The sequence below is a fragment of the Triturus cristatus genome, chromosome 1_1 (assembly GCF_964204655.1).
Source record: "Triturus cristatus chromosome 1_1, aTriCri1.1, whole genome shotgun sequence".
NCBI lineage: Eukaryota > Metazoa > Chordata > Amphibia > Caudata > Salamandridae > Triturus > Triturus cristatus.
The window spans coordinates 411,784,624-411,856,712 of NC_140579.1; the positions used below are offsets into that span (position 1 = coordinate 411,784,624).

The window sequence follows — 72,089 nt, forward strand, 5'->3', positions numbered from 1 at the left end:
GAACCTTGAATGGGGGCCCCCTCAACTTTTGTAACGCCACTGCCTCTGGGTGTCTAACATAGCTGAATCTAGATAATTATTTGCAAACCCTCTGAGAGAGGATCACCTCACATAACTATCCTGTTCGATATAATTTTGAAACTAGGATTTTGAGTTTTTTTTTTTAAGGAATTAAAAGATGTAATAATTCCCATAGAGGGGGGATTAAGTTTCATATTCTAGCACCACTCTCTGAGAAAGCCTGGGTAGGACTTCTGGTTTTCTTGAAGGCTAGAGTTTACAGTAAGAGGGAGTCTGCACTCTGTAGTATACTTGATAACCAGAGATTACCAAATTGTCGGCTAGATAGCTGGGGGGAGGTGTTGAGTATAGACGTATGGATAATGAGGGCTAATTTGTAAATACCATCTACCCATTGCCGGCCTCCGAGCTATATGTGGGCAGTCCCGGCAATGGGTGTATGTTATGATATGCACTTACCTATATTTTGGTATCGTTTTCCTCAAGGTGAAGATCCACCTTGAAACCTCTAAGAAAAAATAGGACAGGTGTAAGTATGCACCCCAAACCCTTCCTTTCTGCCTTCCAAACCACGATGGTGAGCTGGCAGAAGAGCAAAGTTGTAATATGGTCAGCGGTCTTGCACCACTTGACCGCCCAATGGGGGCTGCTTTTCCGTGATGCCGTGCCGGCAGTTGACCTTGTGCTGGCAGTGCTGACGGTTCAACTAAGGTTCCAGCACAGGCCACACTGTCAACTCGTAATACGGCGGATGGACCGCCTCCCTCGGACTGCCACCACCAGCCCAGCAGTCTACGGACCGCCCTACGTTTTTTGACAGGAAGTTTGCTAGTTTTATTTTCAGTGATCAGTTTTTCTTAGGGTTGGGGCACAGATTCCCAACCACTGTTGAAATGTTTTCAAAAGGATAGCATGATTCACTTTATTAAGTAACTCTGACTATGATAAACTGGGAAGAATGATTAAACATCATTAGAGTAGGATTTTGACAGCATCATCTACTATTTGTACCACAGCAGTTGTTGAGTTACAGCCAGCACGGAATGTTTATAGAGGAGCTGTTTTGTGTTTCATTGCTAAAAAGCATTGATTATCTTGATTTTCTTAATCGGATCACTGTTTTCTGAGCACAAGAATGACTTAGCTGTTTTTTAAAATGTCCTGGCCTCAGGGAGAAATTGACAAAAAGATTGTTATGTATGGAATGGATGATATGCTTTATTCGCTTCGCTGGTATGTAGTGGCAGAAGTGACAGGAGGGTCTTAGATTAGTAACAGTCTTTGTCAATACTGCCTGTTTTATCTTATAAAGCAAAGATCATATCTGTGCGGACTCACAGACTAGTAGGAATGAGAGTATCTCAGGAGTGTCAACTATGAGAGTTCTACTTCTCTTATTTTGTACTGGAAGAAGGTAGATACTTTTTTTAAACTGTCTCTTGGATTCTTTGATGGCATGTAACAACAGTTGGGGTTTTCTATCGTTTTTAACAATTTCAAAAAGCTTCTTGGGTTAATTTTTTACAATATATATCCCTTATTAATAATGAAGGTGTTGGTCTCCAATATGTTATTATACTATACCTTCCATTTTGATCTTACCTTTTCCTGTTTAAAGTGGAAGTGTATAACCTTCATATTCAGTCTGTTGTGCTAAGAATTTTCCTTTTTTCATATAATTATTTGCAAATTAGTAAAAAGAAGAGGGATTATTTTGTCTTTTTTTAAGTGAAACAATTTCATCTGCCATGTCAATCATGGATTCATTATAATGTGCTGTTAAACAAGTAATGTTGGGTTCATTTATGTTGTTGGCAAATTTTGTAATGATCTTCTATTCAAGTTAGAGCAGTTTGTGTACCGGCAGTTTTTTGTTCAGATCGTCTGTTTGTATAATTGACTCATGACATGTGTTTTGGTATATAAAAAGGTGAAAGATAGTGGGAGGTGGAGAAAGAAGTCAACCGCAATTGGGTTTTCACTCTTGATGCAGCCTTTTTTGACTATTGGGAAGTTGATTGTCAAATTTTCACATGAGTTGGTGCTGAGCAAAAAGGAATGAGTTGTGTGTTATGTTACCAAGAATTTCTAATGCGCATGTACACCAAAATAATTTCATAACGTTAGGGCAAAAGAGGCAAGGGACTCGGAGCTTATCCATAACCCTGTCTAAAGAGCCATGTCCTAAAGCTTCTATGGAAAGTTGCGACTCTAATGAGTCGGGGAAGAGAATTCCACATGTGTGGAGCAGTCACGGCAAACCTTAGGCACTCAGTCTCTTTTTGTTGTATGTGGGAACCACAAGCAGATTTTGATGAGCTGATCTAAGTTTATGTTTGGGTGTAAAGTCCTGGATTCTGGAGTTCATAAAGGTAGGATATTTGCCATTAATAGATTTAAAAATAATGCACCCAGTTTTAAATAAGGACCTTTGGGAGAATGGAAGCCAGTGTCATTTTGCCATCAGAGGTTTAGTGTGGAGCCATATGAGCCTGGTTTGGAATCAGCTGCAGCTTCTGTCTCCGTCCCTTAGGAAGTCCCAGATAGAGTGAGTTTGCATAGTTGATGGGGACATGACCAAGGCGATTATAATCTGAGTAATAGTCTCGAGTAAAATATTTCCGGATTTTTTAAATTTTCTAGAGCTGAAAAAATCAACATAAAGTTACTGCACTTATCTGAGGCTTCATAGATAGATTTTCATCTATCATGACCCCAAGACTGTTGACCGCTTTTTTGGGGTAAGGATGTTCACCCATCTTCACTGGCCAAATGGAAGGATTCCAGCTGTGCATTTTGTTTTCAGGCGTCACAATTTCATTCTTATCTGAATTCAACTTTGACTCATGACAACTCATTCAGTCACAGATGTATAACACGGTGCTTCAGAAACATTCTGCAGATTCTGTTGTGTCATCGATGTTGAAAAGCAACTGCATATCATCGGCGTACTTGTATATGTTCACCATCTGTCCCTGTAGGGTGCGGACTAGGGGACGGATACTGAGGTTGAAAAGATGGGGGCACAAAGAGGACCGCTATGATACTCCTCAGGTAAGTTCTACCTTTGATGAGGAAAAAGGAGTGAGATGTACTGATTTTGAACATCCAGAATGGAAGGACTTTATCCAGATTTATGCCGACTCCTGCACACTTGCGACCCTGACATATTCGATTAGGATGTCATGCGCTCTACTGTGTCCAAGGCCGCAGATACGTCTAACAGGACCAGTGCCTGGGTCACGCCTGTGTCTGTTTCTTCTTTTCTAGTGGTAATAACGGAGAGAATAACTGTGTCTCTGGCGTTGACAGGGCAAATCCCTGCCTGGTGGTGATTGAGAAAAGAGAAGTCCTCTAAGAATGTCCTTAAAGGTTGGGTAATGGGTGCCTTTAGTAACTTGGCTACATAAGGGAGGAGTGAAAGGGCTGTAGTTTTTCAATATGGAGGGATCGTCCTTCTTTTTTCAAGTGGGATGACTACCGCCTCCTTGAAGGCATGGGTGACAATGCCTTGACTTAGAGATACGTTGAGCAGAGAGATCACAGGATCGGGAAAATGTGAGAAGATTTCTTTTAGGATCTGTGGGGGACAGGTGTCTTTTGGAGAGCCAGATTTGACCTTAGTCATCAATTTCCACTTGTCATCTTTAGTGATGGGCGGTAAAACTGAGAGTGTTATAAAATTCACATCTTTCAAGCCAGTAGTGCTAGTTAGGAGGCATGGGAGGAATACTGTCTTTCATCAACCATATTTTGTCAATGAAAAAGAAGCCCAAGTAGTCATACTTGAGCGATCAGGGTTAGACAGTTCGCTGACAGTATCAAGTATATCTTTAGTTTTGTTGCCAGAATGTAGGATTTTCTTTGATAAATAGGCATATTTAGCCCCCCAAATTGATTTCTTGTAGGCTTTTAGTCACACCATGAAAATGTCCTTATTCTCCGGAGTAGATGTTTTCTGCCATTTTCGCTATAACTGGCATTGCTCAAGTTCAGCTTTTTTTAGTTCCTCTGTGTACAATTTTGATGGTTCATGGCAGTGAATTGGTTTTGTTTTCTGTTTCAGGGCGTATATGTCCCTGGCTTCCTTGAGCCAGGAGGATATGGGTGAATCTAGTTTAATGGTAATGTTCTCTACCGTTAAAATTGGTAGGGGAGTAAGTTTGGTAAAATAAAGTGAGTCATTTAAAATGTTTCATTTGTATCTCTCTACTTGTGACTGAAGCTACCTATGAAGATGTATTTTGTTGTTCAATGGATTCTGCCCCCTCTTTTCTGTAAACATCTTTGTCACCTCTGAGCCTTCCCTGTCTTCAAAATAATTTCTTCCTATTGGAGAAGTTAATTGGATAAAAAGAGAAGGTTTGATTTGATCTCACCTTTACTTATGTAATGTTAATAATCAGCAATCAGTGTTTCCAGTAATTCTTTATGGGCACTAAAACACATAACCATTGATTTTGGTATGGGGATAGTGGCAACAAGAGGAGATCCAACCCTTAGATATGCACCTAAATCCATTCAATTCATACTGAAGGTCATAGTGTTGTTTTTTTTGCTTTACACTAATGTATGAAATATTTATTCACCATTATAACGTTTGTCTTCTGCTTTATTTATCAGGCATATTGACAGTAATCACAAGCTGATACGGTGGAGGTTTGTCTTCCATCGCTGCATCGATTGCTTCAGTAGAGCAATTATATAGGTGAAATGTTGCACCAACAATCTTGCAGGCACTGTTCTTAACCTTTTCAGAGGTGGAATATCCAGATTTTGACTGCCATTGAGGGTTAGAGGCGACATGGGTGTTGAAAATGTTGATGTTGCACGTTACATGATATGTAGAAGAGGATTAAACAGAGGCAGTTTTATTTGTGGTCGAAGTGTTCACTATCAACGTATTGAGCGATTGTGGGCAGAGTTAAACAGAGTTGTTGTTCGTTACTTCAAGGATTTGTTCTTTTGGATGGAACAAAATGGAATATTAGATATTCAAAATGTTAGACACCTTTTGTGTAGGAGATGATAATGGTGTTGATAACTATGGGTAAATGTTTACTGCTGAAGTAAACGATTTTGTACAGGTCCCTGAAAATGTTTTAATTTTAAGTGAAGAAGACAGGGTGGCACTAGAGAATTCAATGGACCCAGACACCAATAATTCTAATCATGCAGTAGACATTTTTATAAGCACATGTAATTTTATTGCAAATCTAAATAACAATGTAGACAATGCTTAAATTCAAAGTATTTCGTTTTGCTCTCCGATATGCTCCAATGTTTTGTTTTCTTAAAAAAAATACTTTTCTTGTTTTTATGCATCATTGAGCAAGGTATATAGCGATTTCTTTACTAATGTAAAAATGACATATTTTGTACAACACTTAAAGTATTTGTGATGTCAGTGGTTGCATTCCACACTGTGGACTTACAATTACTGGAGCAAAAAATATATTGTTATTAAACATGGCCTTTGTTGGTTTCATTATTTAAAATAATAAACTGTGGGAACCCTGAGCTGGATAGCAAGTAGAAACTGTTTTAAGCTTTAAAGTGTTGGTGCTAGTTGCAATTGTGTGTTTCAATGACCATTAAACATGCAGTAATTTTAAATATGTTCTGAATGCAAAATCGGTTTCAGAATATTGTCAGCAGAGGATGTAACTTAAACATATGCCTTTTATGATAAAATGAGTGATGACACATTCTACCCTTGCAGAGGTAAAGTTAAATAGAATAATACAATTAGTGCTACATAAATCATTAAAACTACTAGGATAATGTTCAGGCACTGTAAGTTACAATAAAATACACAAATATACAAATATCATAGTGAACATTAATAGCTTAATGTATTAGCTTAAAAGGACGGGACTTGAAATAGTTATACCATGGAACATATGGAAAAAAAGCAAATTCCTATATATATATGAGCCCATAGACAGTTGGGATTATTTCTCTTTTCCTCATGGTTGATTTTAGAAACTGGTGTTTGGAGGCTCAGTTGCAGAGATTATGTTGGTTGGATACATGTTCATACTTCCAAATTGTCATCAGTGGAGCTTAGATTCAGAGCTTTACTTTCGTAAGGTTATGTTCGTATTACACTATACTTGAAATTATTTTTTGCTGATTGTTTCCTTGTTAATTGTTGTCAGAAATGCCCCTCTTAAGTGTAGGTGATACCTTGTTTTGGCCTCTCAAAAATAAGAAGACTCTTCTCGCACAATACCCATCGGCCAAGAAGACACTATTTACCATTACCTATGGAAAAACACATACCAATATTATCCCTATGCCCATTGTTACACATTTGTAATTTACATGACTGCCTATTTTCATTGGTATCATTCAGGTGATTGCTTTCATTTGCTGCCTGATACAGTGAAAGAACACATTCTACTGGGACTGAACTGGAAAAAACATTGGTCGAGTTATCAACAACTAAGGTGACACTTTCAGAAATGTCCTAATAAAGTGTTTACATGTGCATTAGTGTACCTAAAGTGTTCAAATTCTCATGTTGCTGCAAGAAAAAGTCTTCTTTAAAATGATAAGTTGGACATGAGGAATTGCTCCTCTTTACATGCTCAACTTTTTTTTGGGGCTGAATATATTGCTTTTTTAGACTCTGTCTGCACAACATGGCACTGCTATCAATGCCCAGTGTATGTGTTCTCAACCCTAAAACCTTTAGACATTGACTAGTCATTTATTGGCATGCTAAGGCCATAGTGTATGATGTAGAAACTGCACCCAAGGCATGGACTGCCGCATGTATTTTACACTCCACTCAGTAGGACAAAGGAAAAAAAACATGACGTTGAGGCTACCATTGTAGCCTGACTGCTGCAGTGTAATACTTGCAGAGTAAACTGTTATAATAACCTTTTTTAATAGGTAAAAACCTCCCTTTGAAATATTTGGAAGTCACCCCTCTGTGTGTGTTGTAGCCAACACGCTTGGTTGGATGGTAATTAAAAGTGCCACATGTTCAAAATTAACATGACAATGTCCCTAAAGCAATAAGTCCCTAAGGGCTATTATCAGTTTGCTGTTCTATGTATAAAACCAAAGTGATTTCACATTTTTAATAAATAGAAATAATAAATAGAAAGTTAGCATTAATCTGCCTGAGCTTTTGGAAAGCTAAATAGCATTAACCTTTGTCAACTCCCAGCCTCTATTCAAGCTTGGCTATATGTTTAAAAAAAATGTGAACTGCATCGCAGGAGCAAACAATAGGCTGACCTGAATGGGCAGATGACCCCTCAGAATTCCACAGAATATTTACAGAGGAGGCTGTGGGCATCCTGTTGACACCGTAATGTCAATCCTGCTTAACAGGTGTGTGAGCCACATCTAACACTTGCCAGAGAGAGAACAGGATGCCAAGGCAATTTTGTGAACATAATGCCTTTTACTGAAAGACCCTGCTTGTGACCTACCAGGCATCTGTCTCTGGGTTTGTTGTGGGACAGTGAGTGCTTCAAACTGAATTTTATTCTTAGATGTGGAACGTCACTAGGATTACCAGGGTACACTCCCCATTCACACCCCCAGCCTCAGAGCCCGAGTTTATTGTGGCCAGATACCTTTGCCGTACTGAACTTGTTTTAATACACATTGCATTTTTGGCCAGTTTACAGTAAGGTAAAAAGGAACTACTGCAAACGTAAGTTTTTTTACTGCTTGGGAAACTTTACTCCATTGGTCATAGAGGAACTGGGAGTGTCATAGGGTGCACCCATTGCCCCCCACAAGCTGGTGAACCAAAGAAGTCTGGACCCTCATCCAGCCTTTCTCTGAAAAATGGCAGACTTGCTATAAGTCTGAATATGCTGCACTTGGCTTTTGTGACCTGTTAGAAGGACCTGAAGAGTGTGGACCCCCTCTTTCTTGAAACACAAGGACTGAAAGGTCTCCAAAGATCAAGAGGCTGATCGCCTGGGCAGCACCAGGAACCAAAAAAAACCTGAAAAGAACGTTCCTGTGAAGAATGCCAGTTGACCAGTGGCAACTGGACCTGGACTGAACTTTGCTGTTTCCCTCTGACAGACACCCTGAAGGGCAGATTTATCATTATTTTATGCAGTGCGATGCAGCAAGCCACCTTGCTGCAGTATGCTGCGTGAAAGAGAAAGGTCATGATTGCACCGTATTTAACACGAAACCGGGCATTCCTGCCCTTTACTTGCACTGGCGTACTATGTGCTGCCTTGCTGACTGGAGTGTTTTTTGCAGGACACCTTCCTGCACTAAAAAAGTCCCCTGAAGCATTTTTCTCTTTCTATTTGTGCTATGCGTGCTGCAGCACACATAGAAAACGGAACAAAAGTGGAGAAATAGAGACATTTCTCCTCCTTATGCTTCTCCTGGGAGGCTTAGCATTTTTACCCATACCCAGATCTGACAGTAATGGTATATCTGGGAATGTGCCAAAATGCATGGTAGGATGCGTGGGAACACCTAGGCTACACCCATGAAATACCTCCTTTGGACAGAGTAACGCAACACAGCAATTTGCACTGTGTTTTGTTACTCTAGATTTATCAAGCCACGCTGGGCTACGCAAGGTGGCCTTGCATTGCTTCATAAATCTGACTTAGTAGTTGTGTCGCAAAGGCAATGCAACTCGTTGGTAAATCTGCCTCTTAAAGTCTAAAACGACTCCACCTTATAAGTGTCCTCCTGTGGTGTTTCAGGCGCCATAAGACTTTTGGGAACTTTGCTCCAAAGTTTAAAGGGACCAATGGCAAAAAGTATTTGATTGGCAGTTCCCAGAGTCAGATTGAAATTCCTCAGAAATTCAAAAATGTTTAAACTTGGAAATTATTTCAAACTTCCCTACTTCCCGTCCCTAGCGGGGCCAATCTACTTGGTATATCCAACTTGCTGAAGCGGCAATGATGTAAAAATTTACAACTTGGCTAAATCCCACCTCCACTCCTATCTTAGACCTCCTACTCACAACATAATTAGGCTACACAGAGCTCGGAAGCTGGGTGTTGGCCTAGCTTGTATTCATAGAAACATACTCTTGATTTCTGACATGGAGTCCTCTTCGCCTTCCTCCTGTGAATACCTCTGTCTCACCATCTCAAGTAATAACCTGCCGGTTTGCAAACTTCACACTTTTTATCACCCCCTGGGAGACAATCTCCCCTTCATCCAGCAACTAATGGAAATCATCTCTGGCAATGTCGACTCAGCCGTGTCCCAAATCTTCCTTGGTGATTTCAACCTTCACTGGTCTAACCCCAATGACCATGCGGTAACGTGCCTTAAATCATTCTTAACTGATAAAGAACTGATTCAGCACTGTGACCAACTTACTCATAACAAAGGAGAAACTCTAGACCTCATTATCTCGAAAGGACAGACCATCACTTTGGATACCATTACCCCTTGCGACTGGTCCAAAAACAACTGCATCCTCTTTTATATTAACAGAGAGGTGTCGGAGAGGAAGGGTCAACCAACGAAATCAAAGATTTGGAAAAGGGACCTCAGATCAATAGTTAGATGAACTAGCAGCACACTGTAAAGCTGCCCTCTCCTCCCAAGCTGACTTGGTTGAGGTTCAGTTACTCTCCGATTCCTACAACTCAACCATCTCCACCATCATGGATGACATTGCGCCGCCCCAACAAAAAAATGCCTCAATAAAAATATCCAAACCGTGGTAAAATGACAATCTAAACACGGAATGCCGCAACCTCAGGGCTGTTGAATGGTCCTGGAAATCCAAACCCTCCCTGGACCAACTAATACTCCTTAGAAATATTAGGAGCTTATACAACAAACAAATCAAGAGCGCTAAAGCTGACTACTTCAGACACCAACTTGATCAAGCTGCTAACCGCCCCAAGAAACTTTTAGTATTGGTCAAACAGCAATCAGTGGAATGTCCAAACCACTCTGACTCTGGAGGCAGTCCACCCTCATGCAACAAACTTGCTGCTTCCTTCACTGAGAAATCGACTCTGAACTCACCTCCAAGAAGGCTCTCCTGTCCTGTTATCCTCTGGGACCACACCACCCCTTGACCTCTTAGAAAAATGCAAACCTATCAGCCTGAACACTAAGAACAATGCGTCATGGGGCACCTTTACCCCATTCAGTGAAAAAGACATCAACAAGATTCTTCATACTATCAACCCATCTAACCACTTCAGTGACCCGTTACCCCCGGCCATCTTCAAAGAAATCAAGAATGCCCTCATCCACAGCTGGACAAGGATTGTAAACGCTTTTCTATCACAAGGCACGATCCCAGACTGCCTAAAAGCAGCTCAGGTATTACCTATACTAAAAGAAACTAACGCAGACCTCAATAACTTCCGCCCTATCTCCAACATCCCCACCCTAGCCAAACTCCTAGAAAAATCCATACGATCCCAACTTTGTGCTCACATAGAGAACATTCTACTCCTAGACCAGCATCAATCTGGCTTTCGAAAGGGGCACAGTAAGGAATGATATTTTAAAAATGCTTGACCAAAATGATTCCTGACTCCTAATCCTCCGATACCTTTCCTCCGCATTCGAAACAGTTAATCATGACAACCTCATATCCATTCTGAAGAACAGGATGGGTTTCACGGGTCGGGTGCTACAATGGTTCTCATCCTTCCTCCACCACAGATCACAAAGAGTCAAGGCAAACAACTCCCTCTCCCAGCCTTCTCCAGTACTCGTGGGTGTCCTCCAAGGGTCAGCCCTGTCACAAACATTCTATTCCATATGTATGCGGACGATACGCAACTTTATCTGAAAATCTCATCCCTGGATATCATCATCTCACTCACCACTACCCTAACGTCAACTCAAAATTGGTTAACTGAGAACCATCTCCTGCTTAACATCTCCTGCTCAACAGCTCCAAAACTGAATTCCTTCTCATCTCTCCTCCGAACCACAACTCCAAGCCAGACCCTTGGCTGATTCACCTCACTGCTTTCAACTGCACCCCTCTCATCATAGACTCAGCCAAATCTATTGGAATCACCCTGGACAAGCACCTGAATATGATAAATCACATCAGCAATGTTTGTAAGGGAGCTAATCACTTGAGGAGGACACTTAAAAATATCAAACCCTTCCTTTCACAATCTGATTTCAAGCAGGTGGTCCAAGCACTTGTCTTGCCGAGGCTAGACTACAGCAGCGCGACGCTCTGTGGCTTCCCAAGTACACCCTGGCTCCACTAAGGTCATCACTGAATGCTGCGGCTACACTGGTTACAGGTAGCAAACGAAATGAGCACATATCCCCAGTCCTAAAAGCCCTTAAGTGGTTGCCCTACGAAGCTCAAATTTAGTTAAAGATTGCCGTTCTGACGCACAACGCCCTGCATTTCAAAACTCCCAGGTACCTAGCGCAAAAGCTTTAATTATCCTGTGGTGGTAGGGCCTCAAGAAGCGCTAACACTTTCCTCTTGAAACCACTCATCCATAGCAAAAAGAGAACTTGGCACCAAGCCTTCTCCAGCGCTGCCCCAAAGATATGGAACTCTCTTTCTTTGGAAGTATGCAGAATATCCTCAACGATGGCTTTCAAACTGGAAGCTAAAAGATTCCGAATAATTAAACATTTGCCTTAATTGGGCTAGGTTCACCTGCTCTAAGTCATTGATCCTACAACCATTGTACCATCATTTGATGCTGCTCTTCTTTACCGCATAGTGTGCCCCCCTTCGTAGCCCGCTATATACCTCTTTATTGTATTACTCTCCTTAACTCATTGTCTTGTAATTATGAGAATATTCCTGTTTTTTTTATTCTTACTTGATGTCGTTATTGCATTTATGTCCTTACTTCCATCCTTTTGTAAAGCGCTTTGATATCCTTCGGGATCTTGTTCGTGCTATATAAAACTTTATAAAATAAAACTCATTAATCTGATGACATCCCACTCATTTTTGAGGCAATGCCCTCCTGTGAAGGCCTCTGGTTGTCAATAGTTGGTAAATCTCTCTTGCTCTCTGTTGGGTTAATGTTTTGTGCATCAGGTCGGATGGGGACACAAAATACTGCTTTATTATTCATAGTTCTGAATATTTTACTTTTGTATTTAGACATCAGCACAGTCTCAATCAATCATAAGTACTTCCAAACCTAACATATTTTTCACAAAGCCTATATTACATATGCAGTGAGTCTGTAGCTAGCATGGCTAGGTTCATCAGTCTTCACATGGTAGTCCCCATCACCACATAGGCTGGCTCTGACAGCGATTGCAAAACTGTTGTCCTGAATATGGGGCACTGTAATTCTTGTATAGTCACAAGAGCATGGTTTTTACTGATGCTGGCATCTTAAACACGGCCAGGCTTTTCTTCCACAGTTGATTAGGCCAAAAGAGGACAAAGGAGGATGTCTTTGTCTCCTGCTTCATTGACAATAGAAACAGAACTGAGACCAAATTCTTCCCACATTTTCACATATAGAAAAAGAAAAATGCCTCTTTGATGTGTTTTTCTGTAGGATCCTGCACATAAACAGTACTGGCTTAATCACAAGAAACTTTACCTGGACGCCGCCACTTGCCGACTGGGTGAGCTGGGAGAACGCCGACTCGTCTTGTGGCCTCCCCGTGTCCCTGGAGGGATTGACCGCCATACCGCCAGTTAACAACTTGCAGCACCCGCTTCGCGGGTGCCGCTGCGCGGCATTTGGCGTGGGGTTGAGGCTGCAGGGGTGCCGGAGAGTGCCCGGAACAAGGACGGAATAACTGCGGGAGGTATCAGAGGGCGCGTGCTGCAGGGACTCTCTAGACCAGGAGTCCCTGCGCTTCACAGGTGTGCACGGCCGCGCCCCCAGCAAGACACGCCCCCGGCCGCAACGCCACCTTTAAGAACAGCGTTCCTCCGCATAGCGGGACGCGAGCGGGACGCCGAGCAAAGCCCGGGCAAAGGGCGGGCCCTCTGTGGCCCTCAGAGGCCAGAAGAGGCTGGACTGGGCCACAAACCCTAGTCGGTTATACTTGGCTCCCCTGTGCTTTTACTGATAGGATTATAGGCCATGAACTGTCGCAAAACCAGAAGTATGGCCGCTGTAGGAGCTAAAAAACTTACCGGAACCTTGGATGATTTTATCACCCGCACTCATGCGCTAATTGACGAGGGTATAACATTAATGGATAGGAGAGTGTCCCAAGACCTGGCCATGGCCAAACGATCCTCCTTGGGCCTTATTGCACAGGCACAGACACCCAACACTGATTCTCGGACAGATATACAGGCCCTAGTACATAGTACTGGAGAGACCGGGGATCTTGATGCCTCAAACACTTTACAGGACCTGGAGGCTTCTCCTAACCTTCATTTCCTATCAGAACGTGGAGTGCAACAAAGTGAGTCAAATACCTCTAACAATATATCCGTTACAAAAGAAAGGGGTCGGACAGAAGGGGCTATCCCTAAGCAAATTCGAAAAACTAATAAACCATCCATTCATAAAGGAAAGAAGGTTCGAATTCCCCCTAACCTCCCTAACATGGATAAATTGCCAGTAGCTTTACCCAGTTCCACAGAGGGACCGCATGTTATCAAGAGTGGCTTACCCCTGAGCCTTCCAGACGATACTATTATCGACCAAAGCCTGGAGGAAATCCTGGAGTTGACTGGGGAAGTTGGTAATTCAGTAAAATCTCCATTACAGGAGGGCTATGGTTCAAGCATGAGTAACACCACTATTTTTAATATGTTAAAAGTATTGCTGGAACCCTTAGAGGCTAGACTACGCTGCCTGGAAACTGTCCTAAAAAACATACATAAGGATATAAGTGCCCCTAGTTTTACCTTGAATAACAAAATTGCCCAGGTTACTATTCCAGCTAAAAAGGCCAATAAGCCTGCGGTGGCTGTTAACAGATCGCTGGAGACTATAAAAGTGGCCCCCAAGAATTCCAGTAACACTACAAACCAGGTTGGCACCACAATAAAGGCCCCCAGAACTGACCAAACTCAGAAAACAGATCAATCTCTGACAACAACTAAAATCAATTCAACCGCTCAGGCTACATTAAGTGATCGATTATCACAGCCTTTAAACTTTGATGCACCCGACAGAGCCAAGGGCATGGCCCGTAGAAACATTCACCTTCCCCCTGATGCCTGCCCCTACGTGATTATTCTCACTGGTGTCACTGAAATCTCTCCATCAGAAGTAGAATCGTATCAGGCCCTTAAAAATAAAGTATGTTACTGGCTATCCAAAAACTATCCCCTCCCGCCAAATATACCGTGCAATATCCTAATGATTGAGAGAGCTCCGTGGGTGGGAGGCAACAGAAAAAACCTTCAAGGGGACTGTGTAGTGGTCACTTTCGAGAATACTGAGGTTGTAGAGTTCATTTGTAGTAGTGGATCCCCTAGATTCCAGACGAGTACGGTGGCTGCTAGACCTCTGTCTTATTTTTATCTCCCACAAAATCAAGCTGACAATCGATGGAGTTGGTTAAAAGGACCCCATGACAGTAAATTTAGACAGAGACTCAATCCTCCCTGGGAGATACAACCCCTTGGGTGGGAGGAGGGGTGGAATGCGGGATGGAACCAGGTAAGGAGCAGAAGAGGTAGACCGCGTCAAGGCGGCCCTCTTGTTGGTCCACATTACAGCCAACCCTATCATTACCAACAGTTTACAAATGGTCTAGATAATCCCTTGCACTTTCCAATAGCCAATCGTTTTGAATGCCTGTCAACCACAGATTGGGTTGACTGACAAACACAGAGCTCGGAATTTGGACGGAGCTTCCAGATTATCCCTACTCAACCAAGTAAGGTTGTTGCTACGGAGGACTCGACTAAATTAAACCTTTCTCATACGCCCGATAAAGACCCAGTGGAGGGTGATCGCCGGGGTGCGCTTACCCCTCTTAACGCAGATTCACCATATTGTAAATTTCTCACCTGGAACGTGGCGGGTTTAAATGTAAAGGCTCTAGACCCCATATGGCAAGGGTTTGTAAAACAATATGACGTCCTGGCAATCCAAGAAACATGGGATACCACTACAAGTTTCTCATTGGATGGTTTCTGTAGTTTTTCTACTCCAGCAGTCCCAGGAGCAAGAGGGAGAGCAAAGGGTGGCCTACTCACACTATGTTCTCTGGACTTAGTGGGGGTTTTTAAAAAATTAGATTCCGCACCCATGAACACGTTAGTTGTGGAGTGGACTTTATCTGATACTAAAATTTTCTTGCTCATTAATTTTTATAATTCCAAGGAGGTTTCTTATGCGAATGAGCATTTGACCTCTTTGTTAGACTTCCTGTCAGTCTAGAGACAAGATTGCAGTTCCGCCCCAGAGATGGTAATCCAGGGTGATTTTAACATTCATCCTTGTGAGGGAGACTGTTTTAACGATAGATATGGGGGCTTACCGACCGAGGGCATTCCCCATTTTGAACATACAAATGAGGGTGAGTGCCTCGAGACTTTCCTTGCGAACTTAAATCTATTTGAAATTGAGCAGGGCAAAAATGAACCCAGAGCCCCAACTTTTATAGGGAGAGACGCCAACACCGTCATAGACTATATTTTTGTATCATCCGGGGTCCTGTCAAAGGCACGTGAGTATAGGGTTCTTACTGCTAGTTTCAGTGATCATCACCCCGTCCTCTTAATGCTGGACCTAGACTGTTTCCGGATTAGTAGATTGACAAGTGTGGCAGCTCCAAATGTTTTGACAACTAAGGACCAGGGAAGGCGTCTTAAGTGGGGGATGATCGTCCCTGAGCAATTCTTCCAAACATTAGCCCAAGAGGCGGAGGCTAACTTGGTAGTGTGCTTAGATCCAACTGCCCTTGGCTCTGACGTTATGGCTGCGTATGAGGAAATATGTACAAGGATCTCGAAGAACTTGGAGCCAAGGCCAGGCGCACTAAGGAACAAGAAGATTTTTAAATGGTTTAACAAGGATTGTTCGCTAAAACACAGTGCCTTGTTGAAAGCATTAAAACATAAACCCAGAGACAGGCCCTTAGTGACTAACCTAAGGAAGGAATACAAAATTGCAGTCACCAATCGCAAAACCCAAATTAAGGAGGAAGCTTGGGATAGTTTACTATCCATTGATGTATTGAGAGATAGCAAAAAGTTTTGGGCCTTGGTGAACCAGCCTTTTTTCTCCGAGGATGGGAAAACTGATATGGACTGTGTGATCGAAGATGGAAGATGGCTAGGCCACTTTAAACAGATTTATGAATCCACAGCATTAACTTCACCAGTCAGTGCCCATGTTACACCTCACCTGAAGTTTAATACCACTGAGGTTGAGAGGGCGATTAAAGACACAAGTAAACACAAGGCCCCGGGTCCTGATGGGGTCCCCGCAGATCTCTACATCCAGTATCCGCAATTTTGGTCAAAAATATTAACCAATGTATTTAATGCGATACCTGCAGCTGGTTTTACTTCCTCCTGGTCTACCTCTATTATTGTGCCCATTTTTAAGAAAGGGAATAGGGGGGACCCTGCCTGCTATAGACCAATCTCCCTGTTGGACTCTGCCGTTAAGATCTTGGGCAGAGTCATCTTGCAAAGAATGGGGGATTGGCTAGTGGAGAGCGGGACCCTCTCGGATCTACAGTACGGTTTCAGAGCACATAGAGGGACCATGGACCAATGTTTAAATCTTCACCTTATCATTAGCAAATACACTGTGGCGAAGGGGGGGCATCTTTATTTGGGATTTATGGACTTATCTTCTGCTTTCGATTTGGTAAACCGTTCAAAACTTTGGATTATTTTGCGAGACTTGGGTTTGGACAGCACTTTGGTTAACTTTTTGCACGACCTTCACCAAAATGTGTCCGCCTCCGTTAGGGTAACAAGGGAAGGAAGATGCACGACAAAGTTTAGGTCAGGGAGAGGGGTCAGAAAAGGCTGCATTCTGGCCCCTCTCCTCTTCACACTGTATATTAACTCCTTGGGGAAATCCCTGAATTCAGCTACCTTGGACATACCGCGTATGGGGGGGCTACCTATTCCGGTCCTCCTATACGCGGACGACGCCGTTCTTATAGCTCGGACTGGTACGGGCCTGCAAAGATTATTAGATCATTTTGGTGGTTTCATGGAAGACTTGGACCTAAAGATCAACACTGCTAAATCCCATGTTATGGTTACAGGCTCACGGAGGAAAAATATGAAGGTTAGGTCCTTCAGCTGTAACAATTCTCCAATCTCGAGGGTACCCTTTTTTGTTACTTAGGAGTCACTTTTGATGAGAAAGGAACTTGGGGTGCCCAACTGAAGTTAAAGGAGCATGGCGTAAGCAGATCTACCACAGCTCTTATGCATTTTGCTAAAAGATTGGGTTCGAGACCGATGGAAGCCATGACTCGTATTTATAGAGCCAAATGTGTGGCAATTGCATCCTATGGGGCAGATATTTGGGGCTACGTTTCAGCCCCAGGCATCCAAATCGTAGAAAACAACTTTATACGAGCCTTGTTATCACTCCCGAAATCATCCCCCACATATTCAATTCATAACGAAATAGGCTTGGGTTATGTCACTGATCTCTTAAAAATGTCCCCACTGTTATGTTGGATTAAAACTTGGACAAACGAGGAGATTACATTGAACCACTGCATTCTCAAAGATTGTATGACTTTGGATAAAGCAGATAGCATACCGTGGCTAGCGTATGTTAGAGCGGCATGCGCTAGGCTAGGACGCCCGGATATGTACTCTTTTCCACAGAATCTTAAAAAAGAAGATGTAAGGTGGGTCAAGCAGCACTTTCGAAATATGTTGGAAGCTGAGAGGGAAACGGTTGAGCTTTGTAAACCAATGGTAAGATCATTTTACCAACTTTCGTCGTCTTTGGCCATGGAACCTTATTTAAAATATGTTACCAAACCATATCATCGTTTTCTACTCATAAGGTTCAGGTTCAACCTGATACATCTTGTGCTTGGCTCGTATACAAAGTGAGGCATCCAAGAAGATTCCCCACCCTGCACCTGCGATTTCTTCTCTACACAGGATACTCTGCACCTAGTTATGCTTTGTGAACATTATTTGGTGGCCCGTAAAAAATTTCTTTTCCCCATCCTGAAAGACTTAAACTTTGCTCAGGTACGGCCGGCTCTATTATATTTACAGATGTTGAACTCGGTACAGGTCACATATGGTGTAGCGTGTTTTTTGGTAGCAGCCGCTAGACAAAAGAAAACCAGTCTGGCCCCAAAGATCAACCACCAAACCTGACACTTGTAAATATGGTACTCCTTATATCTCTGATACGTTTCTTTTATTTAGGATTTGCAATCACTTTTTAATCTGTTTTATTGAATTTTAACCTTGTTTTATGTATTTTGTACTGCTTTTATGGTTTTTAGTAACCGAATAAAGTTCTTTGACTGACTGACTGACTGGCTTTAATGCAGGTACTCTTTTAGCATGAAGCAAGGGTGTCTGCATTGTTGCTAAGCAGCAACAAGTGTGCTAGCACCGGAAGAGAGTGCCATATATTTTAAACATGGCTCTTCTGAGCTCTATCCCATTCATGTAATACACCACAGAAACTTGCCTTGCTGCACTGCGTTCATGTATTCTTACAAAATTTCTCCCTAGACGTAAGGCTGCTGATTTTGTGGCACAGCTGTGTCTTCCCCTTGTCAACCCTGGATTTTGGGATGTGTTGCTGTCTACAAGGTGCACCCTACTTCCTAGATCCGTGTTGGGTCCCATGACATTTTTGTTTGCAATCTACTTGTAAGGGCACACGGCCTACAGCTCAGCCAATGGCAATTTATTTATTAGGTTTTGCAGACAATATTGAGGGGTGCCTATGGGAGTATCCTGTTCTTTAGATTCCAGCATTCAATTTAACATGTAGTATCTTTATGCCAGATTCACCTGGTGTTGTAGTTTGTATTCTGTATGCTTGGGCTACATCATCCATTCAGTCATTTTCCCTACAGAGCCTTGACCCCTTTTATTTGTCTATTTCCCCACCTTCTTGCACACTTCCATGTACCATTTCTCCTTAGATCCCATTCCAACCTGGATCCATTTCCTGAATTTATGTCTTTAGCTTCCAGTGTGTACTCCATCCTGGTGTTCTCACCTCATCCCACCTCAACAGGGTATGAACTATAGTAGACTTCTCTTCCTGGCCTACTCTTAATATTCTGTAACTTCTTTCTTCCACTCCCCTGTACATACTTGGAGTATCCCATGCAGTCTGTTTTTTTTCCTTTTCTTTCTTCATTCTTTGCTTGTGCCATTTTCTGCCCCATTTCCCTTCATGTTTTGTTCTTACTTTGCTGTGTTTTTGTGACTGGACTCCTAGACACATTCATGCTTCCTACCTTCCTTTTGCACAATAATGCAATTTTCATCACTTTGTCCCAATTAGATTTTACCTCCCTATCTATCTCTCCCCTGCCACACACATCTTCTTGTGCCATTGCCTACCTGGTCCCTCTAACGATTGCAGTCTGTTTCTCACAATAAGTTTCTTACATTCGGTAATGCCTTATCTGGTAGAGACTCTATCTAGCTGCAGATTCCTAACCATAGAATATTCCCCAGGATTCAGACTAGATCCAGAAGTTTTCAAGCAGTTCACTTCAGATGACCTCGTCCGGCTCTGTCTTGTGATGTCTACACCGGCAACGAGTGGTGGCTAAATAAATGCCACCCTGGAGCGCTGATGTTAGTTCCTTTTGCGACTTTCCATGCCAAGCACGCAGAGCCATGATGAAGACTGACAACTGAACTGAAATTCTAAGGCCCTTAGAATGGTGAGCCTTACAGTGTAATCAGTTCTGCGAGCATGGAGGATGGAATGACCAGTAAGCAATCTGCGTCTACATAGGTACTCAACCAGATAAGGCATTACCAAAGGTAAGTAACTTGTTCATCTGATAGAGACTTCTAGCTGCATATTCCTTATCTTAGAATACAAATCCCAAGCAATGTCTCCCAGAAGGTGGGTATGCGAAGCTGATTTAAACCAGGATGTCCTACAAGACTGAGTGGACCAAGTGCCCGTCATGACGGTCCTAACTGTTCAGGCAGTAGTGTTTGGTAGACATCTGCAGAGATGCCCATGTTGCTGCCTAACAGATAACCAGGACAGGGACTCCTTACGCTAACACAATGGTCGTAGCCTTGGCTCTGGTGGATGAGCAAGCACGCCCTCAGGAGGTTGCTTCTTGCCGAATACATATCAGTTATTTATGCTGAGCACTATCCATCTTGAGATGGTCCATTTCTGCACAGCATTCCCTTTCTTAGCCCCTTTGAACCCCACAGAGACTTGATCATACACCCGGAACTCTTTTGTGTGATCAAGTTAGAAACAACAACTCTTTTTAGGTCCAGACAATGGAGTCTCTCCTCCTCCTTTGACGTGTGAGGTGGAGAAAAAAGGTTAGGCAATGTGATGGTCTGGCCTACATGGAAAGGAGTCACAATCTTCTGCAGTAAGGAGGCATGTGTCTGGAGTACGAGATTGTCCGGATAGAAGATGGTGTAGGGAGGGTTCACATAGACTGGCTGCAATTCGCTGACCATTCTGGCCGATGTAATGGGCACTAAAAAAGCAGTCTTGATGGTTAAACAATGACCGGTGCAATTATGCAAAGGCTCAAAGTGTGCACAAAATAAGACACAATGAAGCATGCTGAATGGCCTGGGAGAAAATGTATGTTGCAAACCTTTGAGGAACCTAGCCACAAAAGATGCCTTGAACAAAGAAGATTGTCTGCCAACCACAAAATGGCTGAAATGGCCTGAAAGTAACTGTGCCGAGAGCAGGGCCCGGCGGGGACAAGAATAGACCAAACAGGAGAACCTGAGAAAGGGGAGCAGTTAGAGGGCTAATGTTCCTGTATAAACACCATGCAACAAATTTATCCCAGCGGGCTGGCGTATACCCACTTGGTGGAGGTACGCCTGACTGCCAGAATAACATCACATACTCTGTTAAAGCTCAATCTTCAAACCTAAAGGTGAAGGGTGTGTAGGTTTGAGTATAGAACCCTCCTGTTGCTGCAACAGAAGATTCTCTCGATGAGGCAGCCTGATTGGGGGACCGATCATTCAAATCCAGAGGCAGGTTCATAGAAAGTCGAAGGCCTGTGTCTTCACTGGAGTCCGTACTCCTCCAAGTACAGCGGCGGAGGCCTCGGCTGCTACCTGCTGTGTCCTCAGCCCAAATGTTGGCACCCCATGTCAGCTCTCGGAAGAGGAAGCAGCATGTCATGGGAACTGACATGTGTGGCAGGGCTTTCTTTTCTGATGACGCATGCATGTTACTCAGTAGAGTGTGTACCTGCTAGGCTTAGGGTCAAGAAAACGAATGCTTTGAATGGTGATAATACTTAACAGAGTGTGCAAGATGGTTATATTATTTTTCAAGCATTTAGACTTTACTTACACCAACAAAAATGACAGCAACGCAGCATATGAAACTTCCATTCAGCTGTTCAAAGAGCAATGTGTTAGAAGCAGCATTACAAGGTCATTCAACCCAGGAAAGAGCAACTTTAGAGGCATTTTTCGATACATTTGCTTACCGTTCATACATGCTTCTAACTGAGGCATTGTTTGTTCTGTGATACAGATACGTCAGACTTAACAACAACTTCCAAAAACATTTCCAAAGAGAATTATTGATGAGAAAGTTGTGAACAGACCTACAAATTTGGGAGGGGAAGACAAGAGGACTGATTTCTTGGGGGAAATGCTAGTGTCCAACTGCAAGCTTCAAATGTATTCAGTGGTACAATATGAGTTGGCGTAAAATAATAAGGGACAATACTACCCACACGCCAATATAATAACTATAAAGCTGCTAATATTTTCAATATAGGCTGGGTATGGTTTAAGCTAATTCATTACCAATAGTATGGAAGTGCAATAAAAATATGTTTTTGTTTTTTCTAATGTTCTTTTTATTTGATGGTATGAGTGCTGGAATTATTATTATATATTTGCCATATTCTGATACGCAAGGTTTTTATGTGCAGATTGTCCATATTGCCTATTCTATTGTTAGAAAACACCAACAGTTGTGATGTTGACTGCTTTCAGGTTCCAGGTTGAGGCTCCACACATCTACAAAGACTTCTTTCAGAGAAGAGCTTCTCTGGAAGGACTCTCTGACTCATAAAAGTCAGGATCAAGTTGAGCATAACTCATGGCAGAGAAGTGTGAGATACGCCTGTCTTTTTTCCTATTCTCTGAAGGTAGTGTAGGAACCAAGTTCCCCTTGGAGTTATGTGAATCTTTGTGGATGTGTCCTGCAATTTGGGGATTCACAACACAGTGCAGTGGGTCCCTGCTGACCACTTGCGGTGCAAAAGACACACAATTGATGGACGGAATGCAGAACAAATCAAAACATTCACCCCTAGTCAGGAGATCTGGGTTAAATCCATCATTCTTTTGCTCACCATGCCACCCCAGTTTAGACCTGGCCATATGCAAATCAGTCTTGACCCTGTGCCTCATGGGAACAGTCCAGCCCGAACTGCCAAACCAGGTCCTCCCTGGACTGGAAACAAGCATCCTAGGACGGTTTTCAGGGTTACATGGGTCCCGTGCTCTCCATGCCACTTGAGTCAAGCTATCCTGGCTGATGAGGGTTGAAAGCCCGAAACCAGTCCTAGGATGCTAGTTTCCAGTCCAGGGAGGACCTGACCTGGCAGTTCTGGATGGACTGTTCCCATTGGGAGCAGGGTAAAGACTGATTTGCATATGGCTGAGTCCAAACTGGAATGGCATGGTGAGCAAAAAAATGATGGAGTTAGGCCCAGAGCTCTGTACTGGGGTGAATGTATGACATTGTTCCATTCTGTCCATCAATTGTTCTTTTTGCATCTGACCACTCGTGGTGAGCTGAACCAATTTCACTCGGTTGGGAACTGTCACACGGGTCTGCTTGAGACCATTCAAAATGATAATCAGCACCTGACCCTTGTTACTGGCACTAGAGAGCTTGAACACAGGAGGATGGGAACACCTGAGAGAGGAGGACTAGGACACAAGGCACAGTAGCTTAGTAAAGTAATTGTAGCTATAGCCTGTTCTGTGAACCATTAAGTTTTACATTTGTATAAAGTTATTTTTCATAAGTAAAGTAAAGCTATGGGTTAGACGATCAGTTACTGCTTTGTAGGCCAATAGATGAGTTCTGAGTTTACATACCCTCACACTACCTCACTGAGAAGCCTGCAACTGCTTGCCATTGCTACAATTGAGAGTGAAGTGTTAAAGAGATTGCACATAGCCCAGTTTGCACAGCCAAAGGTTCACTGTACCCCTTTACATCAGAGATAAATGACCACAGGCCTCAGGCCCATTAGCCCCTGCTTGCCCAGTGGCCACCGAAACAGGGTCTGACACAAGACACACTAAAAAGATGAAACCAGGAAATCCGTCAATCCGAAGAACTTCAATTTATTGACAACCAATGTAGATTTATTGGTAAAGATAGTTTAGAAAAAAACTTTATTCATCATTGCAACAACAAACATTGACAACGTTTCAGGAAAAAGATTTTTTTAATAGAATTTTCTAATATGCCATGATAAAGAAGACAGGAGGGAAATAAATGTGCTATTCTCAAGGCACAGAGACCTGCCCTGCTACTATCAGGTGATTTTACAGAAGCCTAATGCCCTTGCATTTCGTAAGCTGCCACAAGACTCACACCTTCCGCAACAACAGCATGATCAATCCTTTGTATCCATAACTACTTTGTCATATATGTATACATTATACCCCTAATTTCAATATGATCATTAGGCTCATCCAAATCCTGGAGAATTCAGTATCCCAAAGTCCATGTTTGTTTTAAATCCTTCATATATTGAAAGGGGGAGGCGCAACACATTTCCACAGGTGCTTGCCTCTGGAAACATAGACATTTCGACTTCTTCATCGCATGCATCCAGAAAATCTATTGATGGTTGAGGATTAAAGCCAAGTGGTGGAACTGTGTTAGCGCCAGTCACAAAACACAGAATGTCCTTTAATTTGGCTTCACATGCAAGCTCTAAAAGAGATTGTGATTACTGCAACGATTGTGATTGTTTTTTATGTCATCTGCTAAATGAATACTTCAGTAATGTGAATAATAAACCCCCATATGATTTGCTGTGCTTCATTTCACAAAAAACTCATCAAATCGAGATTATCTGTTGTTAACAACAGATAACACTTCAAGATCTGGTGTGAGAGTATGTTACCATTTCCACAATCCTGCTCGCCTTACTTTCCCTTTAATAGAAGTCTTCCCATTGTTCAACATGGAGTAAGCATAGGAATTCCATGCTACTAGACCTGCATCTGACAATCTCTCAGAGTCTTCACACACACACACACACACCACTGTTTATACAAACAATGCCGATAAGCCAATAACCTTATCTTAAAGGCTTGGGGCTGGAGGTAGCTGCAATCTCCACTGTGCAAAGGCTTTACTCTGTCAGAGACTCACACAGCAGACCCAATCATGCTCTATATCGATTTGTATTACTTTTCCTTGATGCAGTACATGAAGCATCATTCTAATGGGGTAGCTACTATTTTACTCCCAGGACACTACAATTAAGCTTCAACAACATTAATAATAGACATATCGGGCAAAATGAAGATTGAAATAAAGCAGGCATAGACTTTACAATTTTGGATACATTATTCTTTTGTTCTTATTATAGATTTTACTCTGTGCAAATAAATGGGGTTGGTATGTCCCTCCTTAACTCTCTTTCTCTACAGCATCTTTCGGACGTCTTTGACACCATGTTTGCCATAATAGGCTGGTTTAAATTTTAGTTTCAACAGATGTGTCTCATCAATAGTTGAGTTATAACATAATGAAACAATTTCACTTGCCTTCACAATCTTGGAGGTAATCTCTCCAGTAACCAATGATGTGTTCTTCCTGTAACCGGTGGCACTGCCTGATGAACTGAATTTAATGTTAAACATTCCAATAATGATATCAGTGGTGATTTTGTGTTCCATCCAAATGAATGCCTCTTCAAAAAGTTGTTTATGAATTTCCATGGCCTGAAGTACTCCCAGAGTTTTTAAACCCTCATTTAATCTGCAATAAAGAATAAAGAATACCTAATCATAAATAGTCAGACTATAGGTCAAATTATAATGTAAAAGTTATTATAAAATTGATATATGTCTATGACACATCTAAAGGTCCTTCAGTGCCCTATGTTCAAGCTGTTCGTATAAAGTTCAGTCTAAATAGAAAAACCTGAAGCTAGCTGTTGGAGACCACTGACAAAGGCAAATTCTCTTTCTCCTATGGTCTTGTGATGATTTCCTAGCAGCAACATAGCATACGACCTGCAGCTTTTCTTAAAAAAACGTAACCAAACCCAGCATGCACATTATTAGAGACAAAAGTGTTGATTTTCGGAGCTTATTGGCTGCCAATTTTCGACTTCAAACTGTTGACCCGGTGGAGTATGTGAATGGGAACTTAGAGACTGTGCTTGGACTTTTAGCAAGGCCTGGCCAACCCTGAATAATAAATTGTTATTTTATGCATTAGAGGAAAAGACCACCTGGGCAAGGTGATTTGTAGCTGTTGATGTCTGCAGGCTTCACGCTCACATCAACCCTGGGAGTTCACTGGAAGGTAGGAGGCTGGAGGTGGCAGTAGATGTCAAAGAATAGATTTCGACTCTTAATTCTGGGTGAATCTGTACTCCATAAGCCATCTACTTTATGAGGAGTAGAAAGGGTTGTATTTCCAAATATTTTTTTCAACAAACTGTAAAAATATGATATAGAATGATGAAGTCTAAAATATAGTCAAGGTAACCATATACAGGGAAGCGCAAATTGACTATTCTTAGATATGCATCGAATTACGTTGACAACATCTATTTATTGATATTTTTGCGGTTTGATAAAAGAAATACTCGTTAGATTGATAGAACACCTTAGAGAGTTTGCTAAGCAAATGTTTGTGACAAACAAGCATTGCGATACCGATAGCAAATTCTGTTTTTGGAAATAAAAGAGAATGGCCTAAATAAACACTTATTAGGCCAAATGCACAAATCATTGGCTGCAAAACAGTAGTCACAATTTGTGACCATTACATTTATGATTTTACTACCTATATGTTGGTTTTTAAAATTCCACTTTGGAGTGGGTCTTATTTCGACCTACATCATGATTATTAGGGAGGTAAATTGAAAACTGCAACTAATTACAATATGTAGCTGTCAAACCATGTCTCTGATCACCTTTAACTAAAATAAACTTTAAAAAAATAGCTGCCCATTTTCACTAAAGGAACAGGTAAGTTATAACAAGCATTGAAAATGTAATGGGTCTCGCCTTTGATTAAGTTAAAGCCATTTGCTTTGCTAATGGTATTGTATAGCAAAGCAAATGGCTTTAACTTAATAAAAGGCAAGACCTATTGCATTTTTAATGCTTGTTAATCAGGCAGTCACTGCTCAGCTTAGTCAGTTAAAATGTTTTCGTAAATTGTTTCCAGGGTGCGCTTCTTTTTAAACTCTAAATCCAAAATGAAAACTATATGCAGTAAGAATGTTAGCGTTCCTAATATAACAGTATTTTCAGAGTCTCTCTAACAACTGTCAGGGCCACAGAATGACGCACATATTCATCTACCCTCAAGGGCAAGTAGGGGACCCAAGGGGCACGCACGCCTGGTGCGGAGTCCACGTGAGCTCCAATCCGCAGATATGTATACTCAAGAGTCCTTTTAAAAACGGATATGTAAATCAACCTGAAAAAATTCAAACACGGTGTGTGCGTAAGGGAGGACCCTGGAGGACTGATATATGATGGTTGTCATCAGAAAGCCTAGAAGGTGATGAACTCCTGAAGGTTCCACTTGCAATATTTAAAGGCATTTAAGTAAACATTTATGAGATTGTTCTACACTTCCACTTAAGCCTACAGACAGTCCCCTTCAACCCCAAGTGGCAACAAAAGTGCATGGTTTCCTAATACTTTGACACGTAAATAGAGCTGCCCTCCCCCTCCTCCCGGTTCTGAGGCGATTGTCTTTTCCATGCAAACCCTTGCACCCCCTCCCTGGCTCCGCAGTGTTAGTGAAATTGTTAGACATGTAACAAGAATGATCCTGCATTCATCCAGTCAGCCCCCTGCTAAATTTCCCCTCCCTTGATAATAAGCCCCCGCAGCCGGTAGCCCTCTCCCCTCCCGGCTGCTCTCTGCAGTCATAGAAAGTGGAACAAAAGTAAACACTTGGGCCCGCTCCTGTGTTCAGCAACCTCCCCAATAATAACACAGACTTGGGGCTCCGTGGGGGACCCGAGGGAACGTCAATCCGGGCGACCAGGGTTTGTTCTGTGCCCGCAGACCGAGCTGGCCTCCCCAGCGCACACCTTTTGTCCGGGTCTCCCATAAAAAGCTATTCTTCCTACCTTCCGAGCCCTTTTCAAAGCCGGCCGGCCTCCTACACTGCCACCTCGCCGAGCCTTCTCATTCACACGCCTTGGCACCGCAACAATCGCGCAGCCTGTAGCACGGCTCCCCTCTGCACACCGCCCAGCTACGGCTTACTAAGTGACAGGAGAGCCACAAAGCATGGCTGCCGGGAGAGCTCTTGGACACAAGTGGGACCAGCATGTGGGGGAGAAAGAGCCCCTCAAAAACAACCTCCAGCAAGAGGAAAGGGGAGCACGCGCTCCCTGCAGCCGCATTCACTCGGTCACTCTCTGCAGAACTGGCCCGGCGTCCCTTGCGGGTATTTGCATCTGAAGTGAAACCCACTCACAGTCGAAACCCTACAAATTCTACGGCAATCAGAAATACATTTAGGGCAGTATGCTTTTGGGACACTCCACATTTTTGTACCCGTGTGTGCGGAAAAAAGTATATGCGGTGGAAAGTAACAAACCGTAAAACACCGAAGTGTGCGTAGGCACAATATTCCCCTCAAGAGGCACATTGTGACCAGAACCAGACACACAACTTCCTGCCGCCGTGCTTGGGCACTGAAGTCTACATACTCATTCACCAAAGAAGATTTATAAACCACACTACAGCAAAGGCTCTCTCGCCCTCTATGACCATGGGGCTGTTTCTTACAGACTCGCCCACCAACTGTGAAGGACGACCCCGTTTCTGTGAGTTGTAAATGTATATGCATGATAAACAGTAGTACTGTTGCACTGTAGCTGGTCTGCAAAAGCATGCCTTTGTTCTTGTAAGTGGACACGGTATGAGTCACTGTAAACACCCTTAACACAGGGCGGTACAGGATAAAATACTCCCAGCTGCGCATGTAAGCCTGTATGACTAGCCTCAGGCATTCAAGGCTGCAGGGCCCAGTGCTTCTGAGAGGGATGAACTGTGACATGCCATCTATGCACAGGGAAGGAGGCACTTTAATCCTTCTAATACACTATGTTGTGTAACACTGGACACAAAATATTTGGGTGCAATGAAGCCAAAGGAAGTCATAGATTCTCGCACACAACTGAAACACCATCTCTCGCCTCACATGCCACACGATGAGTTACGGTCTAGAGGCGAATTTACAGGCGTAAGAGACCTTGATAACAGTGTTTAATCCAGGGTTCCTCATTTCATCACACTGCGTGATCCTGAATGAACGAATGTAGCTCTGCTATGCTGTAGTTCTTCCTGTGAAAAAACGGAGCCACCAGGTGATCGAATGCACAGTGCAAAAAAAGAAGAAAAACAGAAAATGTCCAATCATGGTCGGTGGCAGTGCATGACGTGTGGACAGACTATTTATGGCACTAATTGCACTTTTAGTTACAGCGCTGAAAGTACTTGGTAATAACACTCCACAGTGTGCCATTGCAGCAACACCGTGTCGCAATCCATTTCTGTATCATTGAGTAGGAAGTTATAATAAACTTTTCCTGCTGCAAAATATTGTTTTTCAAAGATTCTCTATCTGGATATTGTTTCCATGGTTTCATTTAAGAGTTCCTGGAACACGACAATGAATATGAAATTCAAATCGGCAGATACCACAGAACCCAGAGAGGCATTAGTGATCAAATTACAGGTTACCCAATATATCTTTTATATTTTACACATTTCTTTCCTTTTTTTAGGCATGTCATTGGTATGTATTTCATAATTTATGTACTTCGAAAGGTGATATCACATCCCCGAATTATAACTCGCCAGTCAACGTAGTCACGTATTTCTTGTGAATTACTTCGGTGTGTGGCAAAACAAGTAGCCAACATTTGAGGGAATGCGATTAAACAAATTGTTGACATTGTTACAGACTTTTTAAATACGAGGCAATTGCCTCAAAGGCTCTGTAACTTTAATTCATTTCTCTGCTGCTGTGGCCCGGTAGTTGACGTATATGTATGAGTTTCAACAAATCCAGTGGAAACGAGATTGTTGAGGTATATATATTTTTAACATTTGCACATGCTGTTTTTGTTTCTATGACGAATTGTGCCCGTGTTTCTGTGTTAGAACGTTGTATTAGTGACAAACAAACTATAACACACAAGTTTGTATATACACATAAAGAGAGTTTCACGTATATGTGTGCATGTATCTGCAGTTAGAATGCCGCATGAAAGCGAGGGTTGAACGAGTGCACTACTTTCACCTGCATGACGCAGATTGTGCAGTAAAATATGGCAGTAACTATAATTTCGGGCGCATGGAGATTCGCAATCACGTAGACTACATGAATCTATTGCGTCTCCGTATTTATTTATTGATGATGACTATTTCAACATTTCCCTTTAACATAATATACCTAACTTTCGTAACATTATTCAGAAACGTTCTATTTACCGTACTGAAGCAATAACTCCACGTGCTGTGGACGGTGCGTTCACAATAATGTAAATATAGGACTTATTTCTGTAGTTGCGGAATTTTGAGACAATAACATTTGGGCTGAGGCCTAGCGATTCCCGGGTGAGTAAAGTAGGCCTGGGCGGTAAATTCCGTTCCGTTCGCGGAATTTGAGGAATTTGGGTAATTTCGCGTTCCGCGGAGAACGCGAAATTGCCCAAAAATCTGCGTTCCGCGACTTCGCAAAATTTTTTGCTTGTTCGCGTTCTCAATATGCGTGTTCGCGAGATATTTCACCCCGAGCACGCAAACAGCGATCGCGAACAGGAAAAAAGTATCGCGAACAAGCAATTCCGCGTGTTTGCGGAATTTCTGCGTGTTCGCGGAGATTTTTTACCCTTTCGCGGAGATTTGCGTAACGCGATTACGCAAATTCCGCCCACCCCTAGAGTAAAGAGCAATGCATCGTGTGCAGGGACAGGGGGCGCTGGTCACGAGAAGGGGAGGGTGCTGGAGTGTGCAAGGTAAAACAAAATTGCTCCAGAAAGGGTAGGGAAGGTAGGGGGAGAAGTCTCAGGTGAGCGACTGAGGTCTATAGCACAGCTCACAGAAGCAGCAAGCAAGCTCTTTCTGCCCCTGTCATTTTGAGAGGGGAAGGCGGGGAAGAGAAGTCGGTAACTGGAAACTTTACTGCTGATAAATGATATTTACCTGAATGCACAGCCCCCTGCCCCCCACACACACACCACCCTTCCACCATAAGGTGATGCTTCTCCTATGGTGCGCCTTCACCCGTGGTATCACCTGGGGCTGAAGCGTTCTCCAGTCACCAATCCCCTTATAAAATCTATCTATGCCTCGATATGATGTGGAAACCAGGCCTTTCCTTGATATACTTTATTTTCAGTCGTTCTTGAAACACGTACTTCCTTGTTTCGCTTTTACTGTTAATACATCCGGTAGATACAGCGTGCGGTTATTTAAGTAAAACATTTCACTCTATTGACAATGTGGGACCGTTGTTTTGCGGTTGGGAAACTTCCTAAATTGCTGGAGGACACAGAAATCGTTTAGTGCGTCGTTTCCAACTCCCACAAACCCAAGGCCAGCCAAGATGTGCTGTACAGCTTCCCATTCCTTGAGCACACTCCCGACGCTGTTTGCTGGCACACGCATCGTGTGACCTTGGCATGTTTTGCTGACACCTTTCGTTTTTTGTGTTTCACAATACCAAAATGCGTTCTGATTTGTCTTCATGCAGAATGTTCCTTATATGTATTCATATATACTATCTTTATATATATATAATTCGGCCGCATATGAGCTGTAGATATGCAGCAGTGTCTGTGCTCGAGGCAGTCCTCAAACTTGTGGCAGTTACGCCCTGGGGCGCTGCTGTCTCGCTCGTCCTCCTGCTGGAGCGAGGTGTTCCCTAAGAATTGTATACCTCCTCCATTTCATCATTTTGAATTAACATGAATAATTGATTAACATTAATAGTAATAATTGTTTGCTGTGTTTAATTAATCAACATTACTAATTAGAAAATACACGTGGGAATCGCAGTTGCATGGCCTTATTGATACATAAACTAATTTCGTACGCATACTAATGTCAGATATTTAGAATTTGCATGTTATATGTTGCTTTTGTGATGTGATTTGTGAATCATGCTTTAAATTGTGAGTATAAACTGCAATGCGTGTTGCTTTTGCTAGATAAAGACACACACATAGAGGGTTTAGTGAGGGAATAACATTTTGATAGTCATTTCCATGTATTAATTACGTTTTATGTTTCTTTGCTTAAGTTGGCCTTTCTGGAGTGGCCACAAAATGGCTGCTATCCCTATTTTGACGCACAGACAAGACACAGAAGTCACTGAGTGAAGTGCGCCTGCGCTAAAAGATGAGCAACAATAACCTCATCCTGACCCCAGGCAGACTGTACTCGTGAAGGACATCCTGGGAGGAGTGCCAAGCCTCAAACAAAGGACTTTCTTAAACTATGAACTGTTATAATTGATGACACTAAGGACACAACCCTGCATGGGAATCAACATGCCCTGAATGGACTAGAAACTGTTGCTACTTTATTAATAAATTGAGAGCTGCATCTAATGCAACATCTAATGCATGGGAATCAGGAAGAATGATCCTGGTTTAACCAATCAAATTTGTTCTAAAACATGTATTGAAACATTTGTTGTCAAAATTTCACTATAAAAGTAGACTAGAGAGAGTAGGATATTGAGCTTCTATTGCGAGCATACCTTCACTTTACCAGATTGCCCGACGTTATGCTGACGGAGAGGACGGTGACACTGCTGGACAGCTGCTTACCAGAGACTCTGATGGACTGATCAGATGCCCAATTAACTTACGAACTGATTCTTTGATTTATGGGCATAGAGACGAAAGATCCGAATTTGACATAGAGGACGCCATTTAGCCAGATTAGTTAAATATGCGAGCCAAAAATATTGAATGCTATATGATTTCCTTATGCTTTAATTAGATAAACATATTATTTCATTTAAAGAACTGTGTCGGGTTATTATTTGAAGTATTTCAATGTATATTGTTTAGAAGAATTAAGTGTTGCTATTCCCAGCAACTGGCTGATCCATGGCCAATAGTATGGGAGGAACTGCTAGGTTATAATGTATTGAGATCCTGGAGAGGTAGGGAGGTATAGGTAAACTTGTTGTTACTCATCAGGTGATTGGTGCAATCTTCCTCCCATTTCCAGCGCATGGAATAAAGAAAGGACTCCCCTCTCTCGAGGACCATTGATCTGAAAGTAGAATGAATGATTGGTGTCATGGGCCCCACCAGTGAACGAGTGAATGATATGTGGTTGTAGAAGAAGATCTGTGGTCTGGTCTGTAGCGAGGGGATTTGTGGTATTCAGCGCTGGAGCAGTTTTCTTGGTAGCAGAATGATGGTTAGCTATTGTTTTGGGTTTAGCGACGATTGCTTGTAAATAGCTTATTGATTATTGATTGGTATTGATTAATGTACTAACACTCTATGTTGAGTCGCGTCGAGTTATATGTTGTTTGCACGGCTTCTGGGATGTAGGAAGTCGGAAGTTTAACAGTTCCGTAGTAGAGCAGAGGCAGATGCTGCTCTCGGGAAAGACGGGATTGTTGTAGCCCTGTAGGTACACAGTGGAAACGTGTGACAAGTGAAGTTGCATGGCGCATTGTCTGGGTTCAATTCGGTGACATCGTCGTGTGTTGCCAATAGAGACATTTTCTGTATGAGAGAAGTGTGTATGATAGCGAAGGTTACCTGTGAAATTTTGGTCTTTAAGTACCAGGAAACCAATTGGCATACCGATAACGCTTATCACTGAAAAGGTAGCAGGTGTTCTCTGAGCTTGTTAGAAGGACAAAGTAGAGGGAAGCGCTGCTTTGTTAACGAGTGTCATAATTCTGTAGTAGGACAGACTGTTCGCTGTTCTCGGGAAAGACAGGATTCTGTGCGTATGTACTACATTTTCTTGTATGAACGAGTGTGACTGAAAAAGCATTTGGGTTGATTGCAAAACTCTAGGTTATTTCTAAAATACCAGAGAAACAATTAGCTAATGCTTGCTAGAAGGATGAAGTAGAGGGATGTGCTACTTTATCAACGGAAGTAACGCTTCCGTAGTAGGGCAGAGGTAAGCGCTGCTCTCGGGATAGACGGAATTCTTGTGAGAAAGGTCTTTTCACTGTTCTTTGGTAAGCGAAGCAGACAGTGGAGATGTTTTAGTGTTGTTATTAATCGAATCATAAAAAGTTACAGTAAGAGTTCACGGAGCGGTCTTGTAAAGGAGGGGTAGACGAGAGCAAAGCAGAGCGAGCTGCCGCAGCGGCTGCTGACGTCAGAATGACCGCGCTGGGATTGGACAGTAGATTGAAGGCGTAAAACGCTCCAGATTGGTGCGTTAGTGTAAAGCCGCGCTAGGAGTGGAAGAATACAGAGTGACGTAAACGCTCCCTGATTGGTGTGTTGGTGTGAGTCGCGCTGAGACTGGAGGATTGTGATAGTGACGTAGACACTCCTGATTGGTGCGTTAGTAAGAGTCGCACTGTGAGTGGACAGAATAGCGGTACCATTGTAAGAGGACTAAACGGTATACGGAAAACGAGAAAATGTATTACCAACCACCAGAAAAGAAGAAATCGTGGTTTGGGAAAATTAAAAGGTGGTTCAAGAAAGATAAAGTAGTTGAGACTAGTGAAGGACAGTTACTTCCTCCACCGAAAACCCCCGCATCTACAATGATTGCGAAATATGGGTATCATACTTGTATTCGGTTAGATAATTGGGTAAAATACACCAAGGACGATGGAGTCCTGGCGTTTCCAGAACATGGTTCCTTTAATTTGGCTGTCTTGAGAAACCTCCGAGACAAAATGATGAACTTAGAACCAAGACCTAGACCGACGCAGTTTGAGGCATTGACGGAATGGGAAGACGAAATGCATGAACGATAAAAACAGAGAAGTGGTAGGGGTTATCGATACATGTTTGGTAGATCATACGGACATGAGACACATGAAGACAGGATGAAAAGGTGGCGGAATGCAAGTATGACTGATGGTATGTATCCTGTGAGAATGGTAGGAGAGAATGAAGGGAGAAAATGCACTGAGAAAAGGCGGAATATGGATTCGAGTGGGTATGAAGTGAATGAATCAGAAGATGATGTTCTTGATTAAGTGTTTTAAAAAAAACCACCACCGTATCGACCAGAACCAGAGGTGTTGGCACCAAGTGCCCCAATGAGAGAAACATTACGAATAATTAAAACAGAGACCATGTCACCAGAACTAGAGAAAAGTAACTCTGCAAGAGAGATAGAAAATCAGACAGGAAGTAGGGTAAATGATGAGAATTCAGTAGAACTGGCCAAAACTACCCTAGAATTAACTGAGAAAATAAGAGAATTGACCAAGAATCTAGAAGCTGTAACAGTTCTAGTAACGATAGGTCCAGTAATGCCCATATTTGAGAAACAAAAAGATACTGAACATTGTTTGACCGTGCCGTACAGAAGCCAAAATACAATTGAAAATACTGAACGGAGTCAAATTGACAATCCGTGGGGACCGACAATAAATATGTTTGAACCGAATGTTTCAAATAATCCATTTGTAAATCAGATTTACGCTGAAAAGAGCAGAATGAAAATGGAAACATTAGTAGAACCACAAAAGGCCCCAGAACAAAATAATGTAAACAATCCAGTGGGACCTTCTGTAGATGAGTTAAACGAATGGATCAGAGAGTTACAGAAAAAGGATCAAGAATCCCAGTCAATAGATGTGGCAAAATTACGAATGGTATTGGAAGAATTAATAGTAGGAACCATCCCTACTGAAAAATTGAAAAATTACCAGGATGAGGAATTGTTGTTCCTTTGTAAGAGTGCAACCTGGAGAGCGAAAAACCTGCATGAAAGATTAGAGGAAATTGCGAATGAAATGGGAATAGAATTTGACAGAGTAAAAGCACTGCAAAAATCCTATCGAGTTGATTTCACGGAGAAGGATATAGAGAACATGAATACCACAGGAAGGATAGGTCAAATTAAGGACATAATTGGTTTGTTGAGAAAATGGGGAGATGTTGACAGATGGAGAAGCAAGTGGTGTAGAAGACGTGATAATATCACAGAAAATACAGTTTCAGCATTTCCTGTTAGAGAGAAAGAAAAGGTAACGACAGAATACCCCATGAAAGAGATTCCAGGGGGAGGGTATGTCCATGTTCCATGGACAAGACAGGACATTTTGTCTTTCACAAATGTTGCATACGTGAAAAGCCCGTCGAGTGGTACCGGCAGGTAGACAGATTTGTAAAATTGGCAAAGGTATTGTGGATAGATTTGAATAGTCTATTCAATATAATAGTACCAGCAGATTTGTGGACAGAGTGAAAGCTGATGATAAATTTGCCCACTCAAGAGTATCCCAGGGACCCTAAGACAGGGGCTCCTGACCCAGAGGTAATGAAGAAATATGAGCAGGTTATGGCATTTCTGAAAAATAAGGTACCCCCTAAAGAGACTGATTGGGTAAAAATTGACAGAACCCAACAAGAGAGCAAGGAGTCAGTACATGCATATTATGAGAGACTAATTCAGGCTTTTAAACAGTTCAGTGGAGATGAGAACCTGAGTGATAAAGACTTGAGCCATTTTGTATACAGGTTTGTATATGGTTTACGCCCAGAAATTGGTGATATGATAAAGCAGCATACAGTTGATTGGCAAAATAAGAAAATAGATGAAGTTTTGAGACATGCAAAATATTTCAGTGATGAGATTGAGGCAAAACAACGAAAGCTGAAAGAAAAGGCAATGTGGGCACAGGTAAAGGTAGCCGAACGACAGGAAGCTCAATTGGTAGAACAAGCGAACAATCCAGGAGTAAGACCCCGATTTGGTACAGGGAAAGGGAAAGGTAATATAGAGGAAGCCAATAAGAAATTCCCATGTCACAATTGCGGTGAGTTAGGGCATTGGAAATCCGAGTGTAAGAACCCTCCAAATACTAATATTGAAAATCGATCGTTGAATCCACAGGTGCGGAAAGAGGTGGGTGGTCAACTGCAGCAACAGCAGCAGGTGGTTACTTCCCAGAACCAGGTGCCAAAACCACCTTTTCCACAGAACAGAAACTCACAGAAGTATAGTAAAGAATCGGGATTCTACAATGAAGAACAGGTAAATAAACCATCACGCGCTCGCACTGTTTCACGGTACTGGCTGCAACATGATGAGAGTGATTCAGAAATGGATTATTGACGGTGCCGAAGGGAGGAAGAAGAGTGCGTACTTGGCGCAACTCAAGAAGTAGACCAGACAGGACCATTTGTAGATGGGAAGATTAATGATGATAACATTATTTTCCTAGTGGACACTGGCGCTACTCTATCTACCGTTAGATCAGCAGATGTTAAGAATCTTCCTCTTTCGGATGAAACAATCCAAGTAGTTGGTGTATCTAACCAACAGTTGAAAACGTACCTTACAGAACCCGTAAAGGTTAGTATAGGGAAATTTTCTGACATGCACCGATTTGTGGTGTGTGACACCAGTCCTGTGAATTTGCTAGGTAGGGACCTGCTGTGCAAGATGAACTGCACTATATTTTGTACTCCAGATGGAATAGCTTTTGAAACACCAGATGAGGATGTATTGTACAAAATGACGATAGCTAACAGAGAATGTGAAACTATTGGAACATATGCAATATTTAATCCAGATGAACTACCCAGAGAATTGAAACTGTCTGTAAAAGCAGAGGTTTGGGATTTTACCGGAAAAGATGTAGGGCTAATGAGAAACGTGGACCCAGTAAAAATTACTGTCAAAGATGGAGTTAGTTATCCAAACATTCCTCAGTATAGATTGACACCTGAAATAATTGAAGGAGTAACTCCAATAATTGAGAAAATGATCAAGCAAGGAATTCTGAGAGAAATATTGAGCAGTCCATGTAATTCACCCATAATGGGCCTGAAAAAGCCAAATGGAAAATTCAGAATAGTGCAAGACCTGAGAAAGGTAAACAAAATCGTTGTACCATGCTGTCCCATTGTGCCAAATCCATCAGTGATTTTGTATCAGATTCCCCATGATGCAGAATGGTATACAGTGATTGATCTGTGCCATGCGTTCTTTTCCATTCCATTGCATCACGATAGTCAGCAAATTTTTGCCTTTCGGTTTGGAGACCGTATTTTGGCATGGTGCCGAATCCCACAGGGGTATACAGAAAGCCCCTAAATTTTTAATTACTTGTTGAAAAAGTCATTGGAAAGTCTGCAAATGCCCGAAAGTTCAGTACTAGTGCAGTACATCGACGACCTCCTTGTGGCGTCAAAAACTCGTGAAGCTTGTGAAGTAGACACTATAGCTTTACTAAATCACCTGGCAGATGGAGGATTAAAAGTGTCCCCAGCCAAACTGCAATATTGTAAGAAAGAAGTACAGTATTTGGGACATAACATTGAAAAAGGATTGAGGAAAATAACAATAGACAGAATCAGAATCATAAAAGGGATGAGAGCTCCCATGACTCAAAGAGAAGTGAGAATGTTTCTGGGAATGGTAGGGTACTGCCGCCAGTGGATCAGCAACTTTTCGCTGGTTGCAAAACCTCTGGTACGGCTAACAAGGAGTGATGTAAAGGATCCCCTTGAATTGAACAAGGAAGAATTGGCAGCATTCAAACGATTGAAAGATGGGTTGTGTGAAGCCCCAGCATTGGGTATGCCTGATTATGAAAAAGAATTTGAGTTATATTGCAGTGAAAGGAATGGATGCGCACTTTCTGTGTTAATCCAGAAGCATGGAAGATTAAGGAGACCGATTGCATATTACTCATCGATGCTTGACCCAGTAGCTGTCGGCTTACCTGGATGTTTGAAAGCAGTGGCTGCAACATGTCGAAGTTTGGAGCAGAGTGAAGGAATCGTGATGGGATATCCTTTGAAAGTGTTTGTACCTCATGATGTGGCGATTCTTTTAACAAGGAGTCGTACTCAGTATATGACACATAGTCGGCTGACTAAGTATGAGAAAGTCATATTAGGTGCAACGAATGTGAGCCTTGCAAGATGTGTGAATGTGAATCCAGCAACGTTGTTACCTGATGGTGAGAATGTGGAAGTGAGAGATGAAGCAGACCATGATTGTTTGGATGTGCTTGAGTATTGTACGAAACCACGACCAGACATAAAAGATGTACCTTTGGCACAAAATGATTATGTAATGTTTGTTGATGGGTCATGTTTGAGAACAGAAGAAGGAGTGTTGAGTGCAGCATATGCAGTGTGTACGGTTTCAGCAGTGATGGAAGCATCCTATTTGAAAGGAGTAAAATCTGCCCAAGTAGCAGAATAAGTGGCTCTGACTCGAGCATGCAAAATTGGGAAAGGTGTGAGAGTGACTGTGATAACTGACAGCCAGTATGGCTTCAGAGTTCTCCACGATTTTGGCCAGCTGTGGCTGCAAAGAGGTTTCCTGACCTCAAGTGGAACTCCTATAAAGAATGCTGAAGTGGTTGGAAAGTTGTTTGAGGCGATACAGCTGCCTAAACAATTGGCTGTGGTGAAATGTGCTGCCCATAACCAAGGGGAAGATTATGTTACTGTCGGCAATCGTTATGCCAATGACATGGCACAGTACTGTGCCAGAAATCATTATTCAGTCAATCGGGCAAAGGAGAAAGAAATGACTTCCTATTCCTTAATGTTTACTAACATTGTAGGGACATGGGAAGAAGTGAGACAATTGCAGGAGGAAGCAGGAGATGAGGAAACAAGGCAGTGGGTAAAAGCAGGATGTGCACCAAGGGAAAAGGATCATGTGTGGGTCTATCGAGATGGAAGACCAGTCATGCCTGATAGCATGTTGTCTACCATGGCACGGATGTATCATGGCCAGGGACACATAGGGAGAGATGCCATGATCAGGTCATTTAAGCAGACCTGGTACAACCCAAAATTCAGATTCATATCAGAGAGCCTATGTCAGAGATGTTTAATTTGTCAGCAGTACAATCCTGGGAGAAAGACAGTGGTGAGCCTGTGAACTATAGGCCGAGAAGGAGGGCCTTTTACCAGAATGCAAATAGATTTCATTGAGATGCCAACATGTAACAGATTGAGTTACGCTCTGGTCATAGTCTGCCTATTCTCCAGGTGGGTAGAAGCATACCCGACGAGGAGAAAGGATGGATTGACAGTAGCAAAGCTACTTTTGAGGGAATTCATCCCGAGGTTCGGGTTCCCAGTGACCCTTGAATCAGACAGAGGAGGGCATTTCTATAATGAGATTGTGAAATTGGTCAGTGAAGCATTAAATGTACAACAGAAACTGCACTGTGCCTACCGACCAGAGGCTTCTGGTGTGGCTGAGCAAATGAATGGTACAATCAAGAACAGAATTGGGAAAATGTGTTTAGCCACAGGAATGAAATGGCCTGAAGTCTTGCCTCTAGTTTTGATGACCATACGTGCAACCCCAGATAGAACTACAGGGCTAAGTCCTCATGAAATAATCATGGGACGTGCGATGAGGCATGCTTACATACCAGTCAACAAACTGATGACGATTTCTGATGACATGGTGTTGGAGTACTGTAAAGGCCTGGCTGACGCAGTTCATTCTGTGTTTCATCAGGTTGGAGCGGATGCCACCACCCTTGAAAAGAGGCAAGCCCATGATCTAAGCCCAGGAGATTGGGTGAGGAGGATAAAGGTCCACAGAAGAAGAAACTGTTTGGTTCCCAGGTGGGGAAAACCAAGACAAGTCATTCTGACCACGACGACAGCTGTGAAGTGTGCTGGACTGAAAATCTGGATCCATGCCAGCCATACCTTGAGAATACCAAATCTGGTGGATTGCAAGGAGAAAGAGTACTATGATGAATCAGAGTCAAGTACTGAATCAGATGACGAAGAACCAAAAACACGTGAAGATCCTGAAAGGGGGGAAAACGAACCAAAGCAGATTCTGGTCCCCAGAAGTGTCTCTCTGAGAAGAAGATTGCAGATTTCTGACAGCTCAGATTCTGAAGACGAGCAGAGAAAGAAAGATCCCAATAAAGAACCTAATAAGAAAGAAGGAAAAGACAAAGAGGAAGCAGTAAAAGAAAGTCAAAGAGAACAAATCCCAGATGAAAATTTAAGAGAAATTCCACCTGAACTAATAGATCTGAATGAAGAAGGGACAGTTACAGAGAGAGAGGGACAGATTGCGGAAGACCCCCGAGGAGGTGTAGGGAACTGCAACATCCAGTTAGGTGAAGGGACAAGTAGTCAGCAGGAAGATTGCGTGCCGGAGATCCGAGGAGGGAAAGAAGTAGGGAAACCAGAACAAGTGGTGAATAAAGAAACCGGTGAAAAGGAAAAGCAAGTTGGGACAGAATCAGAAGAGAGTGGGAATGAAATACCTGAAGGTCGAGTTCTAAGAAAGAGAGCTTGGAGAGAAGAAAAGAATGAAAAGAAGGTCAAAGAAAGTAAATTGAGAAGAACTGTAAAACCGGAAGTTTGGCCGAACAAAGTAAAAAGACTAAGATATCGACTGTCTCGAGTGAAATCACCAAGAGCTGAACAGGTGAATGAAGTCACGAGTCAGGAAAAATCAAAGGAAAAAGAAACAGTTGTAACAAAAGAATAAGGAAGAACAAGAAAACCTAACCAGAAGTATAAGTCGCCAAAATGGACGTATGTGGCCCTGCCTGAAGAATCCCAAGAGGCAGATAGTCAAGGAAATCCAGAGGAGGCTTTACTGAAAGTGGTTAAAGAAGAAGAAGAATCAGAAATCCTGAGAGTTCTCTTGTCCGACATTGGAGAAGAAGAAGCGGAGATTCAGGAAATTATGTATCCTGATTGGGTGAAGGAGGCAAAGGACGATGAGATGCCAAACTGAATAATCAAAGAAGCTGTTGATGTGGAGAACGATAATAAAAGAGAAGAAGTAGAAAACTAATAGAACCAAGTAGAAGCTTAGAAGCTTTGGGGTAGAAACTGGTCACAAAGTAGAAGAGGCTAAGTCAAAAGACATGGTCTATTTAGCAAAATGGCTAACACAGATGGTAGTAAAAGTAGATGTACATTCATGAAAAGATGGTGTAAAACATGTTGCTGTTGTACAGGATTATTAATGCTTTTGTGGAGCATCCTAGCTCTTGTAATATCATTTAAAGTCACAATAGATACAATAGAAGGAAATGGTCAAAACAAAACTAAAATAGGTAAAATTTCAAAGGTAGTACCAACTGTAGAAACAAACATTCATTTGCATGAAGATAGGTCTATTAATGATTTCTCTAATATTGTATTTTCAAAATTATTGTATGAATATGTAAAAACTATGGATGTAAGGGACTGCTACGTCTGCATGCAGTTACCTGCTTCTGTGGCAGAGGGAGTGACTTATCATCACCTTCCAGCTTCTTACGGAATAACCTGTAGTGTAATAGCTAGCTTATTTTATGAGATAGGGAAATTAGAGTATTATTTTTCAGATGTAGATAACATTTTTGCATTAGTGCCTGCTAATAATAGGCTAAATAAGGTGAGACCTGCTAAAGTTTTAGGCAAATTTTTTCTAGAGACTAGTGAACTAACATTAGAAGCTGTGTTTAAATATAATTTGACATGCAGTTTGCAGAAAGAAGAAAATACATTTTTGAATATGGTTGAGGAAAGAAGGCATAAGATGCACAAAAAGGCATCAGAAGGAAAGGTTGAGAAAACAGCTTGGGACATAGAAATGGAGAAACACCTGACAAAAGGAGAGTCAACACCAACAATAGCTTTAGATAGGCCTCAGAAAGGAAAACTTTGTATAAGAAGGAATCAAACTGCATATGATAACCTGTTTGTAGGTAATAGTGAGTGCCATGATACATACCGAATCATGGGTGGATGGGGATTCAAAGGTGGAAGAGATCCAGTATTTCCTGGAATATATTTTATCTGTGGGAACAGGGCATATTATCGTTTGCCAGACCATTGGTATGGCACATGTTATGTAGGCCTGGTATTTCCAAAAATCTTTCACATGGACAGAGAAGAAGGTGTAAATAGTTTAAACAGTCATTTAGTGCGAAGAAAGAGAAAATCTTGGGCAGAGATTGTGGGTGACATCTTTTGTGCATTGATACCGGCAGTGGGAATAACTCTGAATGCAAATAAAATTAGAAGATTATCTACAGTAGTGGATCGCTTGTCAACAAGCACTGCTCAAGGATTCTTATTGGTTAATACTGAAATGGTTGCCATGCGTGCTATGGTGATGCAAAATCGACTTGCCCTTGACATTCTTTTGGCAAAAGAGAGTGGAGTCTGTGGAATGTTGAAAGTTCAACATTGTTGCACTTACATTCCAGATGAAAGTAAAGATCTAAAAGTTTACATTAAAAATATTACTGAATTGCACGATGAACTTGTACCACTGGAGGTTGAAGATGTATGGACAAGAATGGGAAAGAAAATAGCTGCTATTAAAAATTTCTTAGCTAAAATAGGTAGTACTGTTATAGGTAAAATTCTGTTTCCATTAACATGTGTGATAGTTGCAGTATTACTGATAAGATTAGGGTGTATGTGTTGCAGGAAAAAGAAAACAAATAATAAAATAAAAAGAGATAAACTTAAGAGAAAAGGAAAAGATCCAGAAAAGGATTTTGAAGAGATAGCCTTAGATGAGTGGAAAGACAAAATGTATAAGAAAGTAAAAAGAGATGAATATGAAGAAACTGAATTTTGAGCTATGAGTAAGAAGTCATTTCAAGTTTCCGTAAAAGGGTACTAAATTTGGGTGTTTGTGGTGATAAAATCACCAAAGGGGGGATTGCTGGAGCGAGGTTTTCCCTAAGAATTGTATACCTCCTCCATTTCATCATTTTGAATTAACATGAATAATTGATTAACATTAATAGTAATAATTGTTTGCTGTGTTTATTTAATCAACATTACTAACTAGAAAATACACGTGGGAATTGCATTTGCATGGCCTAATTGATACATAAACTAATTTCGTACGCATACTAATGTCAGAAATTTAGAATTTGCATGTTATATGTTGCTTTTGTGATGTGATTTGTGAATCGTGCTTTAAATTGTGAGTATAAACTGCAATGCGTGTTGCTTTTGCTAGATAAAGACACACACATAGAGGGTTTAGTGAGGGAATAACATTTTGACAGTCATTTCCATGTATTAATTACGTTTTATGTTTCTTTGCTTAAGTTGACCTTTCTGGAGTGGCCACAAAATGGCTGCGATCCCTATTTTGACGCACAGACAAGACACAGAAGTCACTGAGTGAAGTGCGCCTGCACTAAAAGATGAGCAACAATAACCTCGTCCTGACCCCAGGCAGACTGTACTCGTGAAGGACATCCTGGGAGGAGTGCCAAGCCTCAAACAAAGGACTTTCTTAAACTATGAACTGTTATAATTGATGACACTAAGGACACAACCCCGCATGGGAATCAACATGCCCTGAATGGACTAGAAACTGTTGCTACTTTATTAATAAATTGAGAGCTGCATCTAATGCAACATCTAATGCATGGGAATCAGGAAGAATGATCCTGGTTTAACCAATCAAATTTGTTCTAAAACATGTATTGAAACATTTGTTGTCAAAATTTCACTATAAAAGTAGACTAGAGAGAGTAGGATATTGAGCTTCTATTGCGAGCACACCTTCACTTTACCAGATTGCCCGACGATATGCTGACGGAGAGGACGGTGACACTGCTGGACAGCTGCTTACCAGAGACTCTGATGGACTGATCAGATGCCCAATTAACTTACAAACTGATTCTTTGATTTATGGGCATAGAGACGAAAGATCCGAATTTGACTTAGAGGACGCCATTTAGCCAGATTAGGTAAATATGCGAACCAAAAATATTGAATGCTATATGATTTCCTTATGCTTTAATTAGATAAACATATTATTTCATTTAAAGAACTGTGTCGGGTTATTATTTGAAGTATTTCAATGTATATTGTTTAGAAGAATTAAGTGTTGCTATTCCCAGCAACTGGCTGATCCATGGCCAATAGTATGGGAGGAACTGCTAGGTTATAATGTATTGAGATCCTGGTGAGGTAGGGAGGTATAGGTAAACTTGTTGTTACTCATCAGGTGATTGGTGCAATCTTCCTCCCATTTCCAGTGCATGGAATAAAGAAAGGACTCCCCTCTCTCGAGGACCATTGATCTGAAAGTAGAATGAATGATTGGTGTCATTGGCCCCACCAGTGAACGAGTGAATGATATGTGGTTGTAGAAGAAGATCTGTGGTCTGGTCTGTAGCGAGGGGATTTGTGGTATTCAGCGCTGGAGCACTCCCCTCACTCTTGCCCACCTCGAGCAGACTCTTGACCTGTCCTCTTTCCTTCCTTGAGGCTGGGGAGTGGGGAGCGCTGGGTGGCCACTGCACCTCTCTCTCTGTCCGGGGCTGTCACTCCCCGCACGGGGCCGGGGTAGGCTCAATGAAGGTACGCCCAGGAGGGGCCTAGGCTGCGGGTGTCCTACCAGGCCCTGATGCCCTGCTGAGTCCCCGGGCAGGGCGGCACTGAAGCCCCTTGGTGCCCCTGCGGCTGCGCTGCAGTGTTCAGCTGGCCCATGCTCATGAAGGGGCTGCCTCCCGCACTGCCCTGTGCGGCTAGGAGGCTGGAGTAGTTGCAGCTGTAGTTGCTGTTGTACCGGGGACTGTTGCTGTAGCTGTAGGCCGGCTAGGTGTTGTAGGAGTAGGGGATGCCGCCCACAGTGTGTAGGCCGTGCTGTAGCTCTGAGAGCCTCAGAGGCAGGGCTTGCCGTCTCGCACCAGCACTGGTACGGCTGCCTAACTGAGCTCTCACCTGCATGCGGAAATACTTAATCAGGTCTCTCTGATTGGCGTCAGGAACTTTCTAGCCTGGTGATATTCGAACTCAGCGTGACTAGGCCAGGGTCCGGCCTTCGGTCCCATCTGACTACAGACATTCTAACTGTGCCTCCACCCGGCTAGAGATATTTTAACGGAGTCCCCATGCAGCAAGGGGCGCTCTAGCTGGGCCCTCAACCTCGAAGGATGCCCTCGGTGGACGCTCAGGCGGCAAGGGGTGTTCCTACTGGACCCTCACCCGACTAGCGACAGCATAATTCCAACAGAACACCCCATGGGCTAGGATCTCACCTGCATAAGGGCATTCTAGCTGCATCCTCTTTAAATGGCAAATGGGGACAGGAAATGGCGTCCCGACCAGAGCTGCCTACTTGGGAACCGAATTCGAATCTCGGCACCAGCTCCACATGTGTGATTCTGGCCAAACCACTTAATCTCCCTGTGCCTACACAAAAAATGAATGTGTCCTTGTAACTGGCGTTCATGTAAAGCGCATCGGGTTGAGCACGCGCTATATAAAACTGCAAAACAAAAAGGCTTCTGCAGTGAATCCTTAATCAGGTCTCTCTGATTGACTTCAGGAACCTTCTAGCCTGGTGATATTCGAACACAGCCTGACTAGGCCAGGGTCCGGACTTCGGTCCCATCTAACTACAGACATTCTAACTGAGCCACCACCCGGCTAGAGATATTTTAATAGAGTCCCTGTGCAGCAAAGGGCGCTCTAGCGGCATTTTGCATGCGGCATCGGCGCTCCGGTGCTTCTTCCAGCCCGGCATGTTCCCGCCTGGCCCGCTCCGGGCACTCCCCGTGCTACGGACGGACTCCGCGCTACAGCCTGGGTGCCTGGCTCCTTCTCCGGCACATGCCGAGCTCTGCAGCTCGGGCTGGGCGGGTGGACGGGCGCCGCAGCTGCAGTGTGCCTTGCTGTGCCCTCGCCGCCCATCGCATCCCTAGGGATAAAATTACCACATTTGAACGCAATTACCAATTTCTCCAGGGCAGTTAGAGACGGTATTTTAATAAGAAATGACAGAATTGCGAAATAGCACATACAAAATGCAGAAAATGTCTTTAGCTCCTACCAATAGCTGTTGTTAAAACAAGCGCGGTCCCATTCTCGGATCTCTTGTCTTTATGGGGCCATGTGTTTGAAACACATGGCCCCATAAAGATAAGAAAGATTTCACGGCAGAAGGAAAGGCAGACGAGCCTGTCTAAATGGGAAGGCTCAAAAAAACGAACAAATACGTCATGAACAGCTCTGTTCCAATGGCTGGCCAGCTTTTAGCATAAACGGTGACGCCAGCCAATGGAAAAGAGGGGCGGGGCTTAAAGCCCTTTACAGAACCTAAAAAGGGTTAGTTTTTCCAATGTCTCTTCGAGATTTAGCAGTGGATCTGCGGCCCACAGCCTACTCTAGAGCAAACCTTTTTGATAACCTTCACAAAGGAATTTTAGTTGTAAAATGTTGAATAATCTCATATTGATTCAGTATTTGTGAAGTGAGACCTACAATACACTCCTTCAAAATATCAAATTTGTATGGAGTCACAAAACCATTTTAGGAACTTTTACAGACTGTTTTATGATATTGAAAACAGCCACTCAGACAGTTTGTGACCATAAAAAATGTACATCTTACTTTGGTTAGTAGAGAAGCACTGAAAAGAATCAACACTGATTTTTATAGTATTTTAACCGTATAACTGAAATTAAATCAAAGTAAATTTGAAGGGATGGGGTTTCGCATTTTAGCCAAATGAACATGAGCCTCTGCGGGCCTGAACTTACTTCCTCAAGGATTGGCAAAAGCAAAGGGTTTGTGTATGCATCTGGATCGAGCAACGATGACACATTGATAGTGAAGAACCGGAGCAGGACACACCATTTCGCATTAAAAATGGCGGTCGCCACAGAGTGAGTGCCTCACTAAGCAACATTATAATGCAGCCAGAGCATGGACAGCAGCTTAATCCCTGGAGTTCGTTCTGCTGACAAGTGATAGTTAGTCACCCTTTCTACTGCTGGAAGGGGGGACAAGGTGAAAATACCTCAGCTGCAGGCTGCCTATGTCCGACCCTGGTAAGATGGCGTCATGTGGCTGAGTAATGCAGAGGGCTCTCTGAGGCAGTCTGCAGGGGAGAGCCTGTTGCTCATTAGAGATGCTTGGTGGATTGAGGGGACAGATATTTAGCATGGCTGTGATCAGCAGTGACCAAAATTGGCTGAGCAAAGATATTGTGATGAGGTAAGACAGCATGGCGCAGTGATTGCCCTGAATTAAATCTACAAATTCGTGCCTGCCTGATGCTCCCCTGTAAACAGAACATACACATTTTAATGAGGACATCTGCTTCTGGTGCTGGAGCAAGGGCTTCCCCTTAAACACAAGTGCATACTGGGGTCCGTTTTGTACACTGAACTCCCTGAGATTGCCGGACCAACAGGGGCTAGCTAATCAGTGGAAATTTAACACACCTGTATTCGAATATAGAACCTCTTGCCACCTAATAAGGCAATTAAGGAGCTTAAAATGCACAAGGCCCCTGGTGCCAACTGCATTACAAGTGATTTCTTTAAGACATACTCACCGGTGTTGGTACCAGACTTCACAACCTTATTTAATAGTATCCCGCAAAATAGCAAACTTTCAAAAACAATGAGTGAAGCCCTAATTACACTAACACCTAAACCAAAGAAATCTCACCAGCTCTGCTTCCTACAGACCGATACCCTTGTTAAATCTTGATGTTAAATTTTGTTCTGGAATTCCAGCAGTAAAGCTGAATAGATCTGTTTCACAGCCCAGTCAGGATTTGTCTAATTAAGACAGACATATGATAACAGCTGGTGGAAAAGGTCAAAGATCCTGGTCATATTGTGGCCTTGGACACGAGAAAGCTTTTGACTGGGTGGACTGGGTCTTCCTCATGAGGACTATAGAGAAGTTTGGTCCCAGATTTATAGCACTGGTTTGGCTGAATTACAATAATCCTATGTCCCACATCCTAGTGAATTGCAGAAGAAAGAGAGGGTACCAATGGGTAGAGAGACAAGGAAGGGCTACCCACTCTCACTGCTTCTTTATGCTCTTAGCATAGAACTCTGTGAAGCACATTGGAGCCGACAAGGAGGTCGGAAGCATAACCTTTCGGCAGGAGATTCATAAAGCATTCTTGTTCGCTGATGATGTCCTCTATTCATTTACTGATCCATCAATATTTGTCCTTTGAATTCAACACCTTCTTACTCGCTTTGAGGGAGTATCAGGCTTCATTGTACACACAGCAAAGTCAAGAATTTTTAGGCATACACTATCTTGGGGAAAGGTTGAGGAACTAGCACTAAACACCCAGTACCAATGGACAAATAAGGCAGGCACATACCTGGGTGTTATATTAACTCCTAAGATTGATGACCTTTACAAAGCTAACTTTCCACCGCTTCTTCAGGTTATATCAGAGGACTGTCAGAGGTGGTACTCTCTTTACCTATCTTCATTGTGGAGGTTCAATTCCATAAGGATAAACTTAGTCCCTCTAGTTCACTATCTTTTCCAGGCACTTTCTATAATGGTCTGCAGGAAACTGTTGGCCTCCCTTAATCAGTTGAACAGTTGTTTTATTGGGCAGGCAGAAAGGTCTACACTGTCCGATAAACATACATGACTACCGAACCATGGGAGGCGACTTGCCCTACCCGGACTTGCCCTTATACTACAGGGTAGCCGAAATGCGGGCGATAGTAGACTGGTTGCTCTGAGAAACAGAGAAGCATTGGCCACATATGGAAAGGGTGGTGATAGGATGCTACATTTGGGACCTGCTCTGGAAGTCAAAATGTGATCTACCCTCTCTCCACCCACGCCATTGATTTTAATACATCATTTAAACCTGCAATAGAACCAGGTCCCTTTAATAACCGGTTGGAGGGAGGGGCTGCCATACTATCTGTTATGTTTCAGGGGAAATAACTTTTTAGATACACTCAATGATCTAATTGGGCTCTCCAACCCTGAACAATTAAGCAGCTTCCAGAGATTTAAAGATCTCCTTCCAGTTGAGATATTTGTGCAGGAGGGCCTAGGGTTAGGATCACCTTTCTAAATAATATGCTACTTACCTCGGTCCCAACTCATACTCTGCCTCTGCAAGCATTTTAAGATAACATCGAGGGCCTTAGTTAGATGGTACTGCACCGACGCAATTCCCAAACAATCTTGCACATGCTAGCAGGAAGGGAAGCTCATTATAAGGTGATATTTGATTGAGATCTATATCCTACTAAGATTGCAGAATTTAAAGTGATACTTGGATAGACCAGGTTTTGCTTTGTTGGGACTATGCTGTAACTTGTTAAAATATCCAACAATTGTTGATCAATTGAATATGTGGAATTGTTTGGGGACAGATAAAACAACACTGGCGGCGGATCGGAATGAAGTGGACCCTCCACCAGTGTCAATGTGACATCTCAAACTATTCGGACAACCGTGAGACTGTTCAATGTCCTGGTGGATACATTTAAAAACGTTGACGAAATGTGTGGCCTGCTGATCAAGTTTTTATTCACGGGGCTGCCATTACTTTTCTATCCCACACACATGCAAGCCCTGAATCTGTTACATTTTTAGAACTCCTTTTGGGTTGCCAAGACTTGAATATGAGAAGTCCAATACCTCTGATGCTCTGCTGTTTATGCTGATGCCCAATGTGACAATAAAGGGAAGGTAGTTGTTGCATAATTTTTAGTGCAATTTCTATTTGGGGACGTTGGGGAGGTGGGAAGGCCTATCTTTTTTTATTTCTTCCTGTTTGTTTTCTCTATTTTGATTTGTGTTGTGTGGGCTGAACCTATGGGATTGTTGGGATTCCTGTAATTTTTGTTAGCCTTCTATTTATGCCCCCTGGAGGAAGGACTGCACAAGTTGCATTGTAAAATGCCAATAAAAATCTGAAACAAAGTAAATGTAAACTATATTTGATGTGCTTGATTTCACATTCTGTCATTGGAACATTTCTGACAGTGTGAATATGTATGATGCCATTAGGATGGACAGTGATTTACAGTAATTACTTTTTAAAAATGGACATACATGTATTGCAAAGTCAAATGGATATTGCTTTATAATGCATAAGCACAAAAATATCACGGTACCTAACTAGTGAAGGAACAGTCCTCCCCACAATGTACCAATTGATGATATCTTCCAATAGTTCTTTTTTGTCATCCAGAGATTTTAATGGACGTAAGCAACCTGCTACACTTAGAATTGTGCTGTGTTTTTGTATCAATCGTTGAAGAGTTTAAAGAGACGAAGCATCCTCAATCTACTGAAAAATTAAGATTGTGATATTTTGATTAAATAGAAACAATAAACATTTGAACTGTAACAAAAAAACAGCTACTAAACCATAATGATGCAGAATAATTTGTCTTGGCCATTTGCTAAATAAACATATTTGTTCAGTAAGTTTAATGTTTATAAAAGTCTAATAGTCAATGGACTAAAACAGTATCAACTGCTACTGTAGTTAATGCCACTGTAGTTTTACACTAGCTCCACTCTCTTGTTGAATGGAACATCAACTGGGAAAGAGTGCGAGAGAATTAGACAAAGATAACTAGCAAAATGGCCTAATGTACCTGAAAGTGTTAGGCAGTAGGTTTTCTGTTAGTTCAATTTCAAAATTCCACACAGAGTGTATTAATCCAGAATACAGATATTTAGGTCCTCTCCTATATCACATTGTTTGCAGAAACATGGTCAGGAAGGCCCCTTCTATTATGTTATTAGTCAGCGTTGAAAAACTGTGCAATTCCAGGGAAGTCTCATGGGGCAACTGCAAGTGGTAGTTGGTATGACTCTAGTAATGTGCCTGAAACTTTGTCTTCCTGTAATATGAAGACTCTGACATATCAAGAACATATCACATACTTTTGATTTGATGGTATCACCAAGAAATATAGATCAAAATCGGGTTAACAGTAGGACGTTCTTGATTGATCACTGATGCAAGAATGTGGATTTGTGTATGGCAGTTGATAGAGTAGCAAATACGTAGAGGTTGCTCTGTAAACTTTAAAAAAGTGTGGAGGCCTGGGAATAGACATTCAGGATTGACCCAATTCCATATCAAATAGATGAGTGTCATTTCTTTTGATATTAGTTTATAGTACATAGGGCAATTATACATAAATCCAAGACACATAAATAACTATTAACCACAAAATTAAACGCAAATGACTTGCATGTTTTTTTCTAAAAGACCCTAAACTAAGTGAAAACAAAATAATAAAAATTGATAAAGATTCATCAGCACAAATGTTTAGTATCTATTGCTTACCTCTTGCAACATGTCTCGTGTATCCGGATCTACCACATCTACCAAACTGCAATTCACATTTTTTGCATCAGAAGCTAAACAACGATACAAAACAGGAGACACAAAATTTGGAGCAGGCCCCCTGTGAACTAGGGAAACGGCCAGGGCTTGGCCAGCAAGGTAATAGCCATCATTTCGCATACCTTAAACAAGAAAAAAGAAATTAAACGTAAAGTGTTCTGCTTATCTATAAAAAATGTATTATACATCTCTGAAACTAAATTTATTGCATAAAATCTAGAAAACATATTATCCAAGAATCCGCGGCCCGATTCACGGAGGTACTTACGTGCAGTAAAGTCAAGCATGCAGAGTCTCGGCATTCGTGGTGGAGCCTTCGCACTCGGGGCTTAATCACTGTACTTGGGACAGAGTCTCCGTACTCGGTGCAGAATCTCCACACTGCAGTTCACAGTGCGGAAATTCCGCCCGAGTACAAGACTCCGCACTCTTAACAGTACCTTTATAAATCAGAACCCCAATATATTTTTGAGAGATTAAGATATTTAGACGGATGGCCTGATTATGAGTTTACCTGTTACTTTACGCACCTGATAAATAATTTTACCACAGGGTACATTAAATATTGGTTGTGATAAATAACACTTATTGCTAGTTTGTGGAGAATAACACGCAGATCTTGGTGTTTAAAGCACCAAAATATGCATGATACAGTAAATACCCTGTTTTTCTCTCCCATTATCTTTCGACAGGTTTCGCATGCCAAAATTTAATGAAGGTTGAGTTTCTTTTTACATCCAATAATGATCAAATGCAAGATCCTGAAGAAAGACCGCTCCACCCGCTCCACTCGCCAGCATCCACAAAAGCTCCCTCCGCATGACAACCACTGACTCGGATGACGCCTCGCCCCCATGGAACACATCCACTTCCAAACCAACCACAGAACAACGCTCCGCGGAACCCTCGCCTACAGACTGCCTGGCTCCATTCACCAATGTCATTGTTTACCTCATCTCATCCCACGCACTCGCCTCCACAGGTTACATACTACTTGGAGAACGAAACTTCCACCTGGATAACCACCACGACCCCAACACCACCGCCCTCCTAGAGAACCTCAGCAACATAGAACTGAAGCAACTTGTCTCTGCCCCTACTCACACAGCAGTACACAAACTTGACCCTGTCTTCGCAGGAGGAAATAGCATCTTCCTCTGTCACATCATGGAACTGCTCTGGGCTGACCACGATTGCATCCACTTCTCCTTTAGAAAACCCACCACACACAAGCACATGCGTCGCCTCCCATGCAGAATCAGAAGAACACATCACCTCCGCCTTCACCTGCACTTCATCCCTAACTACGACAGATGCCAACACTGTGGCAAGCAACCTCCACCAATGGATCGCCAACTGAACCAACACATTTGCTCCCCTCCAGAAGACTACAAGACGACACAACAAGAAAGCAAACTGGTTCACTACAGCACTCCAAGAATCCAAGCACGCCTGCTGACGACTGGAAAAGACATGGAGAAACAGCAAAACTCCAGAAACACGCACCCCCTACAAAACAGCCACCACGGCATATCACCAACTCATTAAATCCACAAAGAAGAATTTCCTCCAAGACAGAATCCTCTCTAACACCCACAACTCCAAGGACCTCTTCTCCATCATACAGGAATTTGCCAAACCCAACAGCGAAACAACAGAAGCCCCTCACTCCCAAGACCTCTGCAGCAGACTCAGCTCCTTCTTGACGCTTTATTACAACTTGGACGACCAAGACCTCGACACCGCCTCAACCCCCACCCCCAGCGATGCCACCCAACAGACCCTACTTACTTGGACCCCACTCTCAAAAGAGGACACCCTAAACACCATGAAGAACATCCACTCCGGAGCACCTTCAGACCCCTGCCCACCACACATCTTACACAGGGCTGCCACAGACATCGCATCAGAGCTACGTTGAACCATCAACTGCTCCATCGTGACCGCCACATTCCCCGACAACTGGAAGCGCACCTAAGTCAACCCCCTCTTAATGAAATCCTCCGCAGACCTGACGACCGCAAGAACATCAGGCCCATCTTGCTGCTTCCTTTCGCAGCCAAGGTCATCAGAAAGGCCATCAACACCCAGCTAACATACTTCATTGAAGCCAACAACATCCTAGACATCTCCCGATCCGGATTCCGCAGCAACCACAGCACCAAGACCACCCTCCTCGCCGCCACCGATGATATCCGCGCACTCCTTGACCAAGGCCAAACGGCAGTCCTCATCCTTCTGACCTATCCGCAGCCTTCGACACTGTCTCCTACTGCACACCAACCACCAGACTCCACGAAGCGGGCATCCAAGGAAAGGCCTTAGACTGGATACGCTCATTCCTCATAGGCAGAACACAGAGAATAAGACTTCTTTCTTTCCTTTCAGAACCGACAGAGACCAGATGCGGAGTACGCCAAGGATCCTGCATCAGCCCCACCATCTTCAAAGTCTACATGGCCCCCCTCACAAGCATCATCAGAAACGATGGGTTCAACATCATCTCCTATGCTGATGACACCCAACCAATCATCTCCCTCACCAAGGAACCCGACATCACCGGGTATAACTTCCAATAAGGGATGAAAGCTGGCAAAGTTATATTCTTTGGAGGATGATTGTTGGGGACATGTCTTAATAGCCGAGATTAGATGTCTCCACCTCGTGCTTATATATGTAGTTCCTGATTAAAAGGTACAACTCATCCTGCCCAAAGAGATTCACAACAGGGTGTTTAACCAGGAATAGAATATTACATACCATTTTTGGACCTTCCAGATGTTTCTTTCTTTAAGCTGCAACATATTCTGAACGTTACCATAAGTAAGGTGCTGTACCCAAAAGGTTCTGCTTTCTCAACACTCCTAGAAGATTTCTTGATGGGCTCCAGTGGAGGAGTCTATCCTAAGAACTTGTTTTTTAAGATCTGCATCTACAATGGACTGGAAGACTTTAATTTCTACGCACAACAAGGACTCCTACCTTTATGACCCGACCAGTGTCTCAAGTCTCATGTATCAAACTAACCCACGCAGTAGGTTATTGCCTTTGATATTCGGGCCTATGTTTCCAAATATGCAGGATGCATCTGTACAGTTTGGGTGATTATTTTATACACACTGCTGCACCAGAGCATCAACTAAGATTACCTATGGCAGAATCTCTAAAGTTAGTTAGTTGAAGTACTTGTCAGATTAATTTTCTCTAAATTGATAACAGTAACTACTGCAGGAAAACCTTATCCCTCATTTAATGCAAAGCAAACATAAAGGCGTCGATTCCGATCCAGGAGAAACCGGGTACGAACCGTCGGACGGAGCATTTTCTCCGTCCGACTTGTACCCGGTGCAAAAACATAAAAAAAATGCAAGTACGATTCGTATGGAAACACCATTTCCGTGCGATCCGTACAAAACACCGACCGACGAAAATATACATACAAATGTGATCCGGGAAAGTGCCAACGTGACGTCGGGACGCATGCAGGCTGCGTTTCACGAACCAGGAAGTACGATCCGCACCGACGTCACCCCGCACGGATAAAATTCTCCGCCTGCCAAAAACTGCCGGGAAATCAGGACGACGCGCGCAATGAGCACCTGTACGCGACGGACAGCCATGGACCCGAACCTACGTGTCATCCCAGCCCTCATAGCAGTCCACCTGCTCTACAGGAACTGACGCAGAAGGTCAGAACAACACCCAGGGGCAAAGGGGGGGGCAGGGGCAGGACACAAAACCCCCACCCAAGTCACAAATCATACATGCCCTGGACATACCTGACCTTCAGGGCCTGGTCACTTCGAGGGGGTGGGGGCGTGTCCAGCAACGGAAGTGGATGTAGACGCGAGCCGGCAACACAACAAGTCCGGTACGTACCGTACCCACGCCTTAAGAGCGTGGGTACGAGTCGTACCACGCCCACCCCTACGTCACCCCAATAATGGCGGTATGGCCTGTACCCACGTTCCAAAGGCCTGGGTACGGGCCGTACCCCCACCCGTGTATGTACGGCGCGTACCAACACCCCACCCGTGGATTTACGGACCATACCCACACCCGCGTACGTATGGAGCGTACCCCCACCCCAACAGTGTATGTATGGAGCGTACCCCCACCCCAATAGTGTATGTACGGACCGTACCCACACCCGCGTACGTATGGAGCGTACCCCCACCCCAACAGTGTATGTATGGAGCGTACCCCCACCCCAACAGTGCATGTACGGACCGTACCCCCACCCATGTATGCATGGAGCGTACCCAGACCCGCGTATGTTCGGAGCGTACCCCCACCCGTGTATGTACGGACCGTACCCACACCCGCGTACATATGGAGCGTACCCCCACCCCAACAGTGTATGTATGGAGCGTACCCCCACCCCAACAGTGTATGTACGGACCGTACTCCCACCCGTGTATGCATGGAGCATACCCAGACCCGCGTATGTTCGGAGCGTACCCCCACCCGTGTATGTACGGACCGTACCCACACCCGCGTACGTATGGAGCGTACCCCCACCCCAACAGTGTATGTATGGAGCGTACCCCCACCCCAACAGTGTATGTATGGAGCGTACCCCCACCCCAACAGTGTATGTACGGACCGTACCCACACCCGCGTACGTATGGAGCGTACCCCCACCCCAACAGTGTATGTATGGAGCGTACCCCCACCCCAACAGTGTATGTATGGCGCGTACCCCCACCCCAACAGTGTATGTATGGAGCGTACCCCCACCCCAACAGTGTATGTACGGACCGTACCCCCACCCGTGTATGTATGAAGCGTACATGGCCAGACACAGGAGGGGTGGCTGCAGTGTCCTCCCAGCAGTGCCCAGACACAGGAGGGGTGTGTGCCTATCACTCCCAGCAGTGCCCAGACGCAGGAGGGGTGTGTGCAGAGTCCTCCCAGCAGTGCCCAGACATAGGAGGTGTGTGTGCAGAGTCCTCCCAGCAGTGCCCCGACACAGGAGGGGTGGGTGCCTATCACTCCCAGCAGTGCCCAGACACAGGAGGGGTGTGTGCAGAGTCCTCCCAGCAGTGCCCAGACACAGAAGGGGTGGGTGCAGAGTCCTCCCAGCAGTGCCCAGACACAGGAGGGGTGGGTGCAGAGTCCCCCCCAGCAGTGCCCAGAAACAGGAGGGGTGGGTGCCTATCACTCCCAGCAGTGCCCAGACGCAGGAGGGGTGTGTGCAGAGTCCTCCCAGCAGTGCCAAGACATAGGAGGGGTGTGTGCAGAGCCCTCCCAGCAGTGCCCAGGCACAGGAGGGGTGGGTGCCTATCACTCCCAGCAGTGCCCAGACACAGGAGGGGTGTGTGCAGAGTCCTCCCAGCAGTGCCCAGACATAGGAGGGGTGTGTGCAGAGTCCTCCCAGCAGTGCCCAGACACAGGAGGGGTGGGTGCCTATCACTCCCAGCAGTGCCCAGACACAGGAGGGGTGTGTGCAGAGTCCTCCCAGCAGTGCCCAGACACAGGAGGGGTGGGTGCAGAGTCCTCCCAGCAGTGCCCAGACACAGGAGGGGTGGGCGCAGAGTCTCCCCAGCAGTGCCCAGACACAGGAGGGGTGGGTGCCTATCACTCCCAGCAGTGCCCAGACACAGGAGGGGTGGGTGCAGAGTCCCCCCAGCAGTGCCCAGACACAGGAGAGGTGGGTGCAGAGTCCCCCCAGCAGTGCCCAGACACAGGAGGGGTGGGTGCCTATCACTCCCAACAGTGCCCAGACACAGGAGGGGAGGGTGCAGAGTCCCCCCAGCAGTGCCCAGACACAGGAGGGGTGGGTGCCTATCACTCCCAGCAGTGCCCAGACACAGGAGGGGTGGGTGCAGAGGCCCCCAGCAGTGCCCATGGAAAGAAAAAGGGTGGAGTACCCACAGATCCAATGGCCACAATTGTCAGTCAGGTGCACAAAGACCCTGCAGTACATGTAACACATGTGTGCGAGGCTGGGAGTGCACACATGCATACTGCCTAAAAGGGAACATGTCCACATGAAGTCATGTCAACAGACTACATACACAAGTACAGTGATCACCAAGGATGCCACGAATGATGCAGGTGGAGACATCGCTCTGCATGCATGGCCAAAGTTGAAGGGGTCCGTCACACACCCAGCTAATGTAGACACAGCTCAGCACAACATATTGGAAACACCCTGCAGGGAAGATGTCAGGGTACACAGAGGAAGGAACACACCTTGGGACAATTTCACCATGCAGTAACTGCTTACATGAACAAAGAAACTTAGCTAACACCTTGTGATGGCAGACAGATACCAGGGTCCCCCCTATGACCAGCACACTACTACATTTCCCAGACACCCAACACATGATCACCACCCAAAATCATGTAGCAGCCCCACCAACAGTAATACCAGAAAAGCAGTAGTGTTCTAAGGAAAAAAATGGCTTTATTCAGCATGATCAAAAAATGTTTCTTTGGATAAAGTTCAATATTTACAAAGCCCATAGGGCAGTCCATAAGTCACAGCTGGATGGGGGACACAGTGGGACGCATGTCCCCTAGCTTGCCTGCACAGTTCAGACCACCCTGTCTTCCACAGGGGAGAGGGCATCATGTGGGGGGGGGAAGGACCAGGCACCGCAGGGACAGGAGGGGCAAGGGCAGGCGTTGTGGGTGCAGGGATGGAGGACTCCACCACAGGGGGTGGGGCAGCGCCAAAGGAGGTGGTGAGGATGGCGCTGCACACGTCAGCAAGGTCCCCCAGCGTCTCCCCTGCACCCGAAAGAACCACAGGCCCCAAGGAGGGGGGGGCGAAGGAATGGGTCGCAGCGCCACTGGGGGAGAGTGTGGACGGGGGGGGGGCACTCAACTACCCTGACCGGGGACTCCTTTGCCCGCTTGCGGGGTGGTGTCACTGTTGGGCTCAGGGACAGAGCAGCCATGAAGGAATCTTTGCTGGATTCGTGGCCAGGAGAGCTGAGGGGAGTGGATTTGGAGGGAGTGGATTTTGCGGAATGCGGACTCCCACTCTGGCTGCGTGACTTACGTTTGCCCCCCGACCCAGTGGGTGTGCCTACCTCACCCTGTGTGTGCGTGCCAGGAGGTGTGCGCTTGCCCTGCCCTGCTGGTGTGGTGCCTGTGTCTGGTGGGGTGCGTGCATGCTGACGTCTGGGTGTACGTGGGACAGGGATGGGAGTGGGAAGTGTGGATGGGGCAGGGGTAGGGGGTGGGACATAGCGCTGCAGGAGACCCACTGCTGCAGTCAGTGTCGAGTCTATGGACCTCAGCAAGTTGCGTTGGTCAGACTGCGCGGCTGAAATGCCCTCCAAGTATGCCTCCATCTGGTTGAGCACTCGGCTGTGGCCATGGAGGACATTAAGCGTCGCAGTCTGACCAACCCGCAACTGCCGCAGGATGTCCACAGACTCGGCATTGGTGGCAGCAGTGGAGACAGGGGCTGGGGGTGCGGTGCCTGGCAAGAAGGAGACACGTGGTGACCGAGCACGGCGGGAAGGGACACGAGCAAGTGGGAGGCCGGTGATCGGAATGGAGGGGGCGGGTAGTGATGGAGTGCTGGTGTCAGCTGTGGGACCAGCCTCCGCCCCCTCGGAGTGCTCAGCCTCGGACCCGTCTGCGTCATAGTCGGTGGTGGTTTGACTGGACAGGTCCTCCGCTGCACTCCCGTCGGCCTCCGTGCCACTCGATGTGTCAGACAACTCTGCACTGCTGGCACTGGTGCTCGCTCCCTCCTCACGGTCTGTGCCAGTGTCTCCCTCGGTGTCCTCCGACGATGCTGTGGGCAAGGTGAAGAGACAGGAAATAATCAGACACCTGTATACACATGTCACATGAGTCAAATCCACATAGGTCACAGTGCATAGCCTGAAAAGCAACATGAGTAACATCTACAATACAAGGTACATATGTAGGCCCTGCAACACACATTTGGTTGGCCCACCATGCCACTGACCAACTATGGAGAGCATGACACAAAAGCAAATAACATGATATGGATTTGGACAGAGGAGCCAGGCACTGGGGACAATCCAGCACAGCATCTGCAGCACACAGCGTTGGCGTAAAAAGGGATGAGCAGGAACAATGTCTATTAACTGTAGGCACATGCTGCAAAGGTAATACTTAAAAACATGCCCAACATTAATGGGTCACTGCACGTTGAGTGTATGTCCAGACAAACATCACACACTGGCCAGACCTAGCAAGGAGACTTCAGGTTTAGACATGTAGGCCTTGCCCGCACCAACCACCCCCTACATGAGACAATTTTTTGAGACACAGGAAGCACTTACATCTCTTAGTCTGGAATAAAAACACATGGCCTGCAAGAAATTCTGATTGGACACAAAATACCCCTGGTGCGCCGGTACAAATACATCATCTACAAATGGCCATCATCAGATCATTTTACCAAGACACACAGGCACTGGCCCCCGTGAGTATGAACAAGGGACATTTGGTCAGCCTGTACAGTGGACACATGTAGCAGAGTTTACGTAAATACAAATGGTGAAAGGGTACAATGGCACAGAGCACAACCTATGCTGTAGACACAGAGATTGTCGACATTTTTGGATTACACACATGATACCTAGGAAAAGATGCCCCAGGGGACAGTAGTGGCCACACTACTCCATGGTTCTGAATGGTAATGACTGCAACACAAGCCACCATCCCTGCACTCTGCATATCTCACACTCATGCACATCATGTCACAGGCCACAAAATAGGACATGCATGCTGTAAAGCAATACACTTTTGAGACACACTCCTATGTCTGGACTCAGCATCAGTGACAACTGACATGGACCCCACAAGTACTGAACTGGACAGGGCACAGGCAAGGTCCCAAAACCTGTTACACACCACCCCCACAAATGAAGCTGCAAGCATTGGGCACATCGATAAACTGGCAGCCTAGATAACCTTGTGCAAGTGTGACTACACACAGACCAGGGTGACTACACACAGACCAGGGTACACATGGCAAGGAGGGGAAGGGAGGAAGGACAGCACCGTTACACTTTGGGGACCAGGAACTGCACTGCACATGTAAACCCTGGCAGTGTATCCATGCAACTGTGCACTTAAAAAAGGCTGGTGACACACAACAAACACACATGTACCTACCCCCTTCCTGCTGCTGCTTTTCCCGTAAGCGCCTGTCCATGTCAGGGAAGACGACCGCCAGCACACGCTTGTGGATGTGGGTCAGACGGCGGCGCCCATGGTTCCTTTGGCTCACAGGTGAGTCCCCCAGCAGGACCCATGCGATCCTCCGCGTCCAGCACCGGATATCCTGCCAGCGTTTCCTCACCTGGGCTAGGCGCCGCTTCCGACCATCCGTCTTCCTCACGGCACTGACGGCGTCCTTCCAGATCTGCTCCCTGGCACAGGCGCCTACCTGTGAGGATGAAAAAGTGAGACAACATCAATACACCTGCGACATGTCACAGAGACACACATTAGAACAATTTGGCAGGTTTTAACAGGGCATAGAATGCATCAAACTCATTACACCTGTGTCATAGGGACAGTTTCCTCTGTGGAAGGCAAAATGCACTAGGTGGCATTGTAGAGTACACAGGTGGCATGAGGGGTACGACACAATCAATCATCCAGGCTCACACTGTGCATCACAAGCGACACCAGGATTATGTGCAGCACCTCAAAGCAGTCACATGCCACAGGCCACTGAGGCGCCCTCAGCAGAGTACACAGACACACACAGCCACAGGACAATCACCTGCCATTGCCAACTGCAGCTACACACCTCACTCTGCACATGTGCCACTAGACTGGGGGGTGTCACAGGTGTGGGGCTGGCCCATCACCGCAGACACACAGCACTGCTCCCTGCTCACATCAGATGGGCAGGGTATATCCATCCCTCATGCAGCTGGGGTGCTGCACTCCACATATGCACTCACCCACATGACAGGGGACTTACACACACACACCAATGTCCAGGGGACAAACACATCATTTGTACACTCTCAGCACATGTACACTAAACAAACACACATCTGTGGGTACTGCCACCTGTCACACTGGGGGGACCACAGATTCACATAAGGACTGTAGTAACAACATTCCCAGGAGGATTAGACAGGCAGAATGTGTAATGCCACATGCAGTGATTGTCACAGTGCACACAATGCAAGTGAGGAGAGCAGACATGCACCACAGCATGCTCTGGCTGGGAGACATTAGGCATTCCCCCACCCGGGACCCACCCTACAGTACATTGCATGTGTGTTACACCTGGACACAATGGCAGAAGTCACAGTCACAAAAAAGGGGCACAGTCTTTGCTAGTGCATACACGGGTGGGGTTGGGGTACGGTCCGTACATACACTGGTGGGGTGGGGGTACGCTCCATTCATACATGGGTGGGGGTACGGTCCGTACATACACTGGTGGGGTGGGGGTACGGTCCGTACATACATGGGTGGGGGTACGCTCCATGCATACACTGGTGGGGGTTCGGCGCGTACATCCGCGGCCGGGGGGCATTTTGCGCGTACATGTGGGGTCTGTGGTGGGGTGTTCGGCGCGTATGCGGGCACGTGTCTCCATGGTTGCTATGGGAGTTCGGTCCGTACGGTGTTTTTTCCATGCAGTTGTAACATCGGACGCCCGGTACGGATCGTACTTGCGCGCTCGGACTTGAGTTTTCACATTTGTACGTAAAATCGTCCGGGGATGTGTCGGAAACGTTTTCCGACCCGAGGATGTGTGGGGGAATTTTCCCAATACGATTCGTATGGACTTTTTCCCATACGAATCGTACTTGCCAGTTTGTACGGTACTTGTACGATTCGTACGGAAAAAAATCCGGATACGATTCGTACGGGGAAATTTTTTTGTCCAGGATCGGAATCGGCCCCAAAATATATAATGGAGTACATGCTAGCAAGGTTGTTTTACAGGCTGCAAGGGATATATCCAGTGGGTGGAATTGAAATCAGTCTGCTCTTGCTGCATAAATGAATAGTATAGTGCAGTATTCCCTTCACTATTTCCCTTTTATTTAATTATTTGAGAATGCCTGACCAGTGGTATCAAACAAACTTTGAAGAAGTCAGTAAGTAACATAATATAAACATTATTTACACTTTAAATAATTATTCTTTCCCTCCTCTAGAATTTGGGCAGTTTAGGAAGGTTGGAACATAATAAATGTAAGTTACCTTGGGCATCACAACTGAGTGTCTTCCTGTTTTCGGGTCCCTCAAAGAGTTTGCTGAGTTGTAAATGATGCATTAACAATCGCAAAAACTCCCGTGTTGGACCACCAAAATCAACAGCTCCTTCAGAGTTACCAGATGAATCAGTAAACATAACAGATATACGGTTGGTTGCTTTATAGGTTTTGCGAAGGAAGGCACGACGTGCTCCATCCCAAATGTTTCGTCGATTTATGTTGAACTTGGATGTCTTTTCAGAGTCAATTTGTAAAGCAAAGTTATATCATCGCTCTCATTGAAATACAGGAAATAAAGCTAAGCTATCAAATGTTAGTTCAAAATTAAATGTATAATTCAGAATTAAAACTTAAAAAATTACCTTTTGTGCGCCTCATTTTGTTCAGCAATATTGATATTTGAGGTATCAAACTCTTCATCATCAGGAATGTGCACATTATCAACCAACAGTTCAGTGTAACATCTAAAACAGTAAGAATATAGTCAACTATTACTATGTTAAAAAAAAAAAAAAGTTATCATCTTATAGCTTCCTGTTACAAGTCAACTTTATACATGACTTAATAGGGCTACATGTATGAAAGTTAGAAATGGCCATTTCCTAATTGCGATTCCCTGTGAATCACAATTAGGAAATCGCTATTCCTAATGTATGGATGTCTTTTGCATTTAATTACTGATTTGTAGTGGTTTGAGGTAGGTCGTAATTTGCAACCCATTAGGAATCGTAGCCATCACAGGGATGGTGGCCAGCTGGGGTCAGCAGACAACCATGACTGTGATTGCATTTAAATAAAGAAACTATTGTTTTTTTATAAACGTAGCCAATTTCCCTTAAAGGAAAACAGGATGAGTTTAAAAAAGAAACTTGGAAGTTTCAGTTTTTAAGAGCAGGCCAGTGGTCCCTTGAATATTTTTTCAACCATTCTCAGAGGTGAAGGGGTCTCTTGGGGACCTCTTCCCGTTTGTGAATGGGTTACCAATTGGTGGTAAATTGCTAATGTTTTTGCCACCATATTTCAGTTGCAAAACGTTCGTACATACCATTCCAATTTGGTATTAGGAAGGGAGGATGCCCTCCTCATGCCCCTTCCAATTTCAGAATCACAGAACCCAAATTGCGATTCTAGAAAAGCATTTTTGCGGACGCAAATGGCCCGATTCTGTGAATAGGGAAGTTTGCGACTACATGTACATGTTCCTAGGTTTGGATTACTAACGTTTTACCAAATTAAGCAAAATTCCTCAATAGAGAATTCATTATCTAATTTGTGCACACAAGGTATGATCATGTAACCAACCTGAGTATGTTTAATGATTAATTATGCTTAATTGTGTAAGCCAATTACTTTAGACATGTAGAAATTCCCAGTTTTGTCTTTGCCCTACACATTTATTTAACATAGTAGTGCAGATTACAATTTTACCATCAATGCATTTTAATAGACAGAAGATGGGTTAATGGTAGCATATAGTTAAGATCCATACAATATGTAAAACAAGAACAAACTACTAGCGCCATGCCACACACCAAGTTTGTTATAGTTCGGAAGTACATACCTGTGGTACTCCATATTGACTACTAGGCCCCTAGACATTTGGTTTTACATCTTTTAAATTAAGAATGTTGTACTTCTGTCTGCATGCTAAGATGCCATGGCCACCACACTACATTATGCCACACAACTACTGCTTGGGATTGTACATATTGCATTGTTGTATTACTGCATCATTTAAGTGACTGCTGTACATACCATTACCTGCCTTGATATACTGACTATTTTTTCTTTAAAGTATTTGACCACTTCAGATGCATTGTACATTAACTGCATTATCCAATAGCCTTACATCACGGGAATGAGCTGGGAAAACAGTTCTTCATGATCCTGCATTACTGGGCTGGTCATGACAAAACTTGCAAGAGAATAGTTTTTTTATGAAAGCCAAATACTTTCGAGATGATATGACAATATTTAAAAAACAAGCAAATCTCAAAATTGACTATCTGGGTTGAGAAAAGCTGTACCGATAATGGTCATCAAATCCTTCGCTAATGACAGTGGGAGAGGGCGATATCTGAAATGTATGTTCTTCTGTCGTATTAGCAGAAATTGGATTTGCCGACTTTCAATGGATCTGAACTTCTCAGGTATTCTGTTTCAGCAGAATTATTGCTGAAAGGTTCTTCACTTTCCAGCCACATCACCATGTCCGGTTTTTCATCTATGCCTATTATCCTATTAAAACATCAATGGCACATCACATGAATCTTGATGAAGATATACAAGAAATGTTAGTAATAAAACAATTTATAAATAGCCAGTGTGTAGTAGCCAGGCAAGAACTACTCCTTCAGGACAGCATCACACAAGCATTTCCAGTGTTCACTGGCAGCTGACCATACACAAATCCTACTCCTATAAGGTGGTTTAAACTGCCTACCAGATAATCCATAGCACAACTCCATATTTTTCAAATGTAAATTCCGACATTACATGTGTAATAGAACTCTCAGCTCAAGGCACTTACCATTTACTGACCATCTTGTACTTAATGGAGACTTGAAAAAATGGGACCCCTTCTTTTCTTCACACATAATATATGAAACATAGTCAAATGTAATTGAGGAAGGCAATAATAACCAGACAATTCTGAAACAGATGCCATCCTTTCCTTAAAGTAAAGCCAGCACACCAGCATTCCAAGTAGAATCTGACCCACTTACAAGACATTAGGCATGAACACAGGCAAATGTATTTCTCAATATTCTTTTCTGACCTCCCTGTAAGAGCAACTTCAGAATCACCACAAGATGGTAAGAATACTTCTCTGGGCATCACCCACTATTCCAAAGTTCTTGCCACACAGGCTACCAATCTAACCCTTTTGTAGATTTCTGTATTTTACTAAATAGCCATACTTGTGTCGATGCGCAGTTGTATTTCATTCATCCCTAAATCCATGACTTTGGTCAAATTCACCTCTGCATCTTATACACGAACAGACATTATCTCACTCACACACTCCGTATAAGCAATCAATTGTTCACATTTGTTGGCAGTCACTCCATATAGAGTAAGAGAGAACCGCATAGGCTGGTGATACATAGCTATATGAATATAGGTAAATATTGGACTGTACTGTTTAATGCCCAAATTAAAACAAAGTGGATCATATTGAATTATGCTATAAAGTAAAGTTGTATATTACGATCTAAATATTAAGTAATGTTTCTCCTTTTTATTTTCGGTAACAACATAGTACAGTATTTTACTTCCTGCTTTAGATAGACATTGCTTCGCTAAGAAACCACAAAGCATAGTTTATGCAAGTATTACTTACAGGCACCTGTGAATCAGGAAGTTGAAGAATTTGGTTGTAAATAGACTGATTTCTGTTTGAAGAGTTTTGACATTATAAGACCTGACAGACTCTGTTTGTCCATTAGCAACGGCTGCACTAATTTGTTATGGCATGGCATCAGAAGTTTTATGCTATAAATACAAAAAGTGGAGTGTTAGTTTAACTACACATGAACTTTAAAATTATACATTTAAACATATCTTAAAATATCAGAAATGTTACATCTGTATCACTCAGAATATCATCCATGAAGGGAGAAGTAAACCTTTTTGTCAATAAGCTGATCAACTTTTAGCAATGCTGACAATCTGTTATACCTGTCAGCCTTAGAGCGGTTTTTCCCCAGACTTTTTGCTTATTTACATCCACTGTTTAATGATTGTTTTTGTTGGTCTAAGGACTCTGACCACTGCTGACCAGTGCTAAAGTGTGCCTGTGCTTCTGCCATAAACCTGGTTTATCCACAATTAGAATATTTAATTTACTTGTAGGTGCATTGTAAAATGGTATTCCATATACACAGGGCCTGTAAATTAAATGCTACTAGTGGGCCTATAGCACTGATTGTGCAACCCACTCAAGTAGCCTATCAGACCTGTCTTAGGCCTGCCACTGCAGGGCTTGTGTGTGCAGTTTACTGCCACTCCGACTTGGCAATTAAAATCCAAGCCTTAAATTTCCCTTTTATTACAAATATGTCACCCCTGAGATAGGCCCTAGGTAGCCCATAGACCTGTAACAAAACTCTGTCAGAAGGACTGCTGTGAGGCTTCAAGGACTGTCACTGTTCTGGACTGCTGATCTTGAAAACCTGCTTTTCTGCTCTGCTGCCCTTCTGCTTGCTGCTCACTGGCCCTGCTGAGTGACAGCTGGACTGTGCCTTGCGACCAAAGTGTTCTCCAAGTACTTATTTGATTTCCTCCTGTTGCTTGCGACTTAGCGATATCAAAGTATAAAACCTTGCTCCTGTGCCTGGTACATTGGAAGTGGACCCAGATACTTGCTCCAGAGAAACGATGCATCCTTTGCTTGTATGAAGCAGAACCTGATGCATCGTACCTGTGACAGGAGTAGAATCGGCACATTGCATCAGAACCAATGCAACGCCTGTGCAAACTGATGTTCGGAACATCACACTCAAAACAAACGCATCTCGTTTTCGGCATTTCGACTTCGGAACCGACGCATCGCCACCCATGGGGGATCGACCTGCCGCTCCCCTGCGCTCCGCAACTCGCTGTTGCGCCTAGGATCAATGTACTATGTTCACTCGACCTGCTTGGCTCTTGTCCCTGGTCTCCGATCTATAACGTCGGCCTGAACTGTTGACTTTGCCCCAGTCCAGCGTGACCAGATAACCCCAATTGGTGCATATTGCTTGTAAAGGTAAGTCCTCTTTTTATTCTTTATAAATTCATAACTCCACTCTACTCTTTCAATTTATGTTGGTTTGTTCTAGATTAATTTATAATATTACTGCCTGTTTTTCAAAACCTGTGTGGAGTATTTTTGTTGTGTTTTCATAGTGTTATTGTGTGTTGTGTAGCACAAATACTGTACACAGTACAGTATTTGACTATTTTGATTCGCCTGACTGCTCTGTGCCAAGCTACCAAAGGTTGAGCACAGGTAATCTTATAGTGTGTATCTGAGATACCCTTAATAGGATTGTGGTTCCTGCTTAGACATGGTGCATGCCTTTGCCAACCAGAAACCCAGGGTCTTATTTACAAGTCCCTTGCGGCAAAACTGCGCTGACGGAGCATCACTTTTGTGACCTTCCAGAGGTGCCATGTGCAGATCTAGATCTACGAGGTCATTAGAAGCCACTTTACATGGCTTTTCATGGCTTCGTAGATATGGAGTAAAGCAAAGAAGCGCAAGTTGCTGCCTTGCCTTACTCTGTGTCAAAGAAGCAGTCCATTCTCTAGAGCATGCGTAATGAGGAGAAATGTTTAAATTTCTCATTTCTTCCACTTTGTATGTGTGCTGCATTCTGCAGCACACATAGAACAAGGAAAATGCCTCTAATGATTGTTTTTATCCAGGAAAGTGCCCCTTTCTGCACAAAAACAATCACGCCAACAACGCAGACACCCTTGCACCATGATGCGAGGGTGCCTACATTGGTTTATGGCTGTAAATTGTGTGCCGGCGTGGGCTGAAAGGACAGGAAATGCACTGTTTCTTGTAAATATGGGGCATTTCCTGCCCTTTCGAATTGGCATAGGGCAGTGCAGCAAAATGACTTGCGGCACTGCCCAACTCCAAATCTTTAAAAATATGGCCCCCAGTTTCAAACAGCATCTATATAGTGGATGGGAGGTAGCGCTTTGGATAAGAATTGAACAGATGGAACTGCTTATCTTACAGCTTTCTAATTGTCACTATATTGATTGTACAATGTGCTATGCTTTTAATTCACGTCAGTGGTCCGGATTCCTCGGGATCTGTATGTAGTGAAGATACGCATCTATATATCAGCACAATTATTAAATTATTTGTACTCCTCCTTTTAAGAATATCACTCCATTAACTATTGTGATACGTGTAAAAAAGGGGTTTTTATTAATTGACACCTGCAGTTAGTTTCCATCCCCCGACTATCTGACCATTGACACTCATTATTTCTTAAATTTCTATGTATTCATGTTATTTTCCATACACATAACCAAAAATCTCTTAATACATTGAAAGTATATGGCTTTGATTTACAAAATAGATTAAATGCAAGACAGTTACATAATTAAGTGCAAATAGATAATAATTCCATATACAACTTGCTGATGTTTTTAAGATAGTATTGCATAAAAATATTCAAAATGAAAATTGTCTTACTCAATATTGTCAATTTTGGGGCTAAAAGCCACATGGAGTTGGTCCTGCACCTCATGGTTAGTCCATAATTTGTTAAACTCAAATTTTGTGATGATATGTCCACTCTCATAAAGAAATTGCTTTGTTCCTTGCTTCACCACAATCTCATCGTGAGGACCAGATATAAGAATTACTTCCTTAGTGAATGTAGGAGGCCCACGAAAATGCCTGAAATGCAAAGTCATGTCCAGATGTCAATTATATATTTAGAAATTGAATATAATTCTACACTTTGTACTATGTCACAATTCAAGAACCAGTTGCTGTGAAGTACCAAGAAAAAACTCTCATTAGATCAGAAAAAATAACATTTGATTGGCACAATGGTCCTGAAAGAGCAAAGCGTTCATAAAAGCATAAAATAACAAGTTTAAGAACTTATTTTTAGAACTGTTGCACCACCTCTAGCCTAAGCCTAATCAGGGTGCGTAAACCATTTTTGGTGTGTGTGTGTGTGTGTGTGTGTGTGGGTGTGTGAGTGTGTGTGTGTGTGTGTGCGTGCGTGCATGCGTGCGTGTCTCCTTCTCATTGCCCCTTCTGGAATGGTGGGACCCATGGGAAGTGGCGTGCATTCTGCTTGTAATCCAATGCAATAGTCAGGTAAGCGCACTCTCAGGAGTGTAGCACAATGAACCATTGTGCTACATACTGAGAGTGCGCTTCTCTGACTTTTGCATTATATATATATATATATATATATATATATATATATATATTCAAATTACCTACTGGCGGTCGCCAGTAGGTAGTTATAGTTAGGACCCCTTTTCCATAGGAAAACCTCAACATTCTATTTTGAATAACTTTGGCGCCGGTCGATGAATCCTCGCGAATTTCTCAAAATAGGTGGGGCGCTACGCTACGCTCCTACCCTGAAAGTCTCGGGGGGATCCGTCAAGCGGGGGCTGAGATAAAAGGGGGGTCCCAAAACGCGTTTTCCCCATGCATTTTTCCATAGGACCTTTAGAACGAGCTACAGCCCGAACGGCTGAACAGAATTACTCGAAATTTGGCAGAGAGGTAGTCCCTAGGTCAAGGAAGTGCCTTTTGTAGGTTTGGTGTAAATCTGTTCAGTAGATTCTGAGAAAATAGCCTTTAAATCAATATATATATCTGAGCCCGCTTACGGTACGCTTACCGTACGCTTACCGTAAGCGTACGGTGGCGTGCGCGAGCGCGATTCTGATTGGCTCTTAGATCTTAGTAAACATTCGAATCGGCAGAAACCAGGAAGCGGCGGCCGCCATTTTGTGTATTTCACTCAGAAAAAAGAGTGAAAACAAGAAAAGGGGTCAATGAGGAGAGTTACAGACCCCCTTACATTTGTGAGGGGGTCAAAGAAGGACTGTAAAGTACAAAGAAAACATTTATTGATTTTAAAAAAAATCACGGGGTACGCGTACGGTAAGCGTACGGTAGAAAAAAAAAAAAATGAAAATCAGATTTAAGTGTTTAGATATTAGGGGGCTCTAAAAAGAGCCGTTGTGTTTATGAAATGATTTTTTAGTGGTACCTACAAGTAAGTACCGATGCAGAGTCTAAGGTTCAAGAGGAAGACTCTGTTCCCTTCATCATTGAAGTGCACACCATCTCCTCTATAAATGTCTTGCATGTCATAACGCAAGTTGTTGTGGTAAATGGCACCCATACCATAGTCACGGAGGAAAGCAGAAACAGATTTGTTGACGTGCTTTCTTGCTTTGTCATCGCACCGCGTGCCCACCGTGCGTGCACGGCACTAACTGCGTAAAGTGGGCGCGCGGTGCGCGAAGCGCACCGCGTGCTCACTGTGCGCGCACGGTGCGCGAAGCGCACCGTGCGCGCACGGAACGAACTGCGTTAAGTGGGCGCGCACGCCACGAATGGCGTAAAGTAACTTAGCATTTAAAAAACCGTACAAATTCACTGAAAAAACCATAGGTTCACACACGCGTTATAGTTAGGAATTAGCATTTAAAAAACCTTGCAAATTCACTGAAAAAACCATAGGTTTCACACATGTTATAGTTAGCGGAAATTTTACTGATAAAAAACCAATGAAATTCCCCCGTTAGTTAGTGCAGGCAACTATAACTCACGCGACCGCAATCTTCTGCTGATGACATATGTGTCTTTATGAAAAAAAAATATTTGTAATATATGTATAGCTAAAAATGTATGGAAGAAGACATGGGCAAATAAGTGTCTAAATACAGTATTAGCATCAGCAGAGGATTGCGGTCGCGTGAGTTATAGTTGCCTGCACTAACTATAACGGGGGAATTTCATTGGTTTTTTATCAGTAAAATTTCCGCTAACTATAACATGTGTGAAACCTATGGTTTTTTCAGTGAATATATATATATATGTCGGCTCCTACAATTTCTTTTTGCTTAATCATTATTTTTACCTTGACCAACAACCTCTCCGTATATATATGGGAGGTGTTGGTATAAATACAACCCCAGCGTTATCAGATTTTAACGCAGACCTCCCACACGCTTCTGATAATGTCAATGGACGCTTTACGAGAACGCTAGGCAGCAGCTGATGCCCTCTTCAGCAATTTACCTAGTACTACGGTACATGTTTCAACTATCTCTACCAATGAAAGTCACACTGATGTCAAATCTTTGCTTAAGCGCTTGGAAAAATGTACCAAAAGTGAAATCACGAAATGGTGGGAACACAGATAACTGCAAAAATATGAGGAAGCAGGGAGGGTGCCTCAAGGTCTGAGAATCTTTGTAGCTCCCTCATACGAAAATCCCAATCCTGAAATGTTCAAAGAATGGGCTTCCAACAACTTAACAGCTTCAATGAATATGGTCTTAATTTTAATAAAATATGCCAAAATAGACCAGGAGATCTTGCTGAAAGAAATCGAAAGCATAAATGAACAGCTAAATCAACTCAAGCAAACAGAATATATTATCAAAACTAAAAAAGATATTGAAGAGAGAATGAGAAAGCACGAGGACAGAATCAAAGCACGCAAAGCTTTCAAATACGC

The 72,089-nt window shown here is 43.6% G+C and overlaps 1 pseudogene; it reads right to left on the minus strand.

Annotated features, from left to right (window-relative positions):
- Window positions 1–24,887: 24,887 nt before the first annotated feature.
- On the minus strand, window positions 24,888–51,616 carry LOC146870330 (G2/M phase-specific E3 ubiquitin-protein ligase-like; annotated as a pseudogene).
- Between the last annotated feature and the right edge of the window lie 20,473 nt (window positions 51,617–72,089).